Source organism: Mercenaria mercenaria, chromosome 14 (assembly GCF_021730395.1).
Source record: "Mercenaria mercenaria strain notata chromosome 14, MADL_Memer_1, whole genome shotgun sequence".
In the NCBI taxonomy this organism is placed as follows: domain Eukaryota; kingdom Metazoa; phylum Mollusca; class Bivalvia; order Venerida; family Veneridae; genus Mercenaria; species Mercenaria mercenaria.
Window position 1 is genome coordinate 53,530,674 of NC_069374.1, and position 72,089 is coordinate 53,602,762.

Consider the following 72,089-nt stretch of genomic DNA (forward strand, 5'->3'; position numbering starts at 1 on the left):
ATAAAAAATGTTGATAGTCAAACTTGTAAAACCACTTCAAAATGATGACCTCTCTAAAACCTCCTTCAAGAGGTTGATCATCATATCTGTAGTAAAATTCCAGATGAAGAGCACCTTTCTAAAACTTCCTTCAAGACAATACTATTTACTCTTGGGGTTATCTTTAAAAACTGAAGTTGTATTTGATGAGGCCACCAGCAGACAGGGATGTTTTTAAAGAATATAGTTTTATGTAGAATTATAGTGTTTAACCATCATGTTTTGACAACAAAAAAAAAGCAATTAAATTTATCTAAACATATCTCGAATTTTTTTAGCTCACCCAGGTGCAAAATGCTCATAGTGAGCTTTTAAGCTAGTTTTCAGTCCATCCATCATCCACAATTTCTATAAAAGTAGCATGAGAAAACCAACATAGTGCATTTGCGGCCAGCATGGATCCAGACCGGCATGCACATCCACGTAGTCAGGTCAGGATCCATGCTGTTCACTAGCAGTTTCTCTAATTGCAATAGGCTTTAAAAGTGAACAGCATGGATCCTGACCAGACCGCGCAGATGTGCAGGCTGGTCTGGATCCATGCTGGGCGCAAATGCACTATGTTAGTTTTCTCATGGCGCGGCTCCCTTCATAGGAATGTCCTTGTCGCTCTTTGATTTCTACTTAAGGTTTCACAGTATCAGACAACTTCTCCACATGACAAAGGTAGAGAATTGTTGACTGTAATTGGAACATGCTTTTGTAGAAAAGTGCATGTCTCCCCCAGTGCATAGTCGAAATTGGCAAGAAGTCAATAGGAGACAGGAGCGAAAGTAAACGGACATTAATAGTTGGCTGCAATAGGGATCATCTACAATGTGCATGTACTTTGCATGTCCAATCATCCTATCAAGTTTCAACATTCTGAGTCAAGTGGTTCTCAAGTTATTGATTGGAAACCATTTTCAATTTTCAGGCCCTATGACCTTGACCTTTGATCGATGGAGCCCAAAATCAACAGGGGTCACCCACTTGGCATGTCCAATCATCCTATGAAGTTTCAACATTCTAGGTCAAGTGGTTCTTAAGTTATTGATCAGAAAGATTTTTCCATGTTCAGGCCCCTGTGATCTTAACCTTAGCTGAAGTGACCCAAAAATGAAAAGGGTTATCTACTCTTGTAAGTCCTATCATCCTATATAGTTTGAAGGTTCTAGCACAACTAATTCTCAAGTTACTAATTGGAAATTGTTTTCCATGTTCTGGTCCCTTTGACCTTGACTTTTAATCAAATGACCCAAAAATCAATAATGGTCATCTTCTTGGCATGTCCAGTCATCCTATGAAGTTTCAACATTCTGGGTCAAATGGTTCTAAAGTTATTGATTGGAAATGGTTGTCCATGTTCAGGCCCTCCCTGTGACTTTGACCTTTATCAGAGTGACCCCAAAATCTATAGGGGTCATCTACTCTTCATGTCCAATCATCCTATGAAGTTTCAACATTCTGGGTCAAGTGGTTCTGAAGTTATTGGTTGGAAATGGTTTTTCATATTCAGGCCCCTGTGACCTTTAACAGAGTGACCTCCAAAATGATAGGGGTCATCTACTCTGCATGTCCAATCATTCTATGAAGTTTCAACATTCTTGGTCTAGTGGTTCTCAAGTTATTGATCAGAAATAGTTTTCCATGCTCAGGCCCCTGTGACCTTGACTTCTGATGGAGTGACCCCCAAAAAATAGAGGTCATCTATTCCATAAGCCCTGCCACTCTATGAGGTTTGAAGGTTTAGGTCAAATGGTTCTACAGATATTGATCGGAAATGAAGTGTGACGGATGGACGGACAGGGCAAAAACAATAAGTCTTCCCCAGAGAGCGGGAGATATAAAAATAATGTCACGCATAAAACTGTACATTTTCAATAAGCCTTGCTCATCTGGACAGGAACTTGCATGTAGGGGGAAAGTTTTAAGGAAAAATGAAAATCAGATTCAAATATTTTCAACTTTTTAATACTTGTACATAATTTAACGCATGATTTTACGAATTTAAATGATTAAGATAGATTTACTCTTTAACAATGTCATATATTGTGTGTTTTTATCATGTCTTTTTCTAATTCTTTCACAGAAATAAACAAGTTCAAATTCTTCAAAAGAATGTACATTTATATGACAAAATTCAAATCAAAAGGGTCAAACACTGATAAATAAATGGTATCACAGTAATACGATAGAGGAAAGGTTTCCTCATCTCCCACAACAATAAAAGCACACTGAATTGTTCACCAATAGCACTACTTTAGCTCACAACAAGTAACAATTGTAAGCAACATAGAAATACATTGATTTCATTCTGCATACATCACCAACTTATTAATAATCTGAGCCGTGCCATGTGAAAACCAACATAGTGCATTTGCAACCAGCATGGATCCAGACCAGCCTGCGCATCCACGCAGTCTGGTCAGGATCCATGCTGTTCGCTAACGAAGAACCGTTAACGAACAGCATGGATCCTGACCAGACTGCGCGGATGCATTATGTTGGTTTTCTCATGGTGCGGCTCATTTTTGCAGTGTAATCAGTTAATTTCATTAGAATAAATCCTCAGAGGCATGAATCATGGACTTTTTATATGACAGATAGCGTACTTAAGAACAACATATGGCATGTATGTATGGTGAAAAAAGCCTCATTTTACCACAATTAAAGGGACATACCCTATCTGATGTCAAACTAAGTCTCGAAAACATAAATAACAGAATACATGTATTCGGAAGTATTATAACTTATCCCTAAAGTTTAAGCTATGCATTCCAGTCAATATCGATAAAATCAGTATTTTAAAGTATGTTGCAGTACCGTTGATCATTCAATAGTTTATGTAGAAGTTGTTGTTGTACAATTAATGGGTGGATAAAGATTTATAAAGAAGGCCTCTATATTGATTAATTGTGGTAAACCAAGAAGGCATTTTTCACCATAATATATGTCGTTCTTAAAATTTTATTTATTTATCATTTTACATCATTGAACACATTATTGTAGGGATAATACACGTTTGTTTTGTGTATTAATGTCTGCAGAAGCCCGCGGGATTGTTTGTGACGGAGACCGAAGGTTGAGGTCATAAACATATCCCAAGGGCTTCTGCAGACGTTAATACACAAAACAAACGTGTATTGTCACTATTCTTGCATAAAAAAACATTACACGACGACTTTATGCATACAATTACAAATACTGGTTCATATCACTTCACAATTTGGTGGACACAAGAACAATTTCAAGAATAATAACTTCACATTTCGAGTCATATTGAGTACGGACACAATGGGAGTATGGATGAGTACGTATGTAGTGTCAAGCTTCCAAGCTGTTTATATAAATTCTTTGAAAAATTAGATAAAAACATACCGACTGATACCAAAATCATAAATATGATTCCTAAAAACAAAGAATCGCACAGGTTACACGCGATTCTTTAACATTCACGGTTGTCTACAAAACCTGAATCGACGCCAAGTTCTAAAGGGGGAGTAAACAAGGGAAGAAACAAGTACGAAGATTGTAGGGGGCAGCGCATTTGGCTTTAGTTACTGATACAGCAAAACATTCTATGGTTTAGATTGCATCTTTTATGCTTCAAGAAGAGGTTTTTATGAAAGAAACAAGACGCAGATACCAGATGTCAATCTGCGCAGAAATACATATACGTCTCTGGGAAAGCATTTCAAAAATAAAAATCGGGTATTAACAGCACATGAACTGCCTTGTTAGCACACGATTTTTCTCCCGTTAATACATGGATGGATCCAGTGAAAAAAGTAGTTTGTATGCAAGAACTATGTTTCGAGAATATAATCTGCTAGATATAGGGTATGCCTCTTTAATGTTAAACATGTCATATTTGTAAACAGTGTATACGAGTTTTTACCCTTCATTAAGTGCACACCAAAATGAATGTATGAAAAAATAGAATTTTCTATGGAAAATAAATAAAAGTTCATTTGAATTAAGTTGGTAAAAACTTTTAATACTAATGTACAAATGCCCTAAACAGAATAGTCATGTATGTCAAAACATTCTAGATAATTTCTAAATGGTTTCATATTTGTCATCAATGCAAAACTGTCTTAAAAACAGAACAAAAGAAAATAATTCTATTTGAACCAATAAGTAATGTTGACCAGAAAAAATGCCCAATTTCTGACAATCCTGAAATCTGAACCCCAGTTACCATGCTTCGGATATTCTGGCATTGTCCAATTTCAGTTTTACATGAAAAAAAACTGTTGTTTTATTACAGCTCATTTGATATCCACTTTTTAAGATGTTTTACAGTATAAACTAACATAATTTATACTGTAAGTGTATGTTTTCCTTTTCTTTAAATCCAGTTATTGAAAATAATAGTCCAAAATACCCCTATGTACAGTATTTCTTCCTATATCACAGTCTCGTCAGCTAGATCTTAATTCCTGTGCAAAACTATATTTGCAAATATTATTTGAAATACCGCTGCAATATCTCTGCACACACGTTTTATTGTGCCACATTATCAATGCATCAAATGAGATTCTTCAAGAACTTTACAAAATGTATAAATTAGGGTCTGAAGCAGTAAAAACTGATTTTGGAGGAGAGTCTCCAAACTTAAGCATCCCATAGCTTAATTGTGACCTTGTGTCAAAACATGAAAATGACCAGTGGCAAGGCTTCATATTGAGATTGGTCACTGAACTCACTTTTATACTCTAATTATTTAATCTTTAGGGCAAGAAATTTCTAAACTGGCTTACAATTCTAAAAAGTTATCGGATATGATTTTATATTCAATGTATTAAAAACCTAAAATTGTGTTATTAAGACTATCAAGCAAACAAACTTTACCCACAATTCACCATTCTCACTTTCACTTTTTACAAGTCAAAATTTACCATCTCTAGTATGTAAATATTGATAAGTTTCACAAAATGGTACATTTGGTAAGAACTGCACCCCATTTAGGTTAATTGATGAAAAGCACCTCTGTTGAATATTTCATGAAAACTCTGGTAAGATTGGTGAAAATCTGCAACCAAGTTCGGCTGCTATGGCGAAATCATTAAATCTATCTGATGGATCTGGTGGCAACCCCACCCGAGCAAATTACAAGCAGCACACTTTGTCAACAGCAATAGGGTCATTCCACTCGCATCAACAAACTATGTAGTAATACTGATCCTCTTTCCTTTGTCGACCATTCTATTTCATTGTTACTGATCTCGGGGTCTATCGGCTCGTTTGCACCAATTGACTGTGGTCCGACTTTATACGAGCCTGGTTTAACGTAAACTTGGAATGCCACTCGAACATGATGAACTTTCCTGGTTTTAGGGTCAATAACTCTGTTGAAAAATGAAAGTGTGTTAAATTTGAAATAAAAGAGAAACGTTAGTTTGTGCAGTTTTCCCAACCTGTCTAACCAGTGACATAACAAGAGCTGTCCGTAAGACAGCCAAGCTCGACTATTCGAAATATTGTCACAGAAGCAGGAAATTTTTACCCAAAATGTTAAATATCAAAAGAGTTTTAAGTTCGAAAGGGGACATAATTTGACCAAAATGCATATCAGAGTTATGGGACTTGATGCTATCAACTAGTTTTATAACCCCGAAGAAACATGTTAAGTTTCAATTCCATATCTGCATTAGTTTTGGGATAGTAACTTGCATGTAAAACTTTAACAAGAATTTTCTAAGTCCAAAAGGGGGCATAATTTGCTCAAAATACATGTTAAGAGTTATGGAACTTGAAACAGAGAGGTTGGTAATTGACCTAGAAAAAGAATAAATAAGTTTCAAAGCTATATGCCTTTTGGTAATAGCTGTATGTACTTGCACGCAAAACTTTAACCAGGATTTCTAAGTCCAAAAGGGGGCATAATTTGCTCAAAATACATGTCAGAGTTATGGGACTTGATTCAATCAACAAGTTTTATAACCCCGAAGACACATGTGAAGTTTCAATTTAATATCTGTAGTAGTTTTGGAGATAGTAACTTGCATGTAAAACTTTAACCAGGATTTTCTAAGTCCAAAAGGGGGCATAATTTGCCCAAAATACATGTCAGAGTTATGGGACTTGACCCAGTGAGGTAGGTAATTGATCTAGAAAAAGAAAAAATAAGTTTCAAATCTATATGCCTTTTAGTAACAGCTGTATGTACTTGCACGCAAAACTTTAACCAGAATTTTCTAAGTCCAAAAGGGGGCATAATTTGCTCAAAATACATGTCAGAGTTATGGGACTTGACCCAGTGAGGTAGGTAATTGATCTAGAAAAAGAAAAAATAAGTTTCAAATCTATATGCCTTTTAGTAACAGCTGTATGTACTTGCACGCAAAACTTTCACCAGAATTTTTTAAGTCCAAAAGGGGGCATAATTTGCCCAAAATACATGTCAGAGTTATGGGACTTGACCCAGTGAGGTAGGTAATTGATCTAGAAAAAGAAAAAATAAGTTTCAAATCTATATGCCTTTTAGTAACAGCTGTATGTACTTGCACGCAAAACTTTCACCAGAATTTTCTAAGTCCAAAAGGGGGCATAATTTGGCCAAAATACATGTCAGAGTTATGGGACTTGACCCAGTGAGGTAGGTAACTGATCTAGAAAAAGAAAAAATAAGGTTCAAATCTATATGCCTTTTAGTAATAGCTGTATGTACTTGCACGCAAAACTTTAACCAGAATTTTCTAAGTCCAAAAGGGGGCATAATTTGGCCAAAATAAAGGTCAGAGTTATGGGACTTGGTGCTATCAACTAGTTTTATAACCCCGAAGACACATGTGAAGTTTCAATTCAATATCTGCATTAGTTTTGGAGATAGTAACTTGCATGTAAAACTTTAACCAGAATTTTCTAAGTCCAAAAGGGGGCATAATTTGCTCAAAATACATGTTAGAGTTATGGAACTTGACCCAGTGTGGTTGGTAATTGACCTAGAAAAAGAATAAATAAGTTTCAAAGCTATATGCCTTTACATGATAGCTGTATGTACTTGCATGCAAAAACTTAACCAAGGTGTGACGCCGACGCCGACGCCAGGGTGAGTAGAATAGCTAGACTATTCTTCGAATAGTCAAGCTAAAAACCAACATCCAGAATTAATACACCATTTGAACAGTAAGATGCAATGTTAATGAAAGTGGTTAATGAAATCCATGCATGAATGACAAAGATATGGACCGGACACGCCCATCAATGCACTATCATGAAAAATGACGTTTAACGTCTAAGTGTGACCTTGGTGTTTGAGTTATGGACCTGGGTCTTGCGCACGACACGTCGTCTTACTGTGGTACACATTCATGCCAAGTTATTTGAAAATCCATCCATGGTTGACAAAGATATGGACCGGACACGCCCATCAATGCACTATCCTTTAATGTCTAAGTGTGACCTTGACCTTTGAGCTACGGACCTGGGTCTTGCGCGCGACACGTCGTCTTACTGTGGTACACATTCATGCCAAGTTATCTGAAAATCCATCCATCGATGACAAAGATATGGACCGGACACGCCCATCAATGCACTATCCTTTAATGTCTAAGTGTGACCTTGACCTTTGAGCTACGGACCTGGGTCTTGCGCGCGACACGTCGTCTTACTGTGGTACACATTCATGCCAAGTTATTTGAAAATCCATCCATCGATGACAAAGATATGGACCGGACACGACCATCAATGCACTATCCTTTAATGTCTAAGTGTGACCTTGACCTTTGAGCTACGGACCTGGGTCTTGCGCGCAACACGTCGTCTTACTGTGGTACACATTCATGCCAAGTTATTTGAAAATCCATCCATCGATGAAAAAGATATGGACCGGACACGAAAATTGCGGACAGACTGACAGACTGACAGACCGACAGACGGTTCAAAAACTATATGCCTCCCTTCGGGGGCATAAAAACATTTTAAAAAATTTAAACCTGTGTGAACAGTTAACACTGTGTAATTGTTCAATTTCACTGGCATAGTATTTCATATATATGTCAAATGCTCTCCTTGAATTTCTTGGGTACATGTTGAAAACTTTTTTATTTCACAGATGCAAAGTTCAAAAGTTTCAAAATAAGCTACTTTTACTATCAATCAGGAGACAAAGCATATTTGTTTCTGTAAGCGAAAATCTTTTTGAAGTTACATGTCCTCATCCTATGACAACAAGAAGAATGTACTTACTTATGTTTAGGTGAGAATTCATTAGCTCCAGTGTACTTCAAGGTAGGAGACAGAAAAATCTTATTGACTGAAGTGCCATCTGGCTGTGACTTCTCCGTGAAGACAGGGGGCTGGGGCAATAACACACTACCCCCATTTACGACTTCACCTGTAAGAAAGACAAAACATATATACATTAAAACAAGAGGCCTACAATTACTGCACACTGCTTTTGTTATTTTAGTTTATATTTTTTGCTTGTTTTGAAGTCACACAGACGGAGTTCAGGTCAAATGACAAGCTTTAAATACTAAGGAAAACCAAAGTTTCTCCTGCAGACATTCTTTTAGTTATATGGAGGCACCTCAGTACAACCACAGCCAGCTAAATGGCTTCCTCAAATGACACGTGTAGGGAAAAACCTGTAGAAGTAAAAGGCAAGTGATTTGAAGCAATGCACCTTAATCACTCGGCCATAATGTCTCCTTTCAAAATACAAGAGGAAACACTTACCTATTAAGCAAATCTGAGTTTGTTAGCATGAATGCTTTTTATCATCCGTATTAGAGTTACCACAGTCTTTTTAATCATGTTTTGTTCTTTGGATTTCACATAAGAATTTATACATTACTGGTAACATCTTCTACTGTAAATTTTCTTCTGACTTAAGACAAAACAAGAGGACCATGATGGTCCTGAATCGCTCACATCTTCCCACATGATCCAGTTTTGAGTATGACAAAAAAATCATCAAAACATCGCAGACAAGATTCACCTTATCAAGGGTTTCATTTTCTCTAGATAGATATTTATTAATTAAACAGACAAGCTCGGATCAAATACAAATAGAGATTTGGTTCTATATTATACCAGATTTATAAAGCACTTTTTCATTATAAACACAGCATTTACATACTAAGGCAACTACCCAGGATGTCAAATTCATCCTCTACTAGTAAAGATAATCAACAGCCTGATCAGAGGGACAGATCAAGAGAATTTTTTATCAAATACAGGCATGTCCAGCTAACTTAAACTAACTCTTTTCGAATAGTCAGTCAGGTTGTTTATCGTGCCTTGTGTACAGCACCAATACAAACAGAGAAGGACCAGTACTTGCCTCTACGCCGGATGGAAGACACTTAAGAGCATCTCCAAAATTTCCAATATCTGGACCAGGATTCACACACAGATCTCTGGACTGAAAGTCAAGCAAGTTTCCACCAGACAACCCTGTACACAATTAATGAGCCATGCCATGATAAAACCAACATAGTGCGTTTGCGACCAACATGGATACAGACCAGCCTGCTTATCCCCGCAGTCTGGTCACGCTGAACTGGATCCATGCTGGTTGCAAACGCACTATGTTGGTTTTCTCATGGCACAGCTCATTTATTTCCTGAAACCTCGCAACATGGGAACATGTCCTCAAAATGGCTCACAACAAAACAATCAAATGAAATGTTAATGTTACCTGTAGAATGGAGATCTCCTGTGTCAAGTATCTTTCTTAAATTTTCTATTTTTGAACCAAAATATGCCACATGCCATTTTTCATAAACACTCCAGCCGTTTGTTTTACTGGGCAATCTGAAGTATTGGCAAATTGTTCTTTAGTTATTGATGAAAATCAAAAAAAAAATTCTACCTTTTCTATAATACTGTTAAATTTTATTTTAGTTTGTGTGTTTTAAGCCACACAACCATATATTAAGCTATTAGGTTAACCTTGATCTTCACTGTTTGCTATTCAGTTAGTAAATTTCCTGTGAACACCCCTTTGAATTATAAATGGCACTGCCCAAATTGAACGATAGACCAGTCCATTTTAGAAATTTAGCAGGTTAAAAGAAAATAACTTGCTCAACTTTAAAAATGTTTTCAGTTTCTTCCATACTTCAACAACTGATTTATTTTCTTTTCACTGTTCTACTCACCTGAGTTTAAACATGCACCAGCCGTACTGTGTAGCATACTGTTTAGGTGGATCACCTTTCCTGTGGTAAAGCTCTTCGCCACGCAGTTTGTGGCATGTCTCGCAGTAACAAACATGTAAACTTGTATCAAAATACCCATCTGAATAATACAAAAGCATTAAACTACAGTCAAAAAGCTCGTCTGTTGGACAATAAAGCTACACGAGATACAAGTGAGCCGTGCCATGAGAAAACCAACATAGTTGCTCTGCAACCAGCGGATGCGCAGGCTGGTCTGGATCCATGCTGGTGGCAAAGCTGCTATGTAGGTTTTCTCATGGTACAGCTCAAGTCTTCTTCAGTATGAGAAATATATTTAAAATTCACACGGTAACATATAAAAAGCTGAATTTAACATGGCCAAAGAAATGTACAAATAGATAATTTAATCATTCTTCTGTTCTGACAGAAACTATTAAAGAATAAATGGCCCATTTGTAAACCAGACAGACTAGGTTAGCCATTGTTTTTGCATCTGCCTCAATACAAAGACCAGAACAACCACTGCTTTTGCACCTGTCTCTAAACACAGATCAGGATAACAACTGCTTTTGCACCTGTCTCTAAACACAAACCAGGATAACAACTGCTTTTGCACCTGTCTCTAAACACAAACCAGGATAACAACTGCTTTTGCACCTGTCTTAAAATACAAACCGGTTAACCATAAAGTTGTAGGTTTACCGCTCTTATTCTAGTACTTTGTTTTCTTGATCTGTTGTAAGCTTGGAGACAACTTAATTGGTCAATATTAGAACTGTGATCAGAAATGGGCAACCAAAATTTGGAGTTTTGGGATAAGTCTCATAATTCAACTTTTTAACAGGTACCCTGATCATATTGTTTTTTAACTAAACTAGTGACTTGATAATAAAAACTCTCAAAATTTTTATCAAATAAAAGTAGAAATCTAAATGAAGTTTTTACAAATAGGCATTACAAATTATTATTATACCAGATTTATATAGCGCCCTTTTCATGATAAACACGTTCAAAGGCGCTTTACAGCCACACAGGGTGTGAAATTTGACCTCTACTAGTACAGACACAGAGCGATCTGACCAGAGGGACAGAGTGCGATAAAGCCCCCAGAACAGACAGAGAGAATGTTTTAGATACAGACGTGTCCGGCTAACTTAGCCTAGCTCTTTGCGAATAGACAGTCTGGTTCTTTAACGTGCCCAGTGTATAGCACCGTTATATGTGAAGCCATCTTTCCTGGGAAGAACCAGTACAGGCCTCTAGTTAGGTGGGAAACACTCAAGAGCATCACAGAAATTTCCTGTGTCTGGACCGAGATTCGAACCCTGGGCCTCGGGACTGACAGTCAAGCGTGTTACCACCAGACCATTGGCCCACCAAATCGCACTTGCTACTACCACTATGCATTTCTGTCAACAAAATCATGTACAGCCTAGCCCCAGCAGTATATTTTCTGAGTCAGTTGCTATTGTACCTGCACATTAAGCCATTTAATATCTTGTTTTCACTTTTAGCATTGTACACTTTTTATATTTAAACTTTACCTTATGAGATATAATTCTCTGACTCAGATAAGGGCCTCCCAGACATAATCATTAATAGTTGCTGGGTATTTTGCCATAGCTAAAGATATACAGAAAACATGACCCCCAAAAATATACAGATAACATAATATACCTGGCAATGACAGCTGGGCTTTAATTCTCAGACAAAGATTCTGGTATTCACAATGCCGTAAGATAGAACTTTGTTCTACAATAGGCCGGTGCACCTTCTCTTTTATAGCTGCAATAAAGAAAACATGGTAAACAATAAACTGTTTCCTACAGGTACAGGGCCAAATGTATCTATAATCCATACTGTGGAATCATTTATATTCCTGGGGGACTAATTTTCGTGGATTCAGTGGTTGAGTCAATCCACGAAATTTAATCCTAACGACATGTAAAATTAAATTCCCATTCATTTTATGTTCAAAAGTTGTAATCCATGAATTCATATCCCCACAAAATTGCTGTTTTGACCAAAACCACAAAATTTCATGCCCACGAAATTAAATGATTTCAAAGTAATTTTTACTGCTTTGAACAAGTGTCAATAAAACATAGTCCCAGAAATCAATACAGTTACATCATCACTCATCCACCCTGTAGCACACTACAACACAGTTTATAAATACAATATTTTGATCAAACCAATGATGTCCTATCTGAATGGTGAAACACCAAGAGGTATCAAATATATATACCTACCTGACACTGCATTTGTCATTATTTGTGATCACAGACTCAAAATGTCAAATAATAATATGAAAAGAGCTTATAATTGAGCCATGCCATGACAAAACCAACATAGTGGGTTTGCGACCAGCATGGATCCAGACCAGCCTGCGCATCTGCGCAGTCTGGTCAGGATCTATGCTGTTCACTTTCAAAGCCTATTGCAATTAGAGAAACTGTTAGCGAACAGCATGGATCCTGACCAGACTGCGCGGATGCGCAGGCTGGTCTGGTTTCATGCTGGTCGCAAACCCACTATGTTAGTTTTCCCATGGCATGGCTCAATTATAATGATGTGTAATAAGGGTATCTTGTCTTAATGATGTGTTTCGTATATATGTCTTGACCAGATAAGGATCCATAAATGTTGTCATCATCATATGCATTTTATAAACAATATACATGCTTTTATTCTTGTTCCCACTGCATTTTGTCAAGTGCATTGCTAATAAAAACAAATGATGACTAAAATGCTAGAACATACCATCATCTATATCAGCTTTCTCTCTATCCTCTACATATGTCTGTGTTACTGAGACAACATTATCTTCTGTTACTATGGTTACCTGTAAACAGAACAGTTTGTAAAACATGTGCCCCATGATGACCTGTCAGAAAATACAGGGCGAGTAATTTTCAGTCTCAAGTATGCAACAACCTTGACCTTTGATGTAGACCTCCTGACCATATAATTATAATCATAATTATAAAGTTTGATGGCCATAAGCCCAAAAACTTTGAGCTATATATCCCTAACCATTTTTAGTTAATACAACCAGTGTTCCTGGATTCTGTGCCAGTACTTAACCTGTTCTGCACAAGTAACTGTCACCTCAACATGAATTAAGACATATGCTAGTAGTACAAATGATCTTCCAGCAATTCATCACAGAGAGGAAACTCACAACCCAACAATCTGTAAAGCTACGCTCTCCCTAATATGCTAAGCAGACCAGCTAGCTATGCAGAAGGATGAAAACTGAAAAGATTTTGAATTATTAATAAATGTCCCCTGTTGTGGCTCTAATGTTCCTTGAGGAATAACCATACACAATGCTTTGTCAACAAAATTTCAACAAGAAGTTCTCCCATTTAAGCTATATAAATGATTTGGGAAGTAAGAATTGCATAAATAATTCCTAAATACAGAAACAAGATCAAGTTATATTACCTGTTCACACTGGCCATACAAGTCAACTAGACCATGACATGGACAAGGAATATCTCTTGCAGCGACGCCCTGGTCTACACCACTGATATATAGATGTAAACTGTTATCATCATCAACTAGAATACCAACAGTATCACCTATCTGCAACTTGTCCAAGTTGCGCCCATAATGCTCCTTGATCTGTAACAGAACACAAACTTATGCAGGATAGGGTTAAAAAGTAGTTACCAATTTTTCTAACACTGTTGATACTAGTATGTTGTTTTAGAATTGAAATAACAAGTTCCCAAGTGTGATTTATCGTAGAATTACCCGAGTTTTTCGTTCTTATGTGAAACAATACATCACGAAGGCTTCGTGATATACTCTTCAACATACAAACTCAAAACATTGGTTATCCTATGATAGACCATGCTTGAGAACTTATTATTTCTTATATATTTCACTGGTTGTTTTTCAAAAGATCTAAGAATTTGACCAATGGCAAGGCTTGTCTGCAAACTTTTACAATTTAGTTTATACTAATTTATTTTAGCTTAATTGTGATAAAAGCTTCAAGCTTATTTAAACCACTCTCAAGTCCGCTTCCTGGAAAAACCAGTACTGGTGTCATATGTGAAGGCATGGTCGTGACATTTTTACAATTTGAAGGCAGGACAAAATGATGACAATACCTTTCATCAAAACAAACAGCAACAACACTGGGATACATAATTTTAAAACTTTTTGATTATTATAATACAGGGCTGACTGCCTGACAAGACATTTTTTAAATTGTGGAAAAACAACTTTAGAAAGAGCAGCAAAAAGTATTGTTTCTCCTGCTACTAAACAACTTTTCATTCATACTGATTGTAAAGAAAAGAGTACCATAAACTGAAACTTTTAAATGAGATTAGTGTCTCAAAGGCAGGAATATTTATAACATTTTAGAATACAGTGAAATCATTAATATCTGCGAGAACTAAATTTCATGGACTTGTGGTTGCGACAATCTATAAACTTAAATCTCTGACATTAACACAAGAAATTTCAATTCATTTATCCATGTACTCATATCCCTGTAATGTTGCCATTTTGGTAAAAACAAATGGAATTTTATGCCCTTGAAACTAAGATGATTCTGCATTATACAGAACCAGTAAGCAACAAGACCAACATGTTAAAGTCTAACAAAACATGACAAACAGTAAAGGGAAAAGACTACTCACTTTTGAACCACTGGAATACACCTGGTCAGCCTGTATAACAACACATGACTTCTTTATGGCAGTAGCAGAGACAGGAAATGTGTACTTTTCTGGAGAAAATCCCAGGTACCCGATCATCAGTGACGAGCTCCATCGGGTATTTAATTTGTCTATTCGTACCTATAAATTAGAGTAAATTTGTTGTTACTTCAGTAATAAAAGTAGACATAAATATCCCCATTTCATTCTGAAAAACATTTTCTAACAAAAAACATTGCCTATTTCTATTGGTCAATTTTTACTTCCTTCCTCTTCCCTTACTTCACTAAGATCTATTTTTAGAAAGAAAATACATGTACTGACAGTTTTTACTGTCAGAGATTCAATTTCTCTGCATATACTGTCTCATTCAAAGCACTGTGATATTTACATAATGTGCAACTATGAAAAACCTTGTAATTAAACTTACTAAACTTTCTCCACATATACTGTCCCAATAAAATCATTGTGATTTTTGTATACTGTGTGACTTTGAAAAATATCTTTGTACAACTTTTTGACCAATATTTAGTAACTAGTTACTGCAAAGTAAATCAAATCTTGTCTTTAGACATTAAACCATTAACACACTCACCCTGAAAAGCTGATTTTTGACTAGAGGTTTATTAGTAACAGCTATGGCCTGGTTATAACTCGAAACTCGTTCTACAGTCTGGTTCCCATTGCTAAGGAGGATATTCTTTCCATGGTTACAGTGAAATTCTGGGACTGAAACACTGGCAGTATCTTGATCTTGGTCTCTATCCAATGGCTGAAAATACGGAAAAAACTTCATCTTACAACAATAGGGTAAAAGAAGTTCAAAGTCAGTATCATAACTTGCTAGTCAACAATCTGGCATTCAATACTAATTAACTTGGTAGCAACGTGTGAACAGGTTCTTTCAATTCTTGTCCAAAAACATCTTGCTTTAAAACTTTTAAGCAATCAGGACTTTCTTCAAATTGCTAAAAGTGGAAAAGCAAGCTAAGTTACAAAATTTTCAAATGTAAACCCTTCCAGGTATCTCAACCTTTAGCCTGTTGGCAGCAAATGATTCTGCCTTTGTGACTAAAGCATACCAAGATCTGCCTGTACATCCGTACAAGTTGATCATGGTGCCCTGTTCACTATTATTCAGTAAATTTTCAGTGAACACTAATTCAAATAGTAAATGGTACTGCCCAAATTAAATAATGGACAAGTCCATTTTGGAAATTTAGAGGCTGAAGGCTAAGATTATTCTGTTTTCTCCTATAAAACCTAGTTATACAGTTCTTTAATTGGTATTTACAAAGACATTATTCCTAAAAAATAAAATGTTCTGAAAAATTTAGTCAAAATGGAGGTTTACCAATGAAATTTGATGCCCAGTCTCTGACTCAACTGATGGTGTTGTAGAAGTACTGTCTGTTACCATGGAAACACTACTCACAACAGACACCGACTCTACCATACCATACAGGTCTATCACAGCAAACACATTCTGTTATTGAAATATAAAAACATGAACAGATTATCAGTATTGGATGAATCTGACATTAAGAAAGAAATCCATCAAGTTCACAAACAATGGGGTATTAAATTAATGCAAACTTGTAAATTTCACAACCCTGTAAATTTTTATCTTTTTTGCAACAGAAATAATAACCAGTTTTCTTAACAATAATATTCACCAATATTTCTGAAAGTACTGACTATTTTTAATAAATATTTTGCGTGACAAAAGCAAGAGCATTCACAGGAGACAAAGCTCTGTACTATTTTGATGTTGAATAGTGAAATTGGGCATATCTAAATAAACTAGAGCTATCACGTGATAATAAATTCAAAAGGGTGCATAACTCAAGAAATACTGCTGCCAGCTTTATGACCCTTGTGTCATATGATGATATATAGGGCATATCTAAATAAACTAGAGCTATCACGTGATAATAAATTCAAAAGGGGGCATAACTCAAGAAATACTGCTGCCAGCTTTATGACCCTTGTGTCATATGATGATGATATATATATATAGGGCATATCTAAATAAACTAGAGCTATCACATGATAACAAATTCAAAAGGGGGCATAACTCAAGAAATACTGCTGCCAGCTTTATGACCCTTGTGTCATATGATGTGTTTAATGATAATGTGGAACTAACATTCACAAAGATAGAAATGAAGTACTTGAAAACCAACACACAATTCTAAGTATAAGGAAGGAACAATTCATGAAACACTTGTGCAAAACTTATGGCTCTTGTGTCATAATATTAAATGTTATTGGTGATGATAAGGATCAGTTACTCTAAGTTTGAAGCAAAAACATCATGTTAAACAGAGATGATGTGAAAAAGCTCTGAACATGGATGCCACAGTAAGAGTGAGTAGGATAGCTCTCCATATACTAAAATCAAACTAAAAACAACATGTTACAAACATCCAACAAGCCATTTTTATCTGAAAATGAAAAGTCTTTAATCAAAACTCTGTGAACGTTTTGCAAAGCTAAAATATTTATTAAGTAGAACTTATTGGCCTGTGACATGAATTGTGGATTACCTTTGGTATATTAGAAGCAGCAATCCCTAGGTTCTCACCATTGAGATATAAATGCATTGTACCATCCTGACTTCTACCAATACCTACTTTATTACCCACCTGAAATATCATAATATACAATGACAACCTATATGATGTCACTGAAACTAATTTAGCGGTGACACGAGAAAACCAACATAGTGGGTTTGCGACCAGCACAGTCTGGTCAGGATCCATGCTGTTTGCTTTCAAAGCCTATAGTGATTAGAGAAATTGTTAGCAAACAGCATGGATCCTGACCAGACTGCGCGGATGCGCAGGCTGGTCTGGATCGATGCTGGTCGCAAAGCCACTATGTTGGTTTTCCCATGGCAAGGCTCATTTAAAGAACTATCAAATTAGACTCACAACAAAAAAAGTCTTTATATTTAAAGAATTTAAAGAACTGAAAAACAATATAAATCAAAACTAGCTATAATTTCTTGTGAAATTACCAAGCCATTTTCAGATCAACTTACCAAACATTCACTTAAACTGGTTAGTACCTTGCTACTTATGAGGTAAATCTGGAATATACTGCCTTCATCAAAAAGCAAGATCTAAGTATATTGTAAGAATTTGCTCTATGTCACCATTTCTGTTTCAAGTCTAGCTTATTTCATGCAGTTTTAAATGATCTATTATTAACATGATTTTAAATGTTTTTCAGTTACAAATGAAAATTTGAATCGACATTTGCACATGTGTATTACTATGAAAACAAAACCACAAGACAAAACTTACAAGTAGTAATCTTAGGTCAATAAAACATATATAAATTACTGTATATGTAAGCTTAAACTAACAATAAAAGAATTATTTGAGCCGTGCCATGAGAAAACCAACATAGTGGGTTTGCGACCAGCATGGATCCAGACCAGCCTGCGCATCCGCGCAGTCTGGTCAGGCTCCATGCTGTTCACTTTTAAAGCCTATTGGAATTGGAGAAACTGTTAGCGAACAGCATGGATCCTGACCAGACTGCGCGGATGCGCAGGCTGGTCTGGATCCATGCTGGTCGCAAAGCCACTATGTTGGTTTTCTCATGGCACGGCTCATTTAAAATCAAAACAAACAGTGGGGTAATGTTCTCTGTATAACTGGTTAAATTCTGCATAGATAAGACTGTTACTTTCAGTTTAGCGTCATTTTCAACAGCATTTCAGTTATGTTATGGCACATAGTTAACCTCACATGTGTTCCAGGGTTAAGAATCAGTACTAATGTATTTTCTGACAGTAACTGTCAACTTCTCCACAAGGATGAATATTTTTTAACAAATTTTTTTTTTCTCAGATATTACAGAAAACGTACACTCCATAGATCTGTGCTCTCCCTACAGAGCTAAGTGGACTTAAGGAGGTAAGAAGACTAAATGGGGCAAAACAAGTTGTCAAATGCAACCTTTTACTGCTTTCCTAACACTGGATTCAATTTCCTATTTTTGATGTTAAACTTGTGTAAGAAATAACAGTATGTCAAATATTTGACCTCTGGAGTTTTTAATAAGCTGTCAACTTCAATATACTTTTTTTACACCTGACAAAAGAAAAGAAGTTATCAAAAAAATTTTTTTTTCCATTTCTCCATAAACAATGAATAATTTTTAACAAAAAACACTAATGTGTCAATTCTAACATGTATGTAAGTTAAAACACAAATGGTTAAAATTTTCAATTTATTTTACCTCTAGGCGATCTAAGGACGGAGTATAATTCTCTTTTATTGTTACACCAGATTTCTTCACATCTGAGCTACTGACAATCCATGTCGGTTTGGACGTCAACTCTAATGAACTTAGAGGAACCGCTGACACTGGCGTTGTATCAGATATTGCCATTGATGTCAGCCCAATACGTAATGATCCTGACCACTGTTTACAAAGTTTCTCGATTTTTATTTCAAACACTTCGTCTTTTTTCAAAGGATCGGAACTAAACACAAGTGCGTGATTGAAATGGTTAGATCTAGATGCAGTTCTGCCATTTGATGTTAGCTGTATGTTCTTTCCACAACAATGACTAAATCTGTGACACTCTGAAATAGATACTTTTAACAATATAAATATAGTCTTTTATACAGTAGATCTGATATATCTGCCTCAATTTTATTTCCCAATTTAATAATGAGGTGCATTTTAGGCAGTGTTTAGACTACATCACTGGTAACTAGTAATGATGTCTTACATGTAGCTTGTTGATATCCAAGCCTGTTTTACGTTGGCAAGCGAAACTGAGAGTATTACCAGCAATGTATTTCAAATACATGTTGTTATTATAGTGACTTTCAAGCTTCAATGGTGTAAGAAGATCCCATGTGCCCATCTTACATTATATCGAGCATGAGTGATGAGTAACCAAAGCAGGGGTCATACCAACAGAGGGGAGAAGCAAGAGTTTTGAGGTCAGATTCCTTTGCCATTTGGCCACAAAGGCTCATTTTACATACATGTAGTTGGACAGTTATCTTGACTACAACAACTTTTCATACCTATTTCATTTTTCATTACTTTTATAACCAGTAGTAAGAACATTATACTGAAGAACAGGACAGACTATGACCAAATTTATCACCTACCTGCAGAGCTAACTGGAGAATTAAAGTTTGGATGTTCTACGATAGTACGATTTATTGTATTGTTATCAGGTGGCATAATTCCCGAACCACTTGTTATCGAAACCTGTCCACATTGTCCATACAGATCTATCACAGCCCATACACCTGGATAATACATTATACACATAAAAATAATACAAAATAATCAAATTAAATAAACAATTGTGTCAAAATATCTTGTCCCAATCCATGTCAATGTCTTAGGAAAAAATCTTTATGAAATTAATGAAAATGAACTTTTGTTAAAAAAATGTGCATCTCTTCCTTTCCTCTTTCATCATGTCATTAACTAAATGTTTTGTAACTTTAACAATTTCATGGATGAAAACTTGAATTTTTTTGTTTGGTCTTAGGTCATGCTCACAATTTTGGTTTTGTTGTTTTAGTTTCACACTGTGATCTGGTGACTTTCCAGTTTTTTCAACTGGAGAAAGACTCCAGGTGCCCCTATGGGATTTATTTTGAGTCATTCAATTTGCCAGCATCTTTTTTCTGATTTAAGTAAGAATTTCAAACATTCAAAATAAACCAGGAATTCTTATTGAGTTGACAATACTTCAAAAGCCCTGTAAAATTTTCTCTATCAAATATTAATTTCACAATATTATTGTATACCCACCTGGTGGAATATCATAGCAGGCAACTCCTTGGTCTGTTCCATTTAAGAAATAGTGGAGGGTACCATCTGAACATCTCATCATGCCTATACGACACCCTACACTCACTGAATCCAGATCTAGTGGATACCCATTCTTTATAGTGGACCCATCCTGCATTATGGCTGAACCACTAATACAGTAGAAATAAGATACTTGGTTAATAACGCAGCAAAATTATGTTGATATTACAGTTCAGCAGAATATAAGGGTACTGTCCATTTCCACCTATAGGGTGCATTTCCTTGTAAGATGCTCATCCTCAATGAATTTGATATATGACAACTAAAAGTGCTTCTTACAGGTTGACATATAAGGTAGTATAAAGGAAAATAAATTTCAGTCTCAAATTTATACAACTTCATAATAAAAGAAATTATGGATCGAAGAGGAAGAATACGATACTCTTGGCAACCTATAAATTCAAAATGATTCTTTTTTTCTGCACTTCAAGGAGATCTGTAAATAACATACAAATTTACTTAGTTTGAAGAATTTTTATATATACTGTTTATATACTGTTTTACAAACTGAGGATTTGGTACACTGTGGTTAATAATGTTTTTTGTTTTGTTTTTTTATGTGTAGTGCAAACATGACAACAAAGAACAAAGTGTCAGTTATATATGGAATCATGTTCACAAGTATGAACAGTAATTGACAGCTCTCCCTTCTAAATAAGAGGCAGAGAAAGAAAACAAATTTAAGATATATTGTCTCAAGTAAATCATCATGGAATGCCTCGCCAAGATTTGAACCAATGACTTCCTAATAGAAAAATATCATTTGAGCCAATCTGAAATAAAACCACAGCTTTTGCTTTAAATGTCATAATTTCCCAAAGCAAGGTATAACCTTTTGTCATTCTAAAGTCACACTGACACAGTATGTGTCCTACGGCAACTTCTCCAGTTTTTGGTGGTGGAGGAAGACCCAGGTGCATCTTCGGGCACTGTTCAATGCACAGACTGGCACTTCTGTAGAACCACCAACAGTCCATCAGCCAGCTAGATGGACAAAATTAAACTACTGTAAGAGTATGGTTTACCTCAACATCCAGGTGTCATACTCTATATCCGTCATCGTATTCGGGAACTCGAGGTCCTCTGGTTTTATCAGTGTCACACCTGAAATTAACAGCTACGTACAGTCAGACCTGTGCTTTAGACCACATGTGTTCAGAGACCAACTGGCTCTTAAGGCTATTGATTTGTTTTCCAATCAATGAACAATTAATTACTTAAATGTGTAAAAAGAAATAACCTGTATTATGGCTCTCACATGTGTGGTCGTTAAACAGGTTTGACTGTATATTCACATGGGAAATAATATGTCTGAAGAACAACAATATGCTTGCAAGTCTCTGCTCTACATAGATCTAAGAAACAAAACAGTGTGGTCTTAACAATAACTATATTTACACATTTTCGCTTTAGTCCACTTTGTAGATTTAGAAAAATTTGACCTTGGTGTAACAAAACACCATCATCATATCAAACACGCAAGAAATGACCCAAAGAAATTACTAACCTCTCCTACACCTTAATGAAACTAAAGTAACACTCCTGACATTAGAAATAACACTACAACCCACCTGTTCGAGGAAAACCTGCCTTGACAGATCTGGACCTTTCTTTTCAAAGATTTCTTCAAATATAAATAACAGCCTAGAATCTGGCAAAATGGCAACAGATCACTGTCTGCCAAACTTGAAACATATTTACCTGGGATGTAAGAATATAATGCTACAACACACCTGAATGGAACAAACCTGCTTCGATAGATCCAGACCACCTATCGACCATTTTTTCAATGATTACTTCGAAAAGTTCGTTATCTCTCAGGGGACGGTTACTCATCACAATAGCATCATTAAACTCTCCTGTGGCGCTAGGACGTACAGCAGTGCGGCCGCCATTAATAATCGCCGAGTTGCTGCCGTGTATCTGATGAAACAACAGCAAGTCGGTGTCTGTTAGACTTGACAGGTCCATATCCTGAATGCTCAACGAATCTGGAAGTTACAAAATAAGAAGTTGAATATTAACCTTTACCCTGCTAAATTTCTAAAATGGACTGGTCCATCATTCAATTTGGGCAGCACCACTTAATACTCAAAGAGGTGTTTTCACTGAAAATTTACTGACTGAACAGTCAACAGCGCAGACCATGATCAGCCTGCATGGATGTGCAGCCTGATCTTGGTTGGCACTGGCCGCAAAGGCAGAATCACTTGCTGCCACCAGGTTAAGAAAATATACATGTAAGGCTGTTCATACATAAATTAGAACAAATGGATTAAAGACTATGGAAAATTGACAACTTGCCCTAGAAGAATTGCGAATAATAAAAATAGTTGTTTTAGTAGAGTTATGTCTAAATCTGATTTATACCCCAAACTATAAGCCATGTCCGAAATGGTGAAAAATTAAGTACAAATAGATGTTACTTCTATAATTATTGAAGTTATAGGTGTAGAAGTTTAAAAATCCTTTTCAAATAATGAGAAGAAATTTCACAAGGATTAATTTTGCTGAAAATAATACAAAAATGCAAAGTCAGAAAAAATGTTTATGTCTCCAAAATGTCTGATTTTACAGTAATAAGCAAACTTACCTGACTGGTCAATAATAGTAGCCTGAGCAGCCTGTCCATACAGGTCAATCACACCATATACATTTTCTGGTACATTACTGGCTGCGGCTCCCTGGTCTATACCATTCACAAAGAAATGTACAGTGCCTGTCTCCTTCCTTACAACACCAACTCTATCACCGGCCTATTACATATAAATACAATCATGCTGCCATTTAAAACATTCTGGTTTTAACATCAGATTTTACAAAATTTTACAAACATACCAATCAACATTGGCATATGAAGTAGCTGGCATATTCTTACATGTCTGATATAGACAATGTGACTATGTTTAACTAAAATTACTATTTTTATTAATATTTTACAAGCTTTCCCAACAGAGATAAGCCTATTCTTTTAAAACAAGTCACACCTTTCATAGAGACTGCATATAATTTCTACTTTCCGCCTTTCCAGATTGTAGAAACAATTATATATTGTAGGTTTGGTAGAATTCATGATGGCTTTACCTTCACTAATATCTAAGGAAAACACCAATAGTGAATTCAAAATATTTGTGAATAATAATCTGTATCATGTCTTAAAACATAAACATCCATGTTTTCTTAACACCAAATATGAGACTGCTAACCATGCAATCCTTAAATAAAGTCCAAGCCAAAATAGCCAACCTACAGTAATGTCTTAAAATTCCAATTCTAATCACAAATCGATTCTGAGCTAAGTAAACTGTATTTCCTTTATAAGTAATTTTTTCTTGTTTGATACTGGTTCAATGTCCGTTTCCAGCATGAATACTATTTTTCTACATAAACTTTATTTTTCAATAGAAATCCTATTTTCCAATATACAATCTAATTTCAACATAAATGCTATTTTTCAACATAAAATCTATTTTTCAACAAAGTCAATAATGTATCTACCATTACAGATTTTTGTCAGAAAGTGATTGTCAGCATTTAAAAAATCTTTGAAAACGCATCTCTTTCACACATGTTATATAAAATAACAAAATTTGAAATACTGTTGAAAATGGCGTTAAACCCAAAACAAACTATGACTAATGTAATTTAACGTTGAACATATTTTATGGATGATCTTGTTTTAATTACTGTTCATTTAGATCTTTTACCAATATATTTACATGTATGTATGTGTTCTTTATGTTTTTGTAAAGCACTTTGAACGTACAGATTTTGTATGAAAAGAGTGCTATGTAAGTGTGGTATAATAATAATAATAATTAACAACTTTCTAGCTATCATACCAGTGGTAAAAAACAAAAGACTTCCAACAAGAGGGCCATGATGGCCCTATATCGCTCACCTGTTATCATTGCACTTGAGGACAAGAAGGTCCTCAGAAAAAATATCTAAGTCCAAAGGACAGGAACAACAAAGCGAAGAAATTTAACCAAAAAAACAAAAAAATTCTTACAAGGTATAGATATGTCAAAATACACCTAAAAATTGGAGGTACCATCCATGTTGTACCACAGAAAAGTGGTCTCGGTTTTTCCCTACGGCCAATAATAAAAAAGTTACTAAAAACTAGAAATGTGTCCATGGGACACAGATGCCCCCACTACATGACATTAAAATGACAATTTTTTCCCAGGTCAGGGGCCAGAACTCCTACAATACTGAATGAATCCGGACGCGAAACCCCAGGTGCACAACTGCACATGCTGACCAACATTCCTGTAAACTTTGGTGATTCTAGGTCAAATACTTTTGGAGCTACGTGCGACACAACATTAAAATGACTAATTTTTTACTAAGTCAGGGGCCATAACTTCTACATGACTGGATGAATCCGGACGCGAAACCCCAGGTGCACAACTACACATGCTGACCAACATGCCTGTAAAGTTTTGTGACTCTAGGTCATATACTTTTGGAGCTAGGCACGACACAACATTAAAATGACCAATTTTTACAAAGTCAGGGGCCATAACTTCTACATGACTGAATGAATCCGGACGCGAAACCCCAGGTGCACAACTACACATGCTGACCAACATTCCTGTAAACTTTGGTGATTCTAAGTCAAATACTTTTGGAGCTATGCGCGACACAACATTAAAATGACCAATTTTTTACGATGTCAGGGGCCATAACTCCTACATGACTGGATGAATCCGGACGCGAAACCCCAGGTGCACAACTATACATGCTGACCAACATGCCTGTAAAGTTTTGTGACTCTAGGTCATATACTTTTGGAGCTAGGCACGACACAACATTAAAATGACCAATTTTTACAAAGTCAGGGGCCATAACTTCTACATGACTGAATGAATCCGGACGCGAAACCCCAGGTGCACAACTACACATGCTGACCAACATTCCTGTAAACTTTGGTGATTCTAAGTCAAATACTTTTGGAGCTATGCGCGACACAACATTAAAATGACCAATTTTTTACTATGTCAGGGGCCATAACTCCTACATGACTGGATGAATCCGGATGCGAAACACCAGGTGCACAACTACACATGCTGACCAACATGCCTGTAAAGTTTTGTGACTCTAGGTCATATACTTTTGGAGCTATGCACGACACAACATTAAAATGACCAATTTTTACAAAGTCAGGGGCCATAACTTCTACATGACTGAATGAATCCGGACGCGAAACCCCAGGTGCACAACTACACATGCTGACCAACATTCCTGTAAAGTTTTGTGACTCTACGTCAAATACTTTCAGAGCTACGCTCGACACAACATTTTCGGACGGACGGAAGGACGGACGGACAAGAGCAAATCTATATGCCCCCCCCCCAAAGTGGGGGCATAATAAGCTATTTATAGTAACGTAACAGGGAAGTAATTAAAAAAATAAAAATTGTAAGTGAACAAAAGAAGGATCTGCCAAATAAATCTGTTGACATAAATGAAATTTCAGATCAGTATCTTCATTAGTTATGGAGATATACCCATTTTAATTTGAAATAAAGGGAGGTAATTTGACATAAAATCAGTTCATAGTTATCTACCCTGATTGTCTCTGTCCAACTAATAACAATAATGAAATTTCAAATAAGTCCTATAAGTACTAACTGATATAAATCAATTTTGATTACAATCAGGGGAGGTAATCAGATATAAAATAACTCTGGAACCTATGATTGGATCTGATTTGTCACGGAATCCAAGACTTATTGTTGTTGAAGATATTTTAAAAGTTTGTATCAAATAAAACCATAAATGAAGTCTCTACATGGCTGCAAAAGCCAAAATAGCCAATTTTGGACCTTTAAGGGGCCATAACTCTGGAACCCATGACAGAATCTGGCCAGTTGAAGAAAGGAAGCAAGATCTTGTGGTGATACAAGTTGAGTGCAACTTTGGTTAAAATCAAATCATAAATGAAGCTGCTATTGTGCAGACAAGGTCAAAATAGCTAATTTTGGCCCTTTCAGGGGCCATAACTCTGGAACCAATTATGGGATCTGGCCGGTTCAAGAAAGGAACCGAGATCTTATGGTGACACAAGTTTTGTGCAAGTTTGATTAAATTCAAATCATAAACAAAGCTGCTATTGTGCAGACAAGGTCAAAATAGCTAATTCTGGCCTTTTCAGGGGCCATAACTCTAGAACCCATAATGGAATCTGGCCAGTTCAAGAAAGGAACCAAGATCTTATGGTGATACAAGTTGTGTGCCAGTTTGGTAAAAATCACATCATAAATAAAGCTGCTATTGTGCAGACAAGGTCAAAATAGCTAATTTTGGCCCTTTCAGGGGCCATAACTCTGGAACCCATAATGGGATCTGGCCAGTTCAAGAAAGGAACCGTGATCTTATGACAGAAATTGTTGACGGACGCACGGACGGACGAAGGGTGATCACAAAAGCTCACCTTGTCACTATGTGACAGGTGAGCTAAAAAGCCATCTTTTGTCAAATCGCCACAGAAAACATTTATCTCAGTGATACTTTCAACCTCTTTACAATCATGTGACCTACTGACTGAGCTGACTGGGCATGCTGTAAGTAAAGAAAGCTTTTCAGTTACCTTTAGCCTGTCTAAATTCTGTCCATAATCGTCCATCACTGTGGTACCATTATACATCACCCCATTTCCAGTCATCATCCAGGTTCCAGATCTTATATTTGTCATTGTCGATGGAAACTCAAGGTTCTCTGGAGAATGCAATGTCAGCCCGATCTCTATTGACCCCGCCCATTTGTCAACCATCTTATCAATACAAACTTCAAATATCTCATTAGGTCTGACATGTCTGTTTGTGAGTACCACTCCATTGTTGAAATCATCCAGAGCACTGAAAATTTACATCTATTTTAACAATTTCAAAATACAATGGTCATAACTTCAGAGGTATTATGGAAGGAACATTTTAAAAGTTTCATAAAAATAGCCCGCTCGCATAAAGATAACATATTTAAATTTGTGAAATTCTATCAACAGCAAGACATAAAATTCTCATGACCACTTATATGTACATGATCATATAATTTGGCCTCATCTGTTGAACTTAAGGGTGTTCATGAAAAGCCTAAATATCTTCTCTAAAGATGAAATTTTAAGCAATATTATATTCATGTTGGCACCATTAAAGATGAATGACCACCACTTTTGTGTCCATTTGCTTTGCAAAATTTTGAAACTTTATCCGGTCTCTACAGTAATCTGGTCAATATAAGTACTAAACAAAATGTAGCTATGGTACATACTTTGGTCTATGAGCAGTCCTCCCACTGTTCACAACACTAGCATGAGTACCACAACGTGTATGGAAACATAACCTCTCTACCTCATCATCTGAAAGTGCAAACACAGAAATCTATAAATAGTACATGTCAAACATGCATGTAGTAATCTATAAATTATACACGTCAAAAAAGTAATATAAATGATACATGTCAAAACAAGAGCTGTCACTAATGGTGACAAATGCCCCCGCAGCACCTTGACCTTTGACTTGGTGACTCCAAAGTCAGTAGGGGTGGTGTACTCAATATTAAAGTAATATCAGCATGTAAAGTTTGAAAGTCCTGGGTGAAGTGGTTCGCATGTAAAGTGCCTTCTTGCAAAAAAGTTAACATTGGCCCCTGTGACCTTGACCTTTGACCTGGTGCCCCCAAAGTCAGTAGGGTTGGTGTACTCATAAAGTACTATCAGCATGTAAAGTTTGAAGGTCCTGGGTGAAGTGGTTCGCGAGTAAAGTGCCTTCATGCAAAAAGTTAATGTTGGCCCCTGTGACCTTGACCTTTGACCTAGTGACCCCAAAGTCAGTAGGAGTGGTGTACTCAATAAGTACTATCAGCATGTGAAGTTTGAAGGTCCTGAGTGCAGTGGTTCGCGAGTAAAGTGCCTTCATGCAAACAGTTAAAGTTGGCCCATGACCTTGACCTTTGACCTGGTGACCAAAAGTCATTAGGGATGGATTACTCAATAAGTACTATCAGCATGTGAAGTTTGAAGGTCCTTGGTGCAGTGGTTCGCGAGTAAAGTGCCTTCATGCAAAAAGTTAACGTTGGCCCCTGTGACCTTGACCTTTGACCTGGTGACCCCAAAGTCATTAGGGGTGGTGTACTCAATAAGTACTATCAGCATGTGAAGTTTGAAGGTCCTTGGTGCAGTGGTTCACGAGTAAAGTGCCTTCATGCAAAAAGTTAACATTGGCCCCTGTGACCTTGACCTTTGACCTGGTGACCCCAAAGTCATTAGGGGTGGTGTACTCAATAAGTACTATCAGCATGTGAAGTTTGAAGGTCCTGGGTGCAGTGGTTCGTGAGTAAAGTGCCTTCATGCAAAAAGTTAACGTTGGCCCCTGTGACCTTGACCTTTGACCTGGTAAACCCAAAGTCATTAGGGGTGGTGTACTCAATAAGTACTATCAGCATGTGAAGTTTGAAGATCCTGGGTGCAATGGTTCGCGAGTAAAAAGCCTTCATGCAAAAAGTTAACGTTGGCCCCTGTGACCTTGACCTTTGACCTGGTGACCCCAAAGTCAGTAGGGGTGGTATACTCAATACGATCTAACTAACTAACTAACTAAACTAACTAACTAACTAACAGTTGAAAACTAATATGCCTCCCTTCGGGGGCATAAAAATAATATATAAATGATACATGTCAAAAATGTAACATATAAATGATACATGTCAAACAAACATAATATTATACTAATCAATAAATAGTACATGTCAAACATGCATGTAGTAATCTATAAATAATACACGTCAAAAAAGTAATATAAATGATACATGTCAAACAAGAGCTGTCTCCATAGGATGACACATGACCCGATGGCACTTTGAATGAATAGTTATGGCCGATGTTAGAGTTTAGGACCTTTGACCTACGGACCTGGGTCTTGCGCACGACACGTCGTCTTACTGTGCCACACATTCATGCGTAGTTATTTTAAAATCCATGCATGAATGACAAAGATATGGACCGTACATGCCCATCATTGCACTATCATGAAATATGACCTTTAACATCTAAGTGTTAACTTGACTTTTGAGCTACGGACCTGGGTCTTGCGTGCGACACGTCATCTTACTGTGTCACACATTTATGCACAATAATTTTAAAATCCATGCATGAATGACAAAGATATGGACCGGACACGCCCATCAATGCACTATCATGAAATAGGACCTTTAACATCTAAGTGTGACCTTGACCTTTGAGCTACAGACCTGGGTCTTGCGCGCGACAAGTCGTCTTACTGTGCCACACACTTATGCGTAGTTACTTGAAAATCCATTCATGGATGACAAAGATATGGACCGGACACGCCCATCAATGCACTATCATGAAAAATGACTTTTAACGTCTAAGTGTGACCTTGACCTTTGAGCTACGGACCTGGGTCTTGCGCACGACACATCGTCTTACTGTGGTACACATTCAGGCGAAGTTATTTGAAAATCCATCCATGGATGACAAAGATATGGACCGGACACGAAAACTGCGGACAGACAGACAGACGGTTCAAAAACTATATGCCTCCCTTCAGGGGCATAAAAAGTAATATATAAATGATACATGTCAAACAAACATATACTAATCAATAAATAGTACATGTTAAACACAGTAGTCCAAAAGTAGTACATATCAAAGATAGCAATATATTTAAATAGCACATGTCAAACACAGCACATATCAAACACAGTACATGTCAAACGCAGTAATCTATAAATAGTCTATGTCATATGCAGCTTTCTCACTTATCGGACAGAAAAATTTCTATTTTTAGAAATGCTGGAAAATCTTATCTCACATGGGTTATCCCACACTCCTGTGACGGACTACTTCGTGCCTGAATATACATATCATTTAGGTATAATAATTAAAAATCAGGTACCTTTATCTTTTCTCTCCGTTCCTTATAGTGTATTTCTCGATTCAAAATTCATTACTTTATGATAAGAACGTACCGTTACGCTATAAACGATAAAACTAAAGCGAAACTTTGTTATTGTGCGTCACTGATCTGTCACGACGTCACTTCTGCTTACGGACGTCAATTTCCCGCGTTTTAAATAGTTTCATATTTTCATGCTTGTTTTTATTGTTTCTGTTGTTGTAAGTGAGAAATAGAATCCATCATTGGTGTTCGGTGAAGATCGGAAATCCCAACCCTCAGGCGCACCGCTCGTCTTAAACTCGGCACAGCCTCGTTTAAGACTTGAGTGGTGCGCCCTCGGGTTGGGATTTTCTGATCTTAACCGAACACCAATGACAGATTCTCTATAGCTATAAACAGTGCACAGTAATCTGTAAGTGCATGTCATCTACACTGTCTTACAAAAACAATGCTCAGTACCAGGACTCATTAAATATTGAGCAGAACCAGTGAATAAAGTACATAAAACATTTTTTCCAAGTGATGATTCAAACTTTTAGTCTATAATGTAATAACGTTTGAGAGCAATGGTGCTGCAGTGATTTAGGTGCCTGCTGCTAACGAGTTACTGGATTTGAATCTTACTGTGCCACATATGCCATCAGTGCCGTTTTCTCAACAAAGAAACCTGTTTTCAGAGTGGTTTAAATCTGCTGCAAGAAACTTTCAATGATGAGCTAAAATCATTTAAATTTATCCTAACCTGCACTGTTATCTTCATCAAATGGATCTGTAAACTGTCTAGGTACCCTCTGTCGCTCTGGCCGCCGACTGTTTACCATGTGATGATAGTTTGGATCATTCCGATCAAGAATGGTCACTTTCACTGCCATACCGTACAAGTCAACCACACCCCACACAGTTGGTGGACATGTATTAGAAGCCATACCTTGATCTACACCATTGATAAAGTAATGAAGGCTTCCGTTACTTTTCCGAATCAGCCCTATCCTGTCTCCTTCCTGTAAAACAAGAGTACTCAAATATTCTTAAAGAGGCATGCCTCCCAGTGATCATCAATGATTTTGAAACAAAAATAGTACAAAAATAATGAAATTGTAAATCAGTTAGTATGTAAGTTGATATTTCAGTATGTTATGAAGTACAGCTAAATGCCACAGAAATGAAATAGGACAGGTTCTCAAACAAGAGCTGTCAGTGGACAGTGTACTAGACTATTCTCAGTGCTTGATAGTAAAATATAAGCTATGAGCAAAACTTTAACATTACAATACAGGGTTCTAGCCAGGATTTTCTGAAGGCATGTTGCAGAAGGATATTTTTTGACAAACAAAGAAAATTTTGTGTTACTACAACTCGTTTTGGTGCTGGTGCATTTCAGAGTGAAAAACATAGTGGTATTTTCAGTGATTAATAAGCATTATTTACATGCACAACAAGAACAAATAAAGATATTGGGTCATAAAAAATCCTATGGAGTTTATTTGCTGAATGACAATTAGAAGTTTATCAATTTTAAGTTGCTAAAAATGTTCATTTACTATTTACTGTACATAAAACAACACAATTTTAGCACTGCACACAGATCTATTTGTTTAAAGTTTATGTCTTCTATTCCTGTGGGGTTTATTTGCTGAAAACTTATCCATTTTTAAGTTTTTGAAAATGTCCACTGTTTGTTGTACATAAAACAACACAATCTGAGACTGTCATCCAGGGAAACGCTGGTTTCCATTTTGGATCAATGCCCGATTTCCTTTGGCCATTCGGCGTGGCTGGGGGGGATTCTAAAATTGTGACCGGGGCCTCAGTGGCCGAGTGGTTAAGGTCGCTGACTTCAAATCACTTGCCCCTCATCAATGTGGGTTCGAGCCTCACTCTTCATGTGAGGAAGCCATCCAGCTGGCTTATGGAAGGTCGGTGGTTCTACCAAAGTGTCCGTTCGTGATGAAATAATGCACGGAGGGTATTTCAAACTTTTCTCTACAAGTTCTATTTTGAAAGTGACGACAGAAAACATTAATTCTTGCATTGTCTTTTCGATATTCCGCCCGAGAAAACACATTTCATACATGTGAAAAACATTAATATTACGGCGATAATAATAAATTGTTCAAAAGCATTTTACCGTGTTACACAATTTTTGACTTAATTCCTTCCATTGTCTTTCATTGATTGCGAAAAATATTCGGACGATAATTGTTGAATCATCTGTCATCTAATGACATGTATAATCTTTAAACTTGCGAAAACAGTCACTTTCATGTACACATCACAAGATACCGCCTGTCAAAGGATTTAAAGGCGGAGCTACGATGAAATTTACGTCACACGTTCCACATAGGCAGCTGTCATTGGTTTATCGGCTATCTTAACTGGCATCGCTTTACTTAAACTATCGGGTAAGCACGTGGAAGCTTTTCGAATACACTATCGGATTAATCGGGGTGTTTATTGGGATGATTTTATGACATGTCGCTTCTTCAATTAAGGGATGACGGGGGAAATAAGGGATGTCGAATATACAACTCAAAGTCTGAAGGCATGTCGCACGCGACAGGCGATAATAGCCTGGCGAGAACCCTGCAATAAGCATATTTTAAGTCGGAAAGGGGCCATAATTCAGTCAAAATGCTTGATAGAGTTGCCTCCTCCTTTTTACAGACTGGGGTCATGATGGTAAACAAGTATGCAAAATATCAAAGCAATATGTCAATGGACTTTGAAAATATTTGGGGTGGTACGCAAACTTTAACATTAGTGTGATGCTCGCACTGACGCTGGGGCGAGTAGGATAGCTCCCCTATTCTTCAAATGGTCAAGCTAAAAACTACAAAAAAACAAAACAAGAGCACCGCCTTGCGGGTGCTGACGCTCATCTGATTTTTTTTGTGTAATAGAAATATTGTCCTACCCATGATTTTCTAAGTCTAAAAAGGGCCATCATTCTTGCAAAAAGCAGAATAGAGTTATGTTTCTTGATGTACAGTGTCCACTTATGATGGTGAAAAACTGCTGCAAGTTTTAAAGCAATAACTTTGATAGTTTATGAGAAAAGTTGACTTAAACATAATACTCAACCAAGAAAATGATTTTCTAAGTCCAAAAGGGGCAATAATTATTGCAAAAAGCAGGATGGAGTTATGTTGCTTGCTGTACAGGGTCAGCTTATGATGGTGAACAAGTGTTGCAAGTTTCGAAGCAATAGCTTAGATAGTTTAAGAGAAAAAGTTGACCTAAACATAAAACTTAACCAAGAAATCTGATATTTTCTAAGTCCAAAAGGGGCCATAAATCTTGCAAAAAGCAGGATGGAGTTATGTTTCTTGCTGTACAGGGTCAACTTATGATGGTGAACAAGTGTTGCAAGTTTTAAAGCAATAGCTTTGATAGTTTAAAATAAAAGCTGACCTAAACATAAAACTTAACCAAGAAAACTGATTTTCTAAGTCCAAAAGGGGCAATAAATCTTGCAAAAAGCAAGATGGAGTTATGTTTCTTGATGTACAGGGTCTGCTTATGATGGTGAACAAGTATTCCAAGTTTCAAAGCAATAGCTTTGATAGTTTAGGAGAAAAGTTGACCTAAACATAAAACTTAACCAAGAAATCTGATATTTTCTAAGTACAAAAGGGGCCATAAATCTTGCAAAAAGCAAGATGGAGTTATGTTTCTTGCTATATAGGGTCAGCTTATGATGGTGAACAAGTATTCCAAGTTTCAAAGCAATAGCTTTGATAGTTTAGGAGAAAAGCTGACCTAAACATAAAACTTAACCAGGCAACGCCGACGCCGACAACCGCTCAAGTGATGACAATAACTCATCATTTTTTTTCAAAAAATCAGATGAGCTAAAAAATGAAATAAAATATTACCGCTAAAGCATCGAGGTTATACTGTCCATATTCTCTTCTTGTACCTTTACCATTGGTCAATATACCACAGCCACTCATCATTATAGTTCCTGTAAATGAATTCTCAAACTCACATATTGTAAAATCATTTTAATTCATGGGGGACTAATTTTTATAGATTTTGTTGTCGAGTCAATCCACAAAGTTAAATTCAAATTGATTATACAAAATATCCAATACATTTCATGTTCAACATTTGAAATCCCTGAATTCATGTTCCAATGAACAGATGGCCAGTGCCACTTCTATTATGCCTTCCGCTTAGAAGGGACTTACCAGATCTCATATTGGTCATGGTAGCAGGAAAGTCTATTGCACTGGGATTGTGTGTCGTGATTCCAACCTCAATTGAGCCTGACCATTTGTCTACCAACCGATCAAGACGGATCTAAAATAACATAGCCATTCAATTAATCAATGCCAGAACAAACTTTCTCAGCACTAAAGCAACAGTACTACAATATCCATCTACTCTAACAGTAAAATCTGCATTGACACTTCAACAAAATTAAACAAACATTTTCTTGCAAATAAAGGCAAACATCTAGTATTCAATCCAATTTTTTGAGTCTAAACTCTGCTAAAATTTACTATAATACAATCCTCAACAAAAAGCAAGGAAGAAATTGCTAGCAAAAAGAATTCTTTTTATTGTAACTAGAACAAATGGCTTACAAAAAGAATGCTATTTACAGTAACTAGACAAATGGCTTGCAATGGCTTAAATGAATCCCATTTTCTTTATAATTCAAAAACAATTTGTTTAGATTTCAATCAAACTGTACCTCAAATAATTCATCATCTTTTAGAGGTCTATTTGTCATGACAACTCCATTATTAAACTCATCTAGCGGTCTCCGCCTCTCTCCCGTTCTTCTGCCATTGCTCAGCTTCACAAGACTGCCACATCGCTCGTGAAACGTGAGACGCTCGTTAGAATGCAAGGCATCTCCAGCTAGTGTAAGAGCTTCTGTTGTACGTGTCAGGTCATTGACAATCTGGCTGGATAACTGGGCAAGAAATTCATTGGCAAGCTGATGGGCTACCTCACTTGGGGTTGAATTTGGTGCTGCAACTATAGATAAAAGACATTACAACATAATGACAATATTCTCGTGTTATATACATGCATAAGTGCATATTATTTACCACTGGAGCAGTAATTTAGACAAAACAAACTTAGTTCTTCTCAGGTGAAGCTTAAGTGTTGGTAATGTGTAGCTTTTGATGAAATGGATTTTATTTCTGGAGTGGTAACTTTCAAACTTGACTTGTGATTTAAAACTCAAATGTATCTCTAATCAATAAGTCTTGCAGGCATATATCAAAGTTTTTTTGACCATTTTGATTTTATAGTAGATCTTTTTTCTTTTCAATACAGTAAGAATGAAACTACTATGTTTGCAAGTCAAAATATCTACAGAAATTATACATCGTAACAAGTAGTACTGAAATGACTTAATTTTACTTAAACTGCCCTTTTATAGTCATAGTTTCGTAGCTTTGATGTTTTTAACCTTTAGCCTGCTGGCGGCAAGTGATTTTGCCTTTGCACCCAGTGCAGACCAAGATCAGACTGCATGGTCTGTACTGTTCGCTATTCAGTCAATGAATTTTCAGTAACACGGTTACTCCCCTTTGAATAATATGTGGTGCTGCACAACTTGAATGATGGACTTGTCCATTTAAAAACTTTAGCAGGAAAAGGTTAAATGACATACACAACTCTGACAGACTAATCACTTGCAATACCTGTCCAATTAGAGAACTGATTCAATTTTATTCACTTACCACTGACTCTGTTATCTGTAGATTCTATAATGGATACCTGGGCACATTTGCCATACATGTCAATAACAGCGTAAACACCAGCTGGGATATCTGTAGCAGCAGTGCCCTGATCTATACCATTTACGAAAAAATGAAGTTCTCCATTCGAGGACCTCATAACACCAACAACATCACCCTCGGACAATTGGTCAAGGTCGCACCCATATTCTTCTATCATTGAGTGTCCATCCTTCAGGACCGAGCTCCCCGACATAACCCAAGTTCCATCCCGAAATCCTGTGGCACTGATAGGGAAGTTGAGATTGTCAGGGTCGCATGTAGTTACTCCAATCTCTATAGACCCACTCCAAGAATTCACCTACAATAATTTGTTCAATAAAATCTTGTATGTTTAAACACAACAAAGCTAAATCTGAGGGAATCATAATAGCATATTTATAGAATAATAATAGCATTTTTGAAAATTGTTCCTTCCAGAAAAAAATGACTTAAAAACACACTGTTCTGGTGTCTGCGTACAGGGCAAGCTACAGGTCCAGTAATCAATATGAATACTGGGAAGGGAATATACATAGAGCTAGGAGAGTACATTTTATCTTTAAAAACAGGAGATGATTTCATTTTTTTATTTGTTTTCGTACTTTTCTCATTGTTTTAAATACATGGTAAGTTACAGGAAACAGAAGTATCTATAATTCTTTAAACCCAGGAAAAACACGATTGCAAATTCGTCACATAATTAATAATAGGTCCGGTAATCAATATACATATATTATAAAGTGTATTAGTATTTACTAGTGTATAAGGTAATTGCTGGTAAAAGTTATGATAAGTTGTCAAAAAGTTGCGTTTCTTACGTTTATTTTTGTAAATATATATATATATAATAAGCTCTCACTTGGGTCTGAGGTACATGTATATTGAATATGAAATTTTCACAGCAATTTCCAATAATCGCCGTTATTTATTTATTCAAGCAGTAAAAGGAATTCTACAATGCATGAGCAAAATCAATGCCTTCAGTACTGAAGAAAACAGTAAGTTTATTATTTTTATGAATCAGTCCGAGGAAAACAACTTCAAGAAAAACAAAAGCTTCCGATTACAGTGTACAAATCGCTATTAATATTTATCGAATTTGCGATTGTATTTTCCCCGGGATTAAAGAATTATAAACTTTTTTATTTTAGTGACTTACCATGTATTTAAAACAAAAAGAAAAATACGAGAAACATTTAAAATCATCCCCGTTTTTAACTGCTCTTTGTAATACAATTCTCAGAATTCATATTGATTACCTGACCTCCAACCTGCCCTATAAAGGTTGGCTCAAAGTCCCGAACCTCTAGGTCCGGTCATAGGACCCCTAGCCACTGCCAAAATGAAAAAGTACAATTTGGATTTTTTTGTTCAGTATAAAGGTTGCCATAAATGCTATCATAAACATGACATGAAAGAAATATATTTCAATTGATATCAGGCTTTCGACATAAAAACTAACATTTCTTGAAAAATAATGAAGATATTTCCTTCAATTTTGGTCCATTTATTAAGCAGAATATATGATACAAACAAGCAAATTCGATGAATTGGTATCCCCCGCCAAAAGGGTTTGTGGTAAGGAATGGCAAAAAGATATATCCGGCAAAAAGTGAAAGGATGTTAATAAGAAGCAAATAATTTCATTAGTCAAAATCAATTTAACAGAAAACAAAATTTAATGTTTAATTAAAGAGTATATAATAAATGTATGATACTTTGACCCTGACTGAAGAATTTATTTTGAATGGGATATGCTTACTGTAATAAGCTTAGCTTTTAAAATTAATTGCTGTTAATTGAAATGTGAGCTTGAAGTTAAACTGGAACGAAATATTGTCTTCAAGTGGTTTGGCACCATGTGTTGCTGTTTAACATGTACATTTGAACTTAAAAGGACAGTTGTCCTTAAGAGAACACAGGTAAAAGATATCTTGAACATGGCTGAGGGCAAGGTTTGTGCAGTCACAACTTAACATGTTGAAGGTTTAAACATTTAAAAAAAAAAAAAAAGGAATGGAAATATATGTATGTATATATACATATATTAAAAATATTTATTCTTTTAGGGGGTGGGGGTGCAGGGGAATGGGAGAGGAAACAAAGTTTCACATGCTGATTATAAATATTGATTGAAAATTAAACATGAAAAAAAAAGGGTAAAAGGGTGAAGTTGGTGGTGGGGGGAGGGGGCAGAGGATGCATGATCAGTGGTGGGCATGACTGGGTGGAGAAGTGAGGTGGGGGAATGGTACAACTTGGAAGGTTTGAAAAAAATCTAAAATAAGAAATGAAAAAAAAATTTTTTTTTTGGTGGGGGGGGGGGGGGGGGGGGGGGGGGTGTGTGATCAAGGTAAGGGGGTGACCAGGTGTGGGTACACAACTTCACATGTTTACAATAAATGTTCATGGAAAAGAATGAAAGAAATTTAATGAAATTCTACCAAATGGTAAGTTTGTTATGTACAAATATGTGGATTTTTATACAATTAAAGGGCAATAACTCTTAATTTACAAAATAAATCCGAATGAAATTGTGTGTACACAACCACATTATGGCGACCTAAATTCTGTTTAAGTTTCATAGTTCTAAGTCAAATATATCAAAAGTTATGATGCAGAAATTGCCATATTTATAGTACCCTATATAGTTAATACTAAAAACTTCTAAAGGCCATAACTCTGGTGTTACTTGGGCAATCTGACTGAAACTTGACGGGCCGCAAGAACTCATAGTGGTGAACATGTATATGAAGTTTTAAATAAATATTCCCAACCATTTCCTAGATATGGCTCCGGACGGACGGACAACGCCAAAACAATATCCCTCCGACTTTTGTCGGGGGATAATAAAGATAAAAATAACTTGGTTGCCTTTAGTTTTGGTAGAATTAAATCCCGTTTTCATATTTTAATGACGCATAATTTTTGAAGTCCAAAAATAAATATGTTCTATGTTAAGCTTAACACAAAAAAGGGTTCAATTGCTTTCTAATGCTCTAAATTATTGCACTAGTACATAAATCATGATAAATGTATATATTTTACTGTGCTCTCACTTACATTAAGTCCTTATAGAGAAATGTAAGTTGTGAAAAAAATGTTCATATATCTGCACTAGAAACAAAGTATTAACCCTAAATATATAGAATAAGGTATTGGCGCAAAAGTTTGGAGCAACAGAAAGCCATAGAGCCCTTTTCTGTTTTAAACATTGCATTAAAACATATTTTTTTGGACTTCAAAAATTATGCATCATAAAAATCTGAAAAAGGGAAATAATTCTAACAAAACTGAAGACAACAAAGTTATTTCTATCTTAATATGCATCACATGTTATGTTTAATAAGTGGACCAAGTTTGAAAGAAATATCTTCATTATTTTTAAAGACATATTACTTTTTATGCCGAAAGCCCAATCGGGCAATGTTACCAGCCTGCTAAACAAATTAAAGAATGCAACAATCAAGATAGTTTTGGCTACCATAACTTAACTGATGCTATTTTTATTTTCTGATGGTCGCGTCCATTAAGTTATGGCGAACCCCATTTGGTTAACTAACCAGTATCAAACCGCAACATCTCGCACACTTCTCTCGTGAGAAACGGATGACGTCATGCAACAGTTCAAAGCACGTGGTTATTTTTGAAAATCAAGATCAAAATTTCACTTATTAATGCATTTATTTTAATTATAAACATAACCAATTTCGATAAAATTCATAAAAAAACATATCCTAGAAAGTTTAAGTTCTCAGAAAAGGTCAATAAATAACAATTCTATACCACCTATTAGTTTTCAAATGAAGAGTACCCTGATCAGGTGACAACTGCAATGGCGGACACAATATTGCAGACAGGGGTACCAATTTGAAACTTGTGTGTATAACTTGTGTTCAAATTATGTTGCATGGATTATTTTACTGGTACTAATGATAAACCCGGACAGATGATAAAGTCAACCACCTTGGAAATATTTGATTGCAATCGGTTATTTATAAAACTGAACACACCATCTAATAGTTTCCATTTACAACACCAACTGGTGTAAATAAAAACAAAATTGGTAAATATTCTGTATAAATAAATGACTTACATTTATCTGTACAAAAAATATTTATCCAAAATTACTGGGGAAGAGGGTGTTTTTTTGCGCATGCTCACTGTCGCCACATGAAGGCCTGACATTGGGTCACTTTTCATTACTTGATCAGGAATGATTGTTGCAGCGTTTTGGGGAAAGTTTCAATATAATACTACGAAGAAAATTTTGTAAATGACAAAGTGTTCGAATTTATCATCAGTCAACCTGCTTACAGTCCCCATTTTACAAACCCCTTTCAGGGCCTCACTTCTTGTGAGTTTGCTAACTAAATATAAATTTGAATTATGTAAAGTTTTCAGCAAATGTTAAGCTTTATTTTGATACCGACCATTGATTACAAATTGCAGAAATAAAAAAGTTACAGGTAAAAAACCTCATTTTCTGTTCGGGTTTATCATCAGTACCAGTATACCAGATCAAAAGAAAAATTAATTAGAAACATTTTAAAATAAAAGGTGAGTTCATTGCATTTCATTTGATGAAATTATAGCGTGACAGACTTCTGGCACGATTCCTGGCTAGGTTTCAGTACGGGATTCGTTTCAGCGCAGAGATCCATAACAGCATATAAACATCTCTGAGCTGAATAGTTTTAGCTACAATCAAGAATGTGTCACTTTATGTACCAGTCCATTTATCATTTCATGTACCAGTACCTTATGTACACCTTTTATTGAACCATCAGTATGTATGTTGTAGAAATAGCATCTCACAGTTTTCTTGAAAATTGCAGAATTCCTTCCATTTAATATGGCATTTACCTTCTCTCTTTTAAATAAAACTTTTTTTTTTTATTACAGTTATTACATGCATACACTGTAATGTCATTAAGTACTTGTGTAATGTCAAGAGAGCAACGATTTCTGTATTGCGCTTTATGCTTATTCATATACGTAATTTCATGTCTTCATATTTTGTTACTGGGTCCATTTTCGTTTAAATGAAGAACGATAACTCCAGCTTACTTTTTTGAGAATACAGTTAATAGCTGACCCCTTAAAGAAACTCTCGTAGAAAGGGGTACCCGGGGGTTTTTAATAAAACCCGGCCCGGCCAAACCACGGAAATAGCCGTTTCCGATTGTAGGGAAAACCACCGGAAATTTTAGGGACGGAAGGCTAATATAATTACGAATGGTGATACCGTCATCTTTATCAAGCCATTATGTGTATTTTATTTCATTATTACAAAAGTAAAGCAAAGTATTTGATATTGATGATACGTATTTTTGATAAAGTATTGCACTTGACATAAGCGAAGACCTAAAAAAACAAGATATTTGAATCACACTCAATAAAAAGAAGTAATACGTTCGGCAGTCGATGTGTCATTTTGTGTACCGGACAGACACGAGATAGCAGTTTGCAGGATACTTTCAACAGAACGGACAGGCTAGTTAAATGTACTCGTTATTTCACACCTAACGATGTGACATAAGGCGGGGGGGGTCTATACCGTGCACTGGAAGTATTTATAAAATTTGGTTGCCCGACCAAGATAGCGTTTTAGCATATTAAAGTTTTAATTTAATAAAAATATCTTGTCTTAGGGAACATATGAATATAAACCCACTTTTATATTAAGGTTGCAAGATTTGCATTGGTAAGTACACATTTTGCGAAAATAACTAAAAATTAAGTTTATGAAATTATTATTATACTCCTTTGCCTATCTCGGTTCGCAACCAAGATAGATCGAAAATAGATAACTACGAAGCTATGCGCGTTTTCCCATACTTGCAATTTGTTTCGGGTTGTTGAAGTATTCAAATTTGAATATAAAACTAAATAAACTAATAAATTATATCAAAATCTAAAAACATAGCCCCACTTTTTACATTTTTTTTTCATATTAAAGGGAGGCAATTACAAAATTTCATAAAAAATATCAAAGTAAACATTTCCAGAAGAGTAATAACTCTAGAAATAGGTCTTTGTTCCTGAAATACAAGAAAACTGAAAACAAAATATCAAAAAAATGTTGCCAAAGATAAATCATATGATTTAGCTTTAAAAAAAACCGGTGATTTTGTATGGAGATGATACCCGAGTTACAGTAAGTTGTAAAAATGAATGAACTGGAGTATAAAATATGAAAGATCGGTCGCAAAGTTTCGAACCCGGACCACCCCCCCCCCCCCACCCCCCACACCCTCTCACCCCGAACAGTCCGCTCAGTCTGTTTAAAACAAAACAATAAAAACGGTAAATATCTAATACGGATAAAGGGGAGGGTAGTGATAAGCAATGAACTTCATGTTTTAACAATTACTGCTAACGTTATTTTTGTTTTTAGTTTATTAAATTTTTGATTTTTTTCATCTTTAAATATTTGAAAATGATACAAAGCATACTTTTAACACAGAATTAAAAAAAAACCTCCGGTCGGACTACGAACTAGCTTTGCTATATGCTAACCAACTATTCACACAATGTAACTTTTTGTTTTAAAATGAACATTTAAAGCAGGATTACAATTGGCAATCAGATGTTAAATTTATTATACCCCACACAAAATGGGGTATAATTTTTTTTTTTTGGGTGGTGGTAACCTAGAGAGGCATTTGTTACATTTCTAAAATTCATTAATTCAACAAGGAAGTTTCCCACTTCAAATAAAGTTACCAGGTATAAATGGATCGCAAAAGACGTTTTTATTGTTGTCTTTTTACTGCTACGTTCTTCGAAGAAGACAATTCAATAAATATGAATTGTACCAGTATTCGGATTCACTTGGATTTCGGACACTGTTGAAAAAAAAATCACCAGTTTCTTAGGGTCAACTTACATTTTATCACCATTTATCAGTTGAAATGTCAATCACACGAAACAGACCACTCATCGTGCTATTCCTTAAAGAACAATATAGTTTTTTTATCCATTTTTTTACTCCTATGTGGCGATGTTCATCCTTCCCAGGACCTGCAAAAGATAGTGATATTTTTGACAGTTACAAGGCTTTTAAAAAACGTGGCCTTTTCTTTTCATTCAATTAATGTGCGAAGCCTTCTTCCCAAATTGGGGGAAAAATTCGGATTATTTTCACGCCAAACAAAAGCAGCGTGCATATGTATAACAGAAACTTGGCTGGACGACACGTGCCGATGCAGAAATTTTTTAAATTGATAACTATTTATTCAGCGAAAAGATAAAAATCGACAAGGCGGCGGTGTACTTGTCTATGTAAGAAAAGATTTTGCTTTAACAAGCGCAGCGATTTAGACCATGAAGATCTTGAAGAAACTGGCTGGAAGTGCAAATTGCCAAAATCCAAACCTATTCTCTGTGGATTATTTATAGACCACCTCATCAATAAAACTTTTATAGTATTTTAGACAGGGGTTGTTCATCATCTAGTCATTTTTCTAGTATGAAACAATTTTATTGGGAGATTTTAAATACTGACGCCCTGTAATTCTCAAAATCTGTTCTCTACTTTCAGCTTTTAGTTCTTTTTATTGAATGTTTAATTTCACACAGCTGATAACTGATTGACAAGGATAAGTAATTTAACATCTTCTATGATAGATTTGATATTAGTGTCAGACCCGAAAAAATTTCCAACCCTGGAGTCACAGAAACCATTTTAGTGACACAACATGATATTTTGTACGCGAAGGTTCAAAAATGTTCAACGGGTCGCATAATAACATACAACACGTTCCATGAAAAACTATAGTAGTGGAAGATTTTCAACAAACTTGTTAGCTGTGGATTTGGGAAAAGTATTATTTCTTGTGACAATGCATCTGAAGCTTGGGATCAGTTTAAGAACATTTTATGTCCGTTGTTAACAACTTGCACCAGTTAAGCAACTGCGTATCAAACAAAGAACAGAGCCATGGATGGGATGCTAATATATTAGATGCAATAAACCAGAGAGATTTAGCTTTAAGCAATATAAAAAGTCAGAAGTGATGAAACATTGTACTTTTAAATCTTTACGTAACAAACACAGTATTTTATTGTTCGGCAAAGAGAAGCCTTTTTAAAACCGAGAGTCTTGAAGAAAATAAAAATGATTCCAAATCACTGTGGGCTATCCTTAAAAATCTTGGCCTGGTAAATCTTTTGTGACAAAATTTTATGCCAGTTTAGGTGTGCTTTTGAATAACTACTCTTTTTCACTAGTTTCTGAAAATCAGGTATTGAAATACTTAAAATCAGCTAGTGCTAATAAGCTACAGGGTTTTTGATGGTATAAACCCTTTCCCCTTTTGTAAAAGATGGAGCTTGCATTATTGCTGAACCTCTTGCTCATGCATAAATTTTGTCCCTCATTCAAGGTGTGGTACCAATGATCTCAAATTAGCCCGGGTTTGTTCCCATTTTAAGAAGAATGACAAAAATTCGTAGGTACTATCGCCCCCGTTTCAATTCTGAGTATTGTATCCAAAATTTATGAAAGGGTTGTATACGACCAATTGAATCAACTTCAAGGTAAACAAAATTTTTGTACAAATTTCAGTCTGGGTTCAGAAGTGGTTTCTCAATAACAATGTCTAATTCATTTAAACAGATTAATAAGGATGGAGATGGATAAAGGTCATATAGTAGGTATGATTCTGTTAGATCTCCAAAAGGCTTCGACACAGTAGACCATTCCCTTCCTTAAAGAAGCTTCGTTCACGGGACTTGGTGATGACATTTTAAGATGGTTCAGTCATACCTTTTAGGAAGACAACAGCTGGGGATGTCTCTGGTAAATCATTCTGTTCTGCTCCCATTACATGTGGAGTTTTCCACAGGGGTCCATACTAGGCCCTCTTTTTATTTTTAATTTACGTCAACGATATGTCAGCTGTGGCTAAAAAAGCTTTTGTTATTTGCAGAGGGTTCTGGTATACTTGTTTCAGGTAAATGTAAGTCATCTGTAGAAAAATCTTTGAAAGATGACCTGCATCTTGTCAGTCAATGGTTGGTAGATAATAAGTTGTCACTTCATTTAGGTAAAACTGAGTCAATCTTATTGGATCAAACATAGAATAAGGTCAAATCCAACTCTTGATATTTCATGTAATGGTACGAAATATTTAACCAACTTCTACTGTCAAATATCTTGGTGCATTCCCTTGATCAGACCCATCTTTCGATTCAATGGCTCGCTCCATATTAAAAAAGGCTAACGCAAGGTTAAAAAATCTATATCGGAAGAAAAGTTATCTACTCAACACACCAAGAAACTTCTTGTCATGGCCCTAATCCAATGTCATTTTGATTACGCCTGTTCTATATGTACCAAGTCCCGACTCAGTTACTAAATCCAAGCTCCAAAACCACACAGAATAAAGTTAATGAGGTTTGTTCTGGACCTTGATGCTAGGGCGCACATTGGCCCCGAGCAAATTAAATCGCCAACTGGTTACCAGTCAAACAAACGTGTAACCAGATTATCCTGTTTTCATGTTTTAAAAATAAAACAGGTTAGCCCCGACACAGGGGGACAAATTTTATCCCACAGATACTGTTCATTCATATAGGACAAGGTTTAAATCACAAAGGGCCTTTGCTGTTCCAAAAGGGCCCAAAGGTTTTGGGTTAAAGTCCTTTTTCTTTTCTGGTATTTCCCTATGGAATAAGTTGCCTGCTAGTATAGCACAGACTGATAAATTACCTGTTTTTAAAACGTTAGTAAAGAATTATTTACTAACAGTTTAGCATAATTACTTTAATGTGTTTTTAAAAACAAATTTAATGTGTTTTAATAACTATTCTTATGGCCTTCGATTTATGTACATTTAATTTAAGCTCGCATTTTACTTTTTGATATAGTTTGGGGCAATTTCCATCTAGTCACATAATTCTTTATTTGATATAGCCGTGTAATTTCCATCTAGTCACATACTTCAATTTCCATCTAGTCACATAATTCTGTAAACTCTGTTATGCCTCTCTATGTCATGCCACCAACACAAAGGACCACAATGGAAATAAGAGTTTTCTCTTTTTTGTGTAATCCTTGGTGACGGTGTGCCTGTCATGGCTATTTTTAATTTCATGTATGCATTATGTTATTATGTTGTAATTACTATACATGTTGTTTTTAATTGTCCATGTATGTGCACTCCTTACCGAAATAAATCTATCTATCTATAATGTCCAATGCACTTTTCCCATTAGTTTAACTTGAATAATATATCATAAGCGTTTTTATATCTCGTGCGCAAAATCGTTATTTTCAATTTCTGCGCATGTGATATTATACAATAATTGCCTTTTGGTGAGGTCGATATGAGCCGCGCCATGAGAAAACCAACATCCGCCCAGTCTGGTCAGGATCCATGCTGTTTGCTAACGGTTTCTCTAATCGCAATAGGGAGCGGTGGTCTAGTGGATAAGGTGTTGGCCGCTCAATCCAGAGGTCGTGGGTTCGAGCCCCACTGGGGTCACGACCATGACTTCTCATATGACACCAGTACTGGTTTTTCCAGGAAGCGGACTCGAGAGTGGTTACAATAAGCTTGAAGCTTTCATCACAATCGAGCTAAAACAAATTTGTATAAACTAAAAACTAATCGCAATAGACAATGTTGGTTTTCTCATGGCTTGGCTCATATGTGGATTTATCGGCCTGATAAAAGCAATATCAACCTCGAGCGAATTTATCGACTTGATACGCTTTAACAGGTCGATAAATCCACATATCGACCACACATAAAAACGACAATTGTTTTATTATCAAATCCAGCCTACGCATAAGTATAAACATTAGATACAAATGTCTGCAGCCTTAGGTCATCTTTCGTGGTTAATTGTATACGACGTCGCATTGTTTAAGAAATAATATATCTCATCCCAGATTTGTCGTTGAATAAATCATTGTTTGGAGTTCAGATGCGAAGGAATTATATCACGAGGGCGTAGCCCGAGTGATATAATAATACGCATCTGAACGACAAACAATGATTTATTCAAGAGCAAATCACTAAATGAGATATATTATTTCGATTCTAACACGTTACCAAGGACTTAAAAGTACATCCTTGGGGGCATTTATTAAATATTTGCCCGTTTTCAATTGGTTTCTTTTCCAGCGCGCCGCTATATGCCGTTTAACGCTATGACGTAATATTGTGACGTCAGAACAGTGAATTGTCGTATAATAATTCACTGTTTACAGTCTTCTTTGTTTAATAGGAAAATGAATCGGATCGTGTTAGAATTTAACGTAATAACGTGTGGACGTCACAGCTGGAGGTCAATATGTGTGTTTGGCTCCGCCTTCGAGAAAATACGATTTTTTATCGTTGAACATGTGACTACATCTAGAACAATGGAAAGGACTATAAATATAGATTTAATGATAAAACAATAATTTCATATCACATGCGCAACAACGCTATTTTGTTTTTCTGCGCATGTGATATTACATTTTCGTGTCTCCCTATGAGAGATCGATACTTTCGTACTGATTAAAAGACGATGCGCTTATTTATACATAGGATTAAATTACTTTATCTTGTGTTCATACATGTGTGAACCCGGCCTATTTTTTGTGAAAAAAGAACACACTACTTAGTCATTCCATTTGAAAACATATAGGTTTTAATAATGGGCCTGCTATACCAAATGAAACATAATTACTTTTTGGATATAATGGAAACCCAAAAAATAAATTAATCTCCGTAAAACAGAAACGTCACAACTATATATATTTAGGGTTGAGCTAAAATGTGATTTCTCGACGCGATTTGCGTAAGGAGTTTCAATACAATGCAATATCGGGTGAAGATCAACTTTTACTATTATTTAAACAAGTTATGAAGGATGCAACTTGTTTCTGGAAAATCCCGCTCATTACACTTTCTTTACCGTAAAGTTGTGAAAAAAATTGTAAGGTTAAAACTTTTCTGAGATGCTTTATGGATTTGGCCACACATGGGCAGTTTAACAAACCAATTATAGCTGAAAAATTACACTCAGATCTTTCGTAAAAAACTGCAAACTATCGTACAATTACTCGGTATATACAAAAGAAGAGCAACAGTTTTATTTGCATAATTACAATAGGTTTGGTTCTACCAATGAAAAACTCACAAAACGTAAGGTCTCAGAATGCGACAGCATTAAAGCTGCTCAATATAGATCCAAGTACAGTTCACTTCCGGTGTGGTCACGTAACCATAGTAAAGTAAGCAGTGTTAGAGTAAATCGTCTGCAGTACATTGTGATATTGATAAATTTATAAAAAAAAATCTTAATGAAGAAATTTGTGAGATTTGAAGAAACAACATCCGTTCAAAGTTTTATTTTGCTTTTTCGAGACTTATTTGTAAATTATGATTAGCGGGCTCAAACGATCCTTCAGTTGTTATGTATCAAAAATGCCGAGCACTAGCAAACTGACTGAAAAGGCATTCTGTATACAATAATATATCAAATCAACCTAAATAAATTGCAAAGTTTTGCAAGATATGTCTAACCATTGAAGTTTAATTTTGAAGTATCTAAATTCATAATCTGAAAGTGTAGAGCATTGGTAAATATCCAAACGAACCTTAACAAGTTCAAGTTTACTTGGTCTTTTTTCACGAAACAGTGTGAATCGTTTTGTATATTGAGTGCAGTTAAATGGTAATTTTGTTCCCATTTAAAAGATTTCTTTTTCGCGTCGAGTTTTGGTTCACCAACTAATGTGAAATACACTCGATGACTGCTTCCTGGAAAGTAACCAGTACTCGCACCGAAAGAAGGGACTGTTGGAGTCACGGTCAAAATCCGCTGACAGGATTCGACCCCGCGACCTCCGGTTTACGAGACATCTGTACAAAAATGAAAAAAGGTAAAATTTGTATCTCGATTCTACTCTCTATAGTTTTGAACTAATTTGAATATAACTTAAGTAAGTCAGTTTATTCAGAGATCACTTGCAAACTTAAAAAAAAATATATATATATATACATTATAGGAACCTGCCGAATATGAAATCGATTATGCCACAAACTGCAATGTACCACAATATATTCAATTTGTGACTTTCATCGTACGTCAATTCAGTCGGCTAAGTTCAAGAGATACTCAGAATCCTGCGTGAACAAACCTATCTCACTATTTGTTTCTATATATTTGTTTTATGGTCTTTGAGATTTTTTAAAAACTTTTTAATAAATAGTTTTAAAAAACTGCTCATTCTATTCTCTAAAAATTGTCAGTGATATTAGAAATTATTCGTATTCATTTTTTTTTTGACATAAAAATAATTTCCGTAAAGTCTCATTGAACAAAAAAGTATAAAAAATCCTGCCTTTTTACTACCTATTTTTTTAGGCATGTTACCGGACACAAAGATTATTTAGGCTTTGGGAATGCACAGGTGAAACAAAAACTCTTTGAGGCCCGAGAGGAATTCCTTTCTTCGAAATATAACAACTTTTTGGACAAAACGTGATTATAAGATAGTATATAATGATAACGATACAAAATATCGGGAACTAATTAGAAGGCTCGTCAAAACAACGCTATATATAACGATTTCCTGTGTACAAGTTTACAAATTATATTAAGACGTTTTTGCAACAAGAAAGAACACGCAGTTTTAACCCATTCATCAAAGAAGTTCCTCGCGGGCATCATAAAGTTCAGTGTTTTTTTTTTTTACTAAATTCTAAATATGTAAGTTGATATCGACACGATATCATTCGTAATTATATTAGCCTTCCGTCCGTAAGTTTCCGGTGGTTTCCGTACAATCAGAATCGGCTATTTCCGTGGTTTGGGCCGGGCCGGGTTTTATTAATAACCACGTTTGAACGCGTTAAATTTAGAACCGGAGATCTATCTTACTTTCATTTTCACATTTTTTTCCTTTACGATTATGACATTTTCTGTAAGTTTTTTTCACATGGAAGGTACTCTATATGTTGTTTGGATAGATTGTAAGCAAGTTAGTGAAGAAACAATTTTTATTTTTAAAACATACTGGCAATTTAAAAGAACTTGTTCGTTGTTGTTCCTTTATAGCAATTGAACAAGCCTGGGGATCAGTCCTTATAATTTTAGGACATGTGGCGCCCCTAGCGTAAAAAATTATCAAAATTTGCCGGTTCCCGGCTTCGTTGAAGTCAAGGAACTTAGTGTATGGTGGAACGTGCATTGTCGCTGTGCAAAGTGTCGAAATTTCTTTTTTTCCTATTTAAAACTGTAATTAATGCAAACGCATTATGGAAGAGCTACTTTACAAAATCAAAGTATGGTCATACATGCAAACAGTTGATTTATTCTGTGCATCAGACTAATAGAAGTATATGCATGCGAACATTTGATATAGAGCTATGCAGGAAGTATGTTATCAAACACCAAGCATATAGTGTTTATATTCATCAAAATTGCGTTACATAACATACATTTGTCTACAATCATAAAGCATTTGACAAAATGCAATTGAATGTTTGTCATGAATCATAAAGCATTTGACCAAATGCAATAATGTTTGTCATCAACAATAAAGCACTTTACCAAATGCAATAATAGTTGTCATTAATCATAAAGCGTTTGATCAAATACAATGATAGAATTTTTGCATAAATAATCTTCCATAGTGCTGCTACATAAGAAGTATCTTTTCCCTGGAAGAAGACCTTTAAGTTTTAAAGTGCTCAATGGTTACCGCTACAGTTACCGAAAATACCTAGAAACTTTAGATAACTAAGTATTAGGTATGCCTGTGAGTACGACCTTTTCATAAGAACTGCCATGCCCTGGATAAAATAGGTTATACGAAGGCTCTTGCTAAGAAAACAGTGTGGGGAATCACGTGACCCAAAATGGTACGGAACACGGAAATCAACATGGCGGATTTCTGACTTTTTTACCAATTTTCAAAGGTTAGTAAAAACTACAGCATCTATTTCGCTCGTATTATAGCGCAGTCTATGCGCAATTTAATGCTCTTTCCAGCGATGTATGTCTCTTGTCTACGTTCTCTCTAGTTTCTGAGTTAACTTCGAGGTTTTGACCGAACCGAGGATAATTTTCTGTAAAAACGCAATGGTACGATACACGTAATTACTCTTTGCACACAAAAATCTATGTAATATGCAGTTTTTCGTACTTGTTTCAATCTGTAACTGTTAGATCTTTATCATATAGTAACCATGCACAGTGTTTCTTTATGATTTTTCGTGAATTCTTGTAAAAGATCGACAAAGTATTGAAATGGTACGCGACACGTGCTATGATACGCAACACGTATTAACTGTTGGCAGTCTAATACGCAACACGTGCATGTGTCACCAACGGCGATTTAACTTCAAAATTGAGTCATAATTAATTTATTAACGATTTCAAACGTGGTTTTCAGTTTTTAAAATCGTTCGGAAGCACTGCAATCTTTATCTATGTTTAAACAGGTCAGCACGCTAAGACTTTCATGTTTCAAAATTACATAAAATCTATTAATCTGATTTCAAAATGACGCAGTTGTTTAGTTTTCTAATCTTGTATACTTTTCTTCTACAGAAATGGCAAAACCTAAGAAGAAACGGAGTCTGACACTTGGGAAAAAGAAGTGGATAAAGAAGCAAAACAAGAATATCAATATTAAACTAACTTTCCAATTGCCGCAGTGCGCCAGGAAATCACCAGCGAGAAAACCAACAAAAAGACTGCTTACGCCATCTGAATCCCCTCTACAACTTATATCCAGCAAACTGAAGTATTAAGTCATTTAGGTCACCTGTCGCTTCCAAAAAACAAACATACAATAACTCTCGATTAAAGTTAAAGTCTTCAAGAACACTTGTTTGACCTGTAGAGGAAAACAGTGATATATACAGACGATGTAGAGCACTTCTTAAACACTGGATTGCAAGTGTGAAGAGCTGCATAATACAGACAATGTAGTCCCCGTTGATGTGGCTGATGAAGCAATGGACATAAAATTTCTAAAATTGGTTAAAGATAAAAAATTCCACTGAAGAGTATATCATTTTTTTGTGGATGGAGGTTGTTTGTTGGTTTGGGTGCACTAATACAACACAAATGAGATACTCGAACAAAACTAAGATGTTTTGGAAACCCTGCTGGAGAATGTTTGGGGGACGGTTTATTCGTTTTATGAGCGGATACAAAAATAGGGAAGAGATTGGGAATGTCAGATCCAGGGCTGACATCACCCTAATAATCTTTGATAAACATTGCCGTACCAGATTTGCTAGTGTTTATACCATTAAGTTACAAATAAGTTTTACAAAGCTGACTTTTTTAATGAAAATTAAGTCACGTATCGTGCTAAAATCATCTAAAATTTGAACTAATTATTGAACTCTAAATAAATGTTACTATATACCTTTCTTACGCATTTGTAGTCATTAGTTTCGATAGTTTCTTCATGGAAACATTTAACAGAAAACGTTTTATTTTGCAGTATCATTGAAAAAAATACTACACTACATTTTGTATATGGGGTCTGGTAAACCTACCCCCCCCCCCCCCCCCTCCTTGGCCAGGCCAACATTATCTGCTACCCCCTGTAAAGTATCTTTTAACGTTATGGTACATCCCGAGACATAAAACAATCATACAAAATAAATTAGTCTTCATCGGATCACGTTTTGAAAAGTTCACCCACCACACCATGTTTGCGAACTGGGTGAGCTTTTATATTATGTACGACTGTTCTATGTCTCGGGATGTACAATACTGTATATGGGCGTAGCTAATATGGTGGTCTGGCCAAGCGGGCATGTTTTTCAGACCCCATGTGTCTGTGTGATATTTTTGGAGCGAAAAATCGTCTTGGTATATCTGTAATTGTTTCATAATACTCTACTCGCGATTTTATGGATTTTGTGTTACTATGTTTATAGTTGGCATTTTTATATGACGGTATCAGCATTTTGACGTTGTTTCTAGTTTCAGTTTTGTATATTCGTATATATATATATATATATATATATATATATATATATATATATATATATATATATATATATGTGTGTGTGTGTGTGTGTATACTTGCAATTTGCTCAAGTATTATTTATGTGTGAGTAAAGTGTGATTTAACCAGGAGTTCAAGTTAAATAAGCATTTTATATTTACGTACAAAAGATGAACAATTAATAAATAATTATAATAATTCAAACTGATTTTGTTTTTTGGTGGCTATATTGTCCATTGAAACAGTATTCCAGATACTTAGAAGCGGAAAGAGGCTTTGGAAGAACCATAACAAGATCCAAACTACCTAGTTCTCTCATATAAAGAAGCTGTTATTAGTTGGGCTCTAACGTAAACCCTCTATCTTTTCAATTTCACAGTGATTAGAAACTTGAGTAACAGTTCGGTTACTTCTTTATTGCAATTAAAAACATAATTAAACACAATTATGTCACAAAAACATGTGCAAAGAAAAAAACATATCATTTTTTTTAATTGACAGAAAAAGCTATCAAAGCTCATTTTCATTATCTATACAGAATTTATACAGCAAGCTTCCAACAATAAATTAAAACAAAATCAAAGAAGAACACTGTCATTAGAAATTTCTTTTTCTCAATGTCATCGAGTCTTTCTATTCCCATTGAGTATGCCAATTTATATCACATAATGTCCTTTTGCATAAAATTTAGCCCCATGATTGTACTCACAGTTTTCACATCGTTTACTGAATATATCAATTTTTCCCTAATGTTTACTATTAAAAACATCGGTTCTTTCTTCAGTCAGTATCTATTTCACTTCCCGCAATTGTATTAAATTCCTCGTCTCATTTAGTGTAGATTTATATCACATTCCTTTTCACATTAAGTACTCAAATATTTTTTCTTTTCTCCAATTGTATTTATATCATCCTCCTTTTATTTTCGGTACTGATATCGTAACTATTTCTTTTCTCGTTCATATGCACTTCTCAGTCCAGTCCCATCCTCTTCATCGGTAGCATTTTAGATTCATTCGTCCTAGCCTTCTCCCACCTTATACACAGAGCTTCTTTCTGAACTGCGTTCCTTGATGTACTAACAGTACCCTGTTTTCTTCTCACAGGAAGTCTCTTTCTGCTTGCAGTATCGAACATGTGATTTCTTCACATTTCTTCACACAGTAATTCAGTGTTTAAGAAGCGTTCTACATCGTCTCTGGTATCACTGTTTTCCTCTACATGTCCAGAAAGTGATCTTGAAGACTTTCATCGGGAGTTATTGTAAACTGTTGTTTTTTTTTGGTCTTTTTTGGAAACGTCAGGTGACCAAATTCACTTTATTTTTAATTTGCTGGAGATATGTTGTACATAGGGGATTTAGATGGCGTAAGCAGCCTTTTCGCTTGTGATTTCTTGACGGATTGCGGCAATTGGAAAGTTACTTTGATATTGATATTCTTGTTTTGCTTCTTTATCCACTTTTTTTCCCAAGTGTCAGACCCGGTTTCTTCTTAGGTTTGGCGATTTCTGTAAAAGAAAAGTATACAAGATTAGAAAACTGCGCCATTCTGAAATAAAATAAATATTTTAAGTAATTTTGAAACATGAAAGTCTTAGCGTGCTGACCTGTTTAAACATAAATAATAATTGCAGTGCTTCCGAACGATCTTAAAAAGTGAAAACCACGTTTGAAATAGTTAATAAATTAATTATGACTCAATTTTGAAGTTAAATCGCCGTTAATGACACATGCACGTGTTGCGTATTAGACTTCCAACAGTTAGTACGTGTTGCGTATCATAGCACGTGTCGCGTACCATTTCAATAGTTTGTCAATTTTTGCAAGAATTCGCGAAAAATCGTAAACAAACACTGTGCATAGTTACTGCATGATAAAGATCTAACAGTTACAGAATGAAACAAGTACGAAAAACTGCATATTACATAGATTTTTATGAGCAAAGAGTAATTACGTGTATCGTACCATTGTGTTTTTAAAGAAATTATCCTCGCTTCGCTCAAAACCTCGAAGGTAACTCAGAAACTAGAGAGAACGTAGACAAGACACATACATCGCTGGAAAGAGCATTAAATTGCGCATAGACTGCGCTATAATACGAGCGAAATAGATGCTGTAGTTTTTACTAACCTTTGAAAATTGGTAAAAAAGTCAGAAATCCGCCATGTTGACTTCCGTGTTCCGTACCATTTTGGGTCACGTGATTCCCCACACTGGAAAAGATTTGAGCCGCACCATGGGAAAATCAAGATAGTGTGTTTGCGACCAGCATTGATTCAGTCTGATCAAGATCCATGCTGTTCGCTAAAGGTGTCTCTAATCGCTCGAGTCGAAAACCATGGAATATTTTTAGGACCATAAAAATGCATGTTGTTGTGCACGACGTGTGTCCCGTTACGCGTTGCAGGTCGTGTGCGGCAACTTTGGAGCGTCCATGACGCTTTTTCTTGTAATGTGATTAGTTGGTATATGTGATTACGTTCAATTAACTTCACATTGAAATAGCGCTGTATTTCATACGAACTTTTAACTTGTTACATTAATTTGATATAAGCTGCACATTAGATCAGAAGCTTTCTCTGCATGTACTAATAAATAATAAATAATACCGACAGTGTCTTTATTCTATTTTTTTGCAGACGACCCTAATGAATACAAAAAAACCTGCAGACGACATGCCGGAAATTGTACAAAAGCTTCTTACACGTATGAATGAGTATAAGGAACAAATGATACCTGCTAAGATACCAATAGCAAACTCAGCTGCAAATCCTAAATGTTTTGGCAATGCATGGACACCCTGCTGGCGTAAAAAACAACAACAAAAAAAAAAAAAAAAAAAAAAAAAACCAAAAAAAAAAACGATGGCATGAGAATTGCGTGTAAATGGTTAAAATGTCAGACCGGTTTTTGAATTATTCATACACATTATAAAAGTATTGACTTGCAGACGCAGTGCTGCGTCTTTAAATGTGGACTAGTTGCTTTGAGTTATTTACAACTAGATGTTGAAAGAGCATTCGGAATGAGATTTATAAAGTGGATGAATGAGTAGTACAAAATGAAATAATGATCTTTTTTTTTCTGTCCACATACTATATGTGTTGCATTTTACTTCTTACATTGTTTATCACGTTCGTTTTTTTCAAACACATTCAGCTCAACGCGGGCAAGTGGAGAAAGTCTTTTCCTAATGGGTTACCCTCTTTCGTATGGCTTTTTCGTTCTGTTGTCTTCATTCTGGTCAGAGTTATAGGACTTTTGCTTTTTCTAGTAGAGACATTATCTTTCTCCCATTCTTGCATTAGATTAAGGTTAACTGGTTTAAAACCTAGTCTGTTAGAACTCGCCCCTGAAAGGAGGCAGCTATTGAAATATGGTGAAGCTCTCTCACATATTGTGATGTAGTAGATTTTAGACACGGTCTGCTAATTGCAAAATATAAGAAATATTTGTCGTATGTTATATGATTTCTTAGGGAAAATACGCTTATAGAGCATTGTATAAAAACGTTTTTCCTTATTATAGCTTGTTAATTTGTATCTGTCCAGTGCGAACCTTAAAGGTACTGGATCCGGAGTAACATTTTGTTAATTTGTATCTGTCCAGTGAGAACCTTAAAGGTACTGGATCCGGAGTAACATTTTGTTAATTTGTATCTATCCAGTGAGAACCTTAAAGGTACTGGATCCGGAGTAACAGTCGGTAATTTTCGTTTGTTTACATATTCTCCAGATTTCGGCATTCTCAAAATAATTATCTGTTATGACCGAAGGATTCCGAATTCGCTCAAGGAGGATACGTAATCGCACGGAAATTGTCGATTGTCATTACGGGTTCATTAACTAAAATATTTTATTCAAGAAACGTAGTGCTTAATGTAGGCAGTGGAACTAATGATACAAACTTCACGTACTGCCCATATTAGACATATGTGCAGATGACTGCTTTAGAAATACATAAAGTAACATTTTCTAAAAAAGAGTTATTTGAGCTGAAATAAATGAACTCCGCTAGAACTTTATTGTAGACTTGGGTAACTATTGATCTACTACCTGATGCAAACCACACACGTTCTACCTCTAAGTATGAAAAAACATGCATAATTAATACAAGGAGTAGCAATCTGAAAAGAAAACTTCAGTTAGTACCCCTGTGGAAAGTGTGACATTTTTTGTGATGATATTTGTCGACACACTGACGATTCTTTTGAAAAAAAGCACGGAATTTCAGAAAGGTAAAATAAGGAAGATCTACTGCTGGAAAGACATTATTCTATGCTTCAAATAAAAAAGAAACAAAAGATTGATTTTATGTTAACTTTAAAGTAAACTATCCCTATGTATAAAATGAAGACCTTTCTATGGCATATGCAGTTTTTTAGCTCGACTATTTCTACTCACCCTGGCGTCGGCGTCGGCGTCACATCTTGGTTAAAGTTTTGCATTGTTAAGTGAAAGTGTTTTTAACATGTCATTGCAGATTTCGTTTCGGCGATTTTTTTTAATGTTATGTGATAGTGGGTTTGACATGTCAATGCAGGTTTTTTTTTTTAATTTTAGATGAAAGTGAATTTTACATTTAAATGCAGATTTTGTTATGTTTTAAATGTTGTTTGGTCCTCTCTACGTGAAACGCGCTTTCCGGTATGACATGTTGAAATTTTATTAGTTATTAGTGTTTGCATAACTAAAGTATATTACATTTGTACATACGAATCATGGTTATTATTTTGTCTTCAAAGGATATATACCGAGTGCATTTTGGCCGCATGTTTTATTTTGCAGTAAGAATAGCTTGTACCTTTAATAACAGGTAGATCTAATGTATTCCGCACTGACCGAGATAGTTTTCCACATGTTTGCGTTGCTATTTACAGTATGTTGTTTCCAGGCATCTTCGCTAGAACAGAGTCTTGGAATGTTTTCATAATATTTATAATATAACATGGTAACAGTTTACAATATACCATTTTATGTTTTAAAGCATGCCATACTTTTCATTTAAAACTTTACAAAAATGACAAAGTTTTATCCCATTTAATACTGTATCACTATCTTATGTCATATAATTATAATTTAAGCGACAATAATTCACTAACTCATCATAGTACATGTCGAGGGTTGAATGTAACACTGTCGTAAGTCCGTCTCTACTTTAAGAGGTACAACAGTGTTGTTTTCAACCCTCGATGTATATCCTGGCATACTGCGCAAGGTCAGATAATAGTTCAGCAGTTCTGTTCTAAGGCGGGTTTGAGGAACTTATATATACTGAAGTTAGAGTTAAGTCGGTATCGCTGGGTTTGCGTCTTCAATTTTTAGTCTGCTGGTGGCAAGAGATATTGCCTTAGCAACCGCAGCAGACAAAGTACAGTCTGAACTACATCTTTGTAAGTTGATCTTGATCTGCACTGTTTGCTATTGTCAGTAACATTTTTTTTCTGCGAGAACCTCTTCACTTGAATATATATATTCAAGTGAAGAGGTTCTCGCAAATTTTCACTTTTCCTTTGAGTAATTTCTTTGTAACTTTTTAGTTAAAGTTCAGAGACAACCAATTCAAAAAGAAAGTAACTTACTTGGAATAAGGTAAGTGTATTGCTGTCTGTCCGTTTACACTTTTTTATTCTACATTTTGACTAATTTATTTGATTTTATGTGTAAAGGAAAACAATATTTTCAGACAAATTTCTCCCACCATGCCAACGATGTAAACAGAGGTTCAACGCATTCACACGAAAATTACTTAAATATTAAAGTATCACTATTCATATGTTTTTCGTCCGATGTTTTGATGGAAGTAAGATAGTTATTTAAAATATTTTGATTATATATACATTTTGCCATACAAGCCACAATGCTATGATTGAAGTCTATGGGAAACAATCAATTTTGGTGTTTTCTAGCCTAAACTTGATTTCTTTTAGCTTTGCATTATTGTATATAAAACGGTACAGTCCAATTTGAAGTTTATGCATGCATTGTTACATGTGGAATCTTACACTATATAACGCCATGTTGTTGATAAAATATTAAATTTCCTCGGGAAAGGAGACAACTCGATTAAAACAATTCAAATTCAGTTATTTATCATTTATCTTTCTTGGTCTACTTATCTGTGAAAAAAATAAAAAACATAAACTTCATATCAAAATCATACCAATATAGTGTTTCGGCTAATCCTAGTTTGATTTGAACCAATTTTATTTACTACAGATTTTAAGTTATTTTATACAGCATTTCGAAAGGTATGTAAAAGTTGCCGGCAATACTTTGTTCTACCATATTAATCTACGTGGCTGAGAACGATCATTAAGGCAAGTCAAAATAAGCGGATCCGTCCAGATATTGAGCCAAAGATAAATCGATTTTCACAGATACAACCTCCACAACAAATTGAGACACATATACAACTTTCCCTCAGATACAAATTCAACAACTAATTGAGCCACGGATACATCCTTCTCTCAGATACAACCTCCACAACAAATTGAGCAACAGATAAATCCTCTATCAGATTCAACTTCCACAACTAATGGAGCCACAGATACAATCATCCCTCAGATACAACCTCAACAACTAATTGAGTCGCAGATACAATCCTCCCTCAGATACAACTTCCATAACTAATCGGGCCACAGATACAACATTCCATCAGATACAACCTTCACAACAAATTAAGCCACAGATGCAACATTCTCTCTGATACAACCTACATTACAAAAGGAGCCATAGATTCAACATTCTCACAAATTCAACATCCACAACAAATGGAGCCACACATTCAATCCTCCCTCAGATATAGTCTCCTTAACTAATTGAGCCTCAGATACAATCCTCCTTCAGATAAAACCTCTACAACAAATTGAGCCAGAGAGACAATCTTCTCTCAGATAAAACCTCTACAACAAGTTGAGCCAGAGATACAATCCTTCCTCAGATACAATGGAGCCACAATTACAATTATACTTCAGATACAACCTCCACAATAAATTGAGTCAAAGATAAATCCTTCCCTCAAATACATCTCCAGAACTAATTAAGCCACAGGTACAATCCTCCCTCAGATACAGACTCAACAACTAATTGAGCTGCAGATATAACCGTCCCTAAGATAAAACATCATCAACTAATCGAGCCGCAGATAGAACCACTCTTTCAAATAAACGTATTAAAAGAATTGAGCCACAGATACAACCTTCCCTCAGATACAACCTACACAACAAATTGCGCCACAGATACAATCCTGCCTCAGATACAACCCCGAAAAGAAATTAAGCCACATATACAACCTTCCTTCAGACACAACCACCACAACAAATTGAGCCAAAGTTACAACATTCCGTAAGATACAAACTCTACAACTAATTGAGCCACATATACAACCTTCTCTCAGATAAAACCTCCACATCACATCTAATTGAGCCACAACTTTCAAAATACAGCCACAAATACAACCTTCACTCACAACTTCCCCAGCTAATTGAGCCATAGATACAACCCTCCCTCAGATACGACCTCCACAACTAATTGAGCCAGAGATACAACCTTCCCTCAGATAAAACATCAACTAATAATCGAGTCGCAGATACAAGCACTCTCTCATATAAACCTCTACATCAAGTTGAGCCACAAATACAACCTTCACTCAAATACCATCTACAAAACTATTTGAGACAAAGATACAACCTTGCCTCAAATACAACCTCCATAATTTATTGAACCAAAGATAAAATCCCCCTCAGTTAAAACCTCCACAACAAGTAGAGCCACAGATGCAACCTTCAATCACACACTCAGATAAAACCTGCACAACTAACTGATCCAAAGACACAATCCCCCCTCAGAAACGACTTCCATAACTAATTGAGCCACACATAAACATTCCAGCAGACACATCTTCCTCAACGAATTGAGCCACAGATAGAGATTTTACCTCCACAACTAATTTAGCCGCACATAGAAACTTTTCCTCAGATAAAACATCAACTACTAATTGAGCCACAGATACAGCTGCTCTCTAAACCTCTACAACAAATTGAGCCACAGATACAACCTTTTCACACATCCACAACTAATGGAGTCACACATTCAATCCTCCCTCAGATACAGCCTGCACAACTATTTGAGCCAAAGATATAATTCTCCCTCAAATTCAACCTCCACAATTAATTTAACCAAAGATAAAACCCTCCCTCAGATATAACCTCCACAACAAATTTAGCAACAGACAGAAATTCCAGCAGACACATCCTCTTTAACAATTGAGCCGCAGATACAACATTCCATCAGATTTTACAACTAATTGAGCCACACACATAATCCTCCCTCAGATACAACCTCCTAAATTATTTGAGCCATAGGTACAACCTTCACTCAGATAAATCATCCACAACAAATTTAGAAAAGGATACAACCTTCACTCAGATACCACCCCCACAACTAATTGAGCAACAGATACCATCCTTCTCCAGACATAACCTCCACAATAAATTGAACCACAGATACAATCCCCACTAAGATATAACATTTACAACCATTCAAGCCACAGATACAGCCACTCTCTCAGATTCATTCTCTGCGACAACATGAGCCAGAGACACAACATTCCCTCAAACACAACCTTTACAAAAAACATAGCCATACATGCCACCGTATTTCAGATATATCCTCCACAACAAATTGAGCCACAGATACAGTCCTCCCTCTAGAAACTACCTCCACAACTAATTTAGCTAAAAATACATTCTTCACTCACGTACATCTCCACAAAAATGGAGTCACAGATACAACCATTCTCTCAGATACAACCTCCACAACAAATCGACACATAGATACAATCCTCCCTCATACAAAACCTCCACAACAAATTAAGCCACAGATACAACCACTCTCTCAGATACAACCTCTGCAACAAATAGAACCTCAGATACGACATTCACTCAGATAAAACCTCCACAAAAAATTAAGTCACAACTAATCGAGCCACAGGTACAACCACTCTTTCAGATAAAGCCTCAGCAAAAAATTGAGCAACAGATACAACCTTCCCTCAGATAAACCTTCACAAAAATGGAGCCACAGATACAATAATTCTCTCAGATACAAGCTCCACAACAAGTTGACCCACAGATACAATCCGACCCCCCAAGATAAACACTCCACATCAAAATGACCCACAGATGCAAACCTCCTTCAGATACAGCCTCCACAACAATGTGAACCACATATACAACCATTCCCTCAGATACAACTTCCATAACAAATGGAGCCACATAAACAACCCCTCTCTCAGATATTACCTCCACAGCAAATGTAGCCTAAGATACAACAGCTTTCTTAGAAACAACTTCCAAGACAAATCGAGCCATAGATACAGCCACTCTCATAATTATAACATCCATAAACAAATTGAGTCACAGGTACAACTTTCCCTCAGAATTAAGATCCACAATAAATTTAGCCGCAGATATAACCACTTTCTCAGATATAACCTTCACAAAAATTGACCGAAGATGCTACCTTCCCTTAGATACTCTCTCCACAACAAATGGACCGAAGATACTCAGATTCAACCTCCATAACAAATAAACGCACAGATACAACCACTCTCTCCGACACAATACTCTCTAAGATAAACACTCCACAACAAATTGACCCACGGATACAAACCTCCCTACGATACAACCTCCGCAACAAAATGAGCCACAGATACAACCATTCCCACAGATACAACTTCCATAACAAATGGAGCAACATATACAACCACTCTCTCAGATACAACCTCCACAACAAGTGTAGCCAAAGATACAACCGCTTTCTCAGAATCAACCTCCGCAACAAATCGACCCATAGATACAGTCGCTCTCTCAAATATAACCTCCATAAATAAATTGAGCAACAGGTACAACTTTCCCTCAGAATTAACATCCACAACAAATTAAGTCGCAGATACAACCATTCTATAAGATGTAACCGCCACAAAAAATGGACCGAAGATTCTACCTTCCCTCAGATATTCTCTCCACAACAAATGGACCGAAGCTACTACCCTCCCTCAGATTCAACCTCCATCATAAATGAACCCATAGATACAACACCTCTCTCATATACAACATCCTCAAAAGATTGTGGCACAGATGCAACCACTCTCTCAGATACAACCTCCAAAAAAGTATGAGCAATAGATACAATCATGCTTCAGATCAACCTCCACAACAAATGTAGCAGATGATGCAACCAGTCTCTCAGATACAACTTCACATCTAATTGAGCCGAAAAGAAGAAAACCACTCTGTCAGATACAGCCTCAACAACAAATTAAGACAAAGATACAGCCATTCTCCCGATACATCCTCTACAACAAATAGAGCCAAAGATACAACATTCCCTCAGATACAACTCAACAACAAAGCAGGTTCAAATTCAATCACTCTCTTAGATATAACCTCCGAAAAAAATAGAGCCGAAGATACAACCTTTATCCCAGATACAAGCTCTGCAACAAATTGAGCCTCAGATACAACCTTCCTTCAGATACAGCCTCCATAAAAAATTGAGCCAAAGATACAACCGTTTTCTCAGATACAACCTCCACAACAAAATGAGTTACAGATACAATCCTCCCTCAAATAAAACCTCAGCAACAAATTGATCCACAGGTACAGTCCTTCCTCAGATAAAACCTCCAAAATAAATTTAGTCATAGATACAATCCTCCCTCAGACTCAGATACAATCACCACAACAAATTATGCCAAAGAGACGACCTTCCCTCATATAAACCTCCACAACAAATGGAGCCAAAGATACAAACCTCCCTCAGATACAGCCTCTACAACAAAATGAGCCACGGATACAACCCTCAAAAACAACTTCCATAAAAAATGGAGCCACATATACAACCACGCTGTCAGATACAACCTCCACAATAAATGTAGCTGAAGTTACAACCACTCTCTCAGAAACAACCTCCACAATAAATCGAGTCATAGATACAGCCACGCTCAAATATAACCTCCACAAGAAATTGAGCCCCAGGTACGACTTTCCCTCAGATTTAACATCCACAACAAATTTAGCCGCAGATACAACAACTTTCTCAGATATAACCTCCACAAAAAATGAATTCCTTCAGATTGAACCTAAATAACAATTAAACCCACAGTAACAATTACTCTCTCAGATACATCATCATCAAAAAATTGTGGCAGATGCAACCACTAACTCAGATACAGCCTCTTCAACAAATGGAGCCGATAATACAACCAGTCTCTCAGATACAGCTTCACAACTAAATGAGCCGAAAGACAAGCACTCTCTCAGATACAACCTCAAAACAAAAAATTGAGACACAGCTAAAACCTTCCCTCAGATACAGCCTCCACAAATGGAGCCGAAGATATAACCACCACTCACATTACCACCGCAACAAATGGAGTCACGGATACAACCCTCCCTCAGATAAACCTCCACAACAAATGGAGCTACATATACAGCCAATCTCTCAGATATATAACTTCAGATATAACCTCCACAATAATTGGAGCCGAAGATACAACCCTTATCCCAGATGTAACCTCCACAACAAATTGAGCATTAGATACATCCCCTCTCTCAAGTACAACCTCCACAGCAAATGTAGACGAGGATACAACTACTTTATCACCACTCAAGGACACACTCAATCAAACAGAGTATGCTTTCAGTTTGCTTGGTTGTGTACATCATGCCCTATAGACTATTTTTTTCTCTCTTTATCTTAGTTTTATCTAAAAGATATAATCTTAAAACTGCCAATGGGAAAGTACTGCGATGATTTTTAATATTGTTTAAGGAAATCAACTACAATATTTCCCTCCCTTCGCCTTTAACTTTTGTATCCTGGTTTCTTAAAGTAGTTCGAGGGGTGTCCAATAAGTTCGCGGAATAACTTCCTTTCTCACAAATGTAAACGCATATCTGCGTCGAATTTGGAGTATTATATTTTAACCTAAGTATTGTTTGGCGACTATAAACAAAAAATCATTTTTATTCTTACTCTGGATATATCACCATAGCAAATGACCTCCCCTAAATCGTTAACAGCATTAATATGAACGTCGTCAGTTGATAGCATTGTAAGGCGGATAAATTTGAAAAATAAATGAAGTTTACAACATGCATTGACGTAATTGCCTGAACATTTCAACGTCATTAGCTCTTTCTGTTCAAATTTCGCTGTAACTTTAGTTATATCGTTATTAGAAATCAACATTGGCAGAACATCCACATGTGACGTCGAGTTACGGAATGGAAAATGTGCATAGGTCTTCAAATGTTTCCAGCAAAGCCCTGAAGCTAATGAAAAGATCGACAACGCTTTAGCCATTCGGGAAATCATTCGTTTACAAGTAGCTCGAGCGATTTCATAATGGCTGATTATCTGTTGAAGACGACACCAGAACCTGGCGGCTACCAGATCGTTTAACAATTTGATATTCATTTTCAGGTTTTGCGTAGAGATCTTATTTAAGCTTTCCGAATGCAGATCAAAGCCCAGTTACGCAGCTAACACTTTGAGTCGACCTCTGACCTAATGCAAGCCATACAAAGAATTGTTTCTACACTTAACAATCAGTGGTACATGGAAAAATTCCAAAAATGGATCAGCAGACACCGGAAATGTGCGAACAACGGTGGGGATTATGTTGAAAAGGGAACAGGGAATTTGTAATGTAACAATTCCTTATCGTGATCGGCGTCGTATGTGCTCCGGGTGTTGCGTGATAGGTGATTCCTTTAAATCAGTTTACAGATTCATGTTTATTATTATTTTTTGATTCTTATACATTTATGTTTCTAAATATTAAATACTGCCTGGCTGATATAAGATAACCAATATTATGAAAGTTATTTAACAATTCCGCGAACTTCTGTGACACCCCTCGTGTTAATCATGTCAATAAACATCAAAATATGATTATATTCGTAATGTATTAACAAAACGCGATAACTGTGGCCTTTATTTACTAATACCGGATCAACCCATAACAATGAAATAGGGAATCAGGTGGAAACATTACATGACAAATATCTTATATCGCAAAACCGATGTAAATAGCGGCGTGGTCTAGTGGTTAACATGAATGATTTGTAAGCTTACGGTGCTGGTTCGAATACGGGACGAGCTACTTTTTTTTAATTTTTTAACACGTTTTCACCTGGAGAAGAATGCAGGTAAAACTATTTGCATCATGAATTTCTTGTGCACTTATACTAAGTACATATTAATATTTTTCAGGGGATCTCATATTAGAATCGATATTAAATCTTTTAACATTGCAAAATGAATAGAGAAAACTCTTGCAAGAATGAAAGCAAAAATAAATACAAAAGATGATATAAAAAAGACCTGCAAAAATAGAATTAATAAAATCATTTTTTATAAAGAAGGACTCGAACCTACACCATACAAACATAAAAAGAATAGAGATCCAACACACTATCCACTTGACTACAAATCTGTTATGGAATGACGCATCGTGTCTAGAGTAAAGAATATACTAAAATATACAAATTAACACCATTTATCGGAAAATACACCTGCTTTACCTGTTTTTGGATTTTACCAAGTACCGTTAAAATAAAATTATCGCGATCTATTAATATATAAAACGCGTTATTAGCCCACTTAGAGATACAACTCTGTTGTTGTACTTATAAAATAGACTGGTCCGGTTTGTAGGTTGGTCAGGGCTACGACACGTATTGTATTTTGTCATCGAACTTTTTCTATTAAATGCTTCTTCCCCTTCCGATTGGATCCGTCCATGTTCACATGCTTGTTTATTTCATGGACTGTAGACCAATCGGCTTTTATCTATTTGTTTGAACCCGGAAGTATAAATATTGAACGCACAGCTGTTTTAGGCCAGACTGACATAATAGCAATGTTTAATGCTAAAACGATTAAAGTAGCATCGAATACATTTACTTTAAAAGATAAGATGTCGTCCGCTAGAGTTAAGATGTCGTGCGCTTGAGATAAGCTGTTGCACGTACGATAAGAAGTCGTGCGCTCGAGATAAGATGCCGTGCGCATGGGATTATAAATCCCCTTCCACGAGTAGTAGGGGGCGGAGAAGGTTAAACAAGTCTTCTTTTATTCGTCCTTCCGGTTGGCCGGCCGACCGTCCATCGGTAAGATTTTATGTCGGCCCTGTATCTCCTTAACCTCTAAAAGGGTTTTCATGAAACTTGAGTTAAATTGTCACCTCATCAAGACGATGTGCAGAGCTTATGAGTCAGCCATGTCGGCTTAATGTCAAGGTCACAAGTCAAAGTAATAAGTTTGAGCTCTTTATCTCCTAAACCCCTTGAAGGATTTTCATGAAACTTGAGTCAAACTATAACCTCATCAAGACGATTCGCAGAGTTTATGAGGTCAATGTCAAAACTCAAAGTAATAAGTCTGAGCTCTGTATCTCCTTGACCCCTTAAAGGATTTTCATGAAACTTGAGCCAAATTATCACCCCACCAAGACGATTTGCTCAACTTTTACGTCAGCCATGTCGGCTCAAAGCCAAGGTTACAACTCAAGGTCCAACGTTTGAGCCTTCCATTTCGTGTCCACTCTGTATCTCCTTATACCCCTTGAACTTTAAAGGATGATGATGAAACATGGACCAAATGATCACATCATCAAGACAATATTCAGAACACATGTCAGCCTTGTCGGCTTAAGGTCAAGATCACAACTCAAGGTCAAAAGTTTGAGCCTTCTATTTTGTTTCCACTCTGAATCTCCTTGAATGATTTCAGTCATGAAACATTGGTCAAGATGATGTGCAGAGCTTACGAGTCGACTATGTCGGCTCAAGGTCAAGGTCACAACTAAAAGTAATAGGCTTGAGCTCTGGATCTCCTAAACATCTTGAAGGATTTTCATGAAACTTGGGTCAAATAATCACCTCATCTAGACAATGTGCAAAACTTATAAGTCAGCCATGGTGGCAAGAGGTCAAAGTAACAAGTCAAATGTTTGAACGTTCGATTTTGTGTCCGCTTTGTATTTCCTAAACGCCTTGAAGGATTTTCGAATTCACTGATGTCGTCATACATGGACTATGAAGTAAATTTAACAACGTCAATGCTTCCACACACTACCATCAATCCTTTCATCATCCATTACCGCGGCGGGGGATATAGCTGTCTTTTAAACTGCCTTGTTTAATCTTTAAAAAATCTCATGTTGTAAACTACTATTTTAGACGCAGTCCATGATTGTTTAAAATCTCTCACATTGTGATTATATAAGTAATGATTTTTTTCGTAGGAAAACAGTACTATGCGTGTACATATACAGAGCATTCCATTACCTTAAATATCGACTACTGAAAAAAGAAAAATAGTCATGTGTCAAATAAAATAATATATGGTGCACACCTACAGCGGTGGTCGAGAAATCTCTCCGGAACATATATAGATATTTTATCAGATCTATAGAATACTTAGGAAGCAGAAAATACTAAATAATCTTTCCGCGTCTTTGACGTAATAGAATTTATAAGCGTCTGGTGGCCCTTTCACGCTTCCGTAGGATCATTTATTCATGGTGTTTATGCATATCGGATCCCTCTCTGTTGTAAATGAAAAAACGGATCACACTCTGTTCTCGCGCATGACATTCTATGTGCTAAACAATAAACTCCAACGTCAGGAAAAGCTATGAAAATCGAATACTAGTAGTTTCGTCCTGAACAAAGGTTTAAACATATGAATCACGGGAAGACGTAGCTTTATATCCTTGCTTTTTTATCGTTATATTTGTTTTATCAGTTGACACAAGTCCAAATGAAGATGGCATGTAGACGGAGGGCACACGCTCTGATGAACATCAGGCCATGTTTATAAAACTTAAATACGATTTTTCTTGAATATATCAAGTACCTAGAATCTTAGATGTGAAGTTCTTGATCCCATGTATCTGTAAATAAACTTTATGTGGTTATTTTCATATCATTTCCTTACAAACGCCCTACTTTCGATTTCGTTAATAGGCGGGATCCCTCTCAGTCGGCAAATTTTTGCCTCACAGGATCCTTCTTGACTCCCTGCACCCAGCAAGTGAACCCCATTGTGTGGAATATGTTTGGTCTGCTGACCTTGAAATTAGTGAAACAAGGATTAAAATTGTGTATATAGATAAGGTCGTAACATTGTACTGGTTAATGCTTACATTACTTTTTTCAAGCATTCAATAACAACATGACGAAACTGCGTTTACTCTATCAACACGAACTGGACATGTGCATATTGTCGGGACTTCAATAGCAGAACCTTTCTGCATAATAAGGACCTTATTTGGAATATAAGTCAGTTGCATCTGTACATTGTGTACTCAATTCCTCCTTAAGTTTCCACTCAAGTCGAATGAAAATTGGTTGACAAGGAAATGTGCACATTGTTGAGACTTAAATGTCAGACCAATTTCTATAGTATTGACCTCTTTAGAAATTTATATCAGGTACATCTGTCCTTAATTATCTATAAAATTCAAATGAAAAAAAATTGGTCTACATTATCACCATGAATTGGACATGTGAATATTATTAGGACTCCTTTTCAGACTTCATTTTATAATTCTGCGTTACACTTCTTTATGTTATCAACTCTTCCTTAGGCTTCCGTCTCGTTCAAATAAAACTACATGTATGTTCATTTCGGCAGCATCAAGTATATTCCCCGGTAATTTGAGCCGAACCTTGAGGAAAACAACATAGTGCATTTGCAACCAGCATGGATCTAGACCAGCCTGAGCATCCGTGCAGTCTGGTCAGGATCCATGCTGTTCGCTCACGGTTTCTCTAATTGCAGTAGGCTTTGAAAAATTCAGTATGTTGGTTTTCTCATGGTGCGGCTGATTTTAAGACATACATTCATAGTTTCATGTCGTTTTTAATTCTTTCTATATTGTTCCTCTTTTAGAACTTAATAATACTATTCCTGCGGAAAGTTAACATCGCTCTTGTTTATTTTGTCGCATATGATTTTAATAACCTACATGTTTATGTCCAGTTAGATTCTTTATTTCAACATCCGTAAACTGTTTGTAAAAATATAAAAAAAAAATCGTGCTGGTTATAAGTTGTATTGAGTGTATGTCCATGTGTCCCTAATTTTAATGGCAGCCAAATGACGATGGCCTTGGTTATAACGCGGACTTCTACAATTTGTTCTTATGGACATAAAATTTACCAACTGTTTTGCTCTTATCTTTGTTCATTTAGCATTATTTCTTACAACTGTTACAAGTATGAATATTTCATTAACATAGAAGAAATATTATTGCATCTATTCCTATTACCGCTCTTGATTGCTATACACTATACGTTAATGTGCAACATTGAAAATAATGTAATTGTTCATATCATATTCTCAGCACGAACAGCTGCTTTATTTGTTTTTAATATGAAATGAAAAGCCCTATAGAATTTCAAGCTTACGTCTACATGGCGGTTTAGGCATAAAATTGCCTAGAACATGTGAACGCGGAAAGGAAATGTGAACGCGGAAAGGAAATACATTACAGCCTCACTGTGATTTGCCTTCCGATAAACTGTATGAAAACTGTTCATCTTCCATAAGTGTGCTTACAAAATGAGAAACTGAGATTAATTTTATCTTCACAAATTTTCTTCAATTCGTGTGGTGTATGTACTTATAACTGAAGAGTTTTTCATTTTACTGATATCCGTGATTGAAAGCTGTAATTGACTAATTATCATGGTGACCATTGTTTCAAGACATGATACTTACACCGGAAATGAGGCCCATGTAAAATACGTGCGCGTTTGGAGCGAAGGTACGGGGCATAAGAGAAAAAGAAGATTATTATAACAGTAGCTCGATGTGCGCCTCATGAGATCCGGTCTGGCAAAATCCACGAGAGCAGAATACAAAATCCCAGATCTAGCTACTGTATGTTGTAATGACCCTTTCATTATATACTTCCAACTTTTAAATGTTTGTTTATTTGTAATCATACGATCTTAAATGTTTGTTGATGTTAAAACGAAATGAGTGGTGTTTCTGTGTCAGCTAATGCATATTCATTGAAAGTAGTCCGGCAACATACAATGCGGAGGTACAAAACGGGATGTTTGGAAGGTACAATAAGGAAATTTTTCAGCCTGTGAAATTCAAGTTGTATTTTTGACAGAATTTAAATAGGATAGGTATAATTATAATAAAGATAGATATATGTATCATGCTTCTATTTGGTTTATACATAATTTATTTTTAGGTCGATTGTAAAGAAAGTTCTACAACTTATGCTAATCACTCTCGACACCCCATTCCTGATGGAATCCATCACCACGAGGGTATGAGAGATTGGCTGCCTTTTTAATGCTGAGCGCCAAGCAAGGGATTTATGTAACTATAAATAATAGTCTTCTGTGAACTGAAATACTAAGGTTTGCCAATTTCACATGTATTAATGTATTGTTATAATTTCCAACTTCCTGTTTATCATAAGTTACTATTGTTTAGGTGAATAGTACTTGATAAGACAATGAAGCCTCCTTGACTATATCTAGACAGTACGCTACTTAGGGCGCTTACGTGACTAACATCACACATACGCAAATTAGAATGCGATTTGTGAAAATAAAGGTAGGAAATTTACAAGTAAAAGCACAGCAAAAGTTCCTTCAAGGGCACATCTATATAAATATTTAATGATCATCTTGTAAAGT

At 35.9% G+C, this 72,089-nt stretch overlaps 1 protein-coding gene and 1 long non-coding RNA gene across 3 annotated transcripts; both read right to left on the minus strand.

Annotated features, from left to right (window-relative positions):
- Window positions 1-1,974: 1,974 nt before the first annotated feature.
- Window positions 1,975-36,691, minus strand: LOC123527572 (neuralized-like protein 4). 2 transcript variants are annotated; one of them, XM_053523517.1, is made up of 24 exons: window positions 36,327-36,691; window positions 35,321-35,610; window positions 34,812-34,923; window positions 34,497-34,585; window positions 31,364-31,622; window positions 27,974-28,061; window positions 27,294-27,561; window positions 23,289-23,451; window positions 22,444-22,686; window positions 21,721-21,799; window positions 20,636-20,805; window positions 19,978-20,121; window positions 19,088-19,437; window positions 17,383-17,481; window positions 16,188-16,319; window positions 15,429-15,605; window positions 14,816-14,974; window positions 13,605-13,784; window positions 12,918-12,999; window positions 11,832-11,939; window positions 10,134-10,272; window positions 9,671-9,786; window positions 8,215-8,362; window positions 1,975-5,372 (listed from the first exon to the last, which is right to left on the minus strand). In XM_053523517.1, exons 1-24 carry the CDS (start codon window positions 36,577-36,579, stop codon window positions 5,168-5,170), a joined length of 4,053 nt encoding a protein of 1,350 aa, XP_053379492.1. In that variant the 5' UTR covers window positions 36,580-36,691; the 3' UTR covers window positions 1,975-5,167. The 2 variants fall into 2 exon arrangements, with proteins under 2 accessions (XP_053379492.1, XP_053379491.1); XM_053523516.1 differs by having other exon boundaries at window positions 22,429-22,686.
- Window positions 36,692-53,386: 16,695 nt separating this feature from the next.
- Window positions 53,387-55,569, minus strand: LOC128548503 (uncharacterized). The gene is made up of 2 exons (XR_008367121.1): window positions 55,478-55,569; window positions 53,387-54,855 (listed from the first exon to the last, which is right to left on the minus strand). It is a non-coding gene; the product is annotated as an uncharacterized LOC128548503 (long non-coding RNA).
- Between the last annotated feature and the right edge of the window lie 16,520 nt (window positions 55,570-72,089).

Coding starts and splice junctions, on each gene's coding strand:
- LOC123527572 (XM_053523516.1), bottom strand. CDS start 36,579: ATGTCGGGGAGCTCGGTCCTGAAGGATGGACACTCAATGATAGAAGAA. Junction 9,787..10,133: donor TGGTGCATGTTTAAACTCAG/GTGAGTAGAACA, acceptor CCAATACTTCAG/ATTGCCCAGTAAAACAAACG. Junction 5,373..8,214: donor GAATTCTCACCTAAACATAA/GTAAGTACATTC, acceptor ATTTTTCAACAG/AGTTATTGACCCTAAAACCA.